General features: G+C 42.5%; 1 protein-coding gene across 2 annotated transcripts; it reads left to right on the top strand.

Annotated features, from left to right (window-relative positions):
* The first annotated feature begins 25,712 nt into the window (after positions 1 to 25,712).
* Positions 25,713 to 65,962, top strand: Il1r2 (interleukin 1 receptor type 2). 2 transcript variants are annotated; one of them, XM_045148227.1, is made up of 9 exons: positions 25,713 to 25,776; positions 43,272 to 43,399; positions 43,970 to 44,231; positions 50,350 to 50,530; positions 53,475 to 53,649; positions 57,283 to 57,345; positions 60,982 to 61,117; positions 63,728 to 63,870; positions 65,778 to 65,962. In XM_045148227.1, the coding sequence occupies exons 1-9, from the start codon at positions 25,763 to 25,765 to the stop codon at positions 65,960 to 65,962; spliced, it is 1,287 nt and encodes a 428-aa protein (XP_045004162.1). In that variant the 5' UTR covers positions 25,713 to 25,762. The 2 variants fall into 2 exon arrangements, with proteins under 2 accessions (XP_045004162.1, XP_004651745.2); XM_004651688.2 differs by lacking the exon at positions 25,713 to 25,776 and adding an exon at positions 30,602 to 30,714.
* Positions 65,963 to 72,089: the final 6,127 nt, after the last annotated feature.

Below are 72,089 nucleotides of genomic sequence, written 5' to 3'. Positions count from 1 at the left end.
GGTCAAAAGCTTATGGCTAGAAATGGTCATAAGCCCTGAGGAAAGCTACTAATTTTGTTTGCCCAAATGCATATGTTGTACATGTTAAATTGCTCCCTAAATATTTATGTTTTTGGCCATAGAATAGTTCTGCTTTCATGTTCTGTCAGAGAGGCTTCTTTCTGCAGATGGTGATGACTTCTGAGGCGACTCAAAGCTCATCAAAGTGCTGAGAAGTGACTGCTGAGTGCTAAGCACTAAATGAGATATCTGTTACACCTTCTGAGGCTCAAGGAACATTGTGTAATAGAGGGCAGAAAGAATCTAAGAGCCTGTGGATGGTGAAAGTGATTTGGAACACAAATGCAGGACATGAAGTGGCCATTGTGTCCTTGACCTCACAGTGGCTGTGATTTCCCACACAAGACCTGCACAGTACTGGGCCCTTCACCAGTATGTCATGGACGATGGAGGAGAGCAGAGACACAGACATGAAAGTAGAAGAGGAGTCAGTTGGAAAGAAGAAGGGAAAAAGGTGTTCAGTGGAAGGGGGATGGTAGGCTTGGGACAAAATAAGGTAATGGGAGGGGATTATAATCAAAATACATATATACATGTATGAAAATTATCAATAAAAAGCCTTTTTTTTGCCAGGCATGGCATACAGAAGGCTGAGGTAGGAGGATCACTTTGAGTTCAAGGCCAGCCTAAGACTACATAGTGAATTCAAGGTCATCCTGGGCTAGAGCCAGACCCTACCTCAAAAAAAAAAAAAAAAAGCCCTTTTTAAAAATAAAAGAGTCTCTATTGGGAGATAACCCCACTGGAGGTCTGTTGGAGAGGTGTAAGGTCAGAGCTGAGAAGAGCCTCAGGTTTGAGTCAAGGTACAGAAGTGAAGTGTAGGACCACGGAGGCCACAGAGGTAAAATATAGGACCAGATCCAGGTGGACAAACCATTGGACGAATGGGTGGCAGATCTAGATGGACTAATAGGAGGAAGAATACAGTTCAAGTAGGCTATGCCAACTGTGGGGACCAAGCTAAAAGTCCCCACTGGTCCCTTGATGCACAGACTGGGTAATCAGATGAAGTAGGTAGGGCTATCACCAGGCAGTTAAGTGTCTTCCTCTTTTTAGGTCCAGTTGAGTTTTACATCTTTTCCTCAGTCAGTATGTGTTTTTTCCCCATTTTTATTTTCATTTTGTTTATTTAATTTTTATTAAGTAGAAACTTTGTATAGACATATCATGAGTTAGTAGCATCATTTCCCTCTGCCTTGTCCCCATTCTGCTGGAGGCCCTACTCAGTGGATTGCTGGTATTCCCCCTGGGGTTGTGGGCTATGTGATGTGAGAGCAGCAGTCAGTCACTGTAAAGGGTGGGGGCAGTGCCTCTGGATATTCCCTTCCACTCTGTGGTTCTTATGGTCTCCCCCTTTCTAAAAAACTCCCTGAGTCATGGGGGGGGGGTGTTTTAAGTCTACTTTAGTGTTGTGCTCTCAACAGCTTCTGGACTTTTGCTTTGGTGCATTTGAGTATTCTCAGTGTATATCTCTATGGCCTTGGCAGTGGTTGACAGGCTTGCCATTGAAACAACACTCTTGCTCATCTAGCCAATTCCTCTGTGGTTTCACCTGGGCCCTGTATGAAGTATGAGGGGTGGTTTATCTCCTTGATTCTTGCTGCTTTCTGAAAAAGAAAAACAGATTCTCCAGTGGAAAATGAGGTCAGCATAGGTTCAATGGGATAAGCATTGTTAATTAAGAGAGGCTTTGATGGGTGTCGCCTTTCAGCTAAAGATTAGTGGGAGCTTCTCATTGGAGTCCATGATCTTGGTCTCCAAAGGATTCTGACTTGGTTCCCAGTTCCAGCTAGGGGTTCCTTTCCACTGAATGGATCTCTTAGTCAATGAGAGAGCCACTGGTTACCCACCTCGGCTGGGTGCTGGTTTGCCAGGTGTGTCCATCTTGTCAGGCTGGCTGCTTTCGTACAGCAGTGTCCCTGGCTAGCACCCAAGGTTGTTGGCCATTTTCTCCCAGCAGCTGATGAGGACATTCTAGCACTATGCAGGCAGGCCATCTGAGAACTGGCTTCCTTCCAGACTCCAGCCAGATCTCTCAATGATCTGTGTCCACAGCATGTGGTGTCTTCAGCAATGTGGTCTTACCTTTTACCTCAGATGTGTAATCAAATGCTTTAACAGAAGCCTGTCTTGTTTTGGGGACCTTCTAGGTCTCTGATCAACAGGTCAATGTGGGTTGTAGCCAAGTTTTGGTTTAGTCAGTATATTTGATAAGTTCTTATTTATCTGGCAAGGTTTTAATATGTCCATGAGCTTATAAATCTCCAATTTATTTTGATAAATTTATAGGGTGGCACCATTTTTACTTTTAGGAATGCCCTTGTTCATTCATTTGATCAGTCTGTGCCTGAGGGGTGATGCTGGACAGGTGCTGTTTACAGGTATATCTAGGCTCAGAGTCAGCATACTTCAGCATTTGCATTCAAAATAGAGTCAAATGTTGCTTGAGTTGGGTGTGGTGGTGCACTTTAATCCTAGCACTCAGAGAGGCAGGTGTAAGAGATCACTGTTAGTTCGAGGTCAGCCTGAGACTACATAGTGAATTTCAGTTATCCTTGGGTTAAAGCAAAACCCTATCTCAAAAAACCAAAAATAGCCACCCAGGGCAAAGCACAGCCTGAATGCTCAGTATTTCACATAATATAGAATAATTTAGAGTAGTGCACAGCCTGATATCAACCTTTTACTTTTAATTTGCTTCTGTCCCTATAATCCCTAAGCAAAATAATAATAATAATAATAATAATAATAATAATAATAATAATAAAATTAACTGGGATGCAGCAGCATGTTTTAAGGGGAGGTTCAAGATCTCCAGCTAGCTGGGTTTTTCTCTTGTGCATGAAGACAGCCTCGGCATGCAATTTAGACCCAGGTGAGGATATGTAACTAAAACAAGACAGGACTGAGCAGAGTGGGGGTGTGTGCTGTCCTTCTTTTACAGGGCTCTTTGTGTCTCAGAGAGCTGAGGCTTGAGAGACTTTGGAGTGCCAAAGCAGGTGTCTGAACACCCAGCATTCACATTCTTACAGTATTGGCTACTTTTGTGTGCCCCCTACCAACATGTGTCATGGCAGTAGCTTAAGGGAGGAAGAATTTATTTTGGCTTACATTAGGGGGTGCAGGCCAGGGTTGCTTATAGCCCCATGCACTTGGGCAAGACCCCATGGTGTGGAAGCATGTGGGAGAGGAAATTCTTCCCTTTACTCCAGACAGGAGCAGAGGAAAGAGAGATACAGAGAGGGTAGGGCAGGATATAGCTCCAAGGATACATTCCCAGAAGCCTACTTCCCCTAAGTAGACTCTACCTCTTACTCACCACCTTCCAATAGTGCCCATTGTGAATCCAGTAAGGGATTAATCCACTGATTATGTCAGAGCCCTTATGGTCTAATTGTCCCTGGAAATGCCATCACAGAAATCCCCAGAGGTGTTTATCAGTAAGCTCCTATGTGTTTCTTCGTCCCACCAAATGAGCATCATAAATCAGCTTAGACAGCAAACCTAGTGGGGCTTGAGTGACCCAGGTTTTACACATCAATCCCCATGTAAGGTCTGCAGCTCTGAGCAAGCAGGATCTCAGCAGAGCTGAAACATGGCTGGGTTGCTCAGTGACTCATCTAGGAAGACAATGGCTGCAGCTCAGGAAGCTGAACTCCTCAGCCCAGGTAGTCTACCTGTGCGCACCAGGCCAGGCTTATCTCTGCTCAGGGCTTCTACCCTCTATTCCAGCCTGCACTCTGGTTTCTTCAAGCTTTTGCAGCACTCAGTGGAGAAAAGTCACCAGGACCTGCCTGGTATGGGAGTGACAGGTAAAGGAAGGCTTCCAGTTTTTAACCCTCCCTCCCTGTACTCTCTCCTCTGCCCAGGACAGCACTCTGCTTGGCTCATAGAAGAGACACATTGTCTTTCCAACCCTGCTTTATTTGGAATGGGTTATTTCTTCCTTTTTCAGAGCCACAGGGGCAGAGGGAAAGACCCAACTAGTGTTTTTCCTTGGGATCCAGGACATAGTTGTATATTCTTCTTCACATGGGTGTCAATCTCTATAGGAGGCTTGCCTGGGCGTGTTGTTAAGATGTAGATTCTTGGCTATGTGCATTTCCACGTGGGAAGACTGGGGTGGGGTGGGGTGTGTCTAGGACTGTGTATTTCTCACATTGCTCCCTTAGGTTTTCTATAGTGGCAGGAGCTTAAGGAAGAGTCTCTTGAGAGGCTGCTTGGAAAGGGGCTCAGTCCTCTGAGTCAGTGCTATGTGAATGACTTTAAGCAAACTGCCTCAGAGAGATAACCCAACTATTTGGGAGGGTTATGGAGGGAACCTATATATAAAAGGTCTTAAAACTGTAATAGGCCTTCAGTAGATGCAGAATAGTACTCTTATTACAGAACTTGGAAAACTTCTGAGTCTACAGTCATCCTGTTACTGAGTTCTCTAAAGCATCTGTCTCATCCCACTGTCTGGGTCCACTGTTATGTCTTGCTTTTAAGATGTTCAGAGGCAATTCCAAAAGGCATGTCACTAGCAACCTGTTCTGCTCCAACAAGACCACAAGGTCATGCACATACTGTGTGCTGCCATGTGATATCAACTACAGAGCATGTAGCCTAGGAGCATGGTGGCTGCCTTGTCCAGAGGGGTGCCATTGTAGTCTCAGTGCATAGGACTTCTCTCTCCCCATGTTACTCTGAGGTTTCATTTAATGTCCAAAGGACCAATTTATACTCCAAGTAAAATACTCATTTAAATACCCATGGGTTTTGCCTCCAGAGATATGCTGTTCTTTCTGGAGGGATTCTTGATATGTGAAGCAGTAGACTAGGTTGGTTCTCTTCTTATTTCTATCTAACACTTGGTACAATACTGACACTCTCCAAGTTCTGTCTGAAAAAGATTTAGTCTGGATATCTAAGATGTGGCCCTGTGGGGATCTGATTAGATGGATTGTCAACCATTATCAGCAGCAGAAGTTGCTAATAATTTATTATATGGGACTGAGGAGATGGCTCAGCAGGTATGGATGCTTGCTTTACATGCATAAAAAGCTGAGTTTGATCCCTAATATCCATGTCAAAAGGCCAGACATGGCCACACATGCCTGTATTCCCAGAACTGAGGGAGTGATGAGATAGGAGGATCCCTGGGACTTCCAGAAAGCTCCAGGTTCAGTGAGAGACTCTGTCTCATGGAAATATGGCAGAAGACTGATAGAGGACACCAAGTATCTTCTTCTGGCCTCTGTATATATGAACATGGTGCATTTATATTTGTACTCACACATGAATATACACTGTGTACACATACCACACATATTATACACATACATACTGTTGCAGTCCGGTTCGCACTGCTGTTAGAAATCACCCAACCAAGAGCAGCTTCTGGGAAAAAGAGATTTATTTTGGCTTACAGGCTCGAGGGGATGCTCCACGATGGCAGGGGAAAACGATGGCATGAGCAGAGGGTGGACATCACCCCCTGGCCAACATAAGGTGGGACACAGCAACAGGAGAGTGTGCCCAACACTGGCATGGGGAAACTGGCTTTAATACCCATAAGCCCGCCCCCAACAATACACTCCCTCCAGGAGGCATTAATTCCCAAATATCCATCAGCTGGGGAGCTAGCATTCAGAACACCTAAGTTTATGGGGGACACCTGAATCAAACCACCACACATACTGAAGAAAAAATTTGCTATACACTTACTAGAGCTAGACACTAAAGTTACGAATTCTTTCCTGAAGTCTTTCTACCTATTTATAATGTAGGTACTATCCCTTAGAACTCTATGTGGTGGCCTGAATATGAAATGTCCCCCATAGCCTCATGTGTTTGTGAAAAAGCCTTATACTTAATCCTCAGCTGGTGGAACTTTTGGGAGATGGAGACTTGCTGGAGGAGGTGTGTCACTGGGGTCAGGCCTTGGATGTTACAGCCCAGACATATTTGCTGAGCTTAGGAAGCTAACTTTCTCTATGTCCTTCCTGCTGATGTGGAGATGTGATGTCTAGCTGTCTGCTCCTGCCATGCTTTCCCTGCCATGGTGAAGCTTCCCCATGTCTATAAGCTTGATACAAACTCTTCTTCTCTATAAAATGCTTCTGGTTGAGTGTTTTATCTGGTAATGAAAAGACAACTCCTATAGGCAGTGAGGGTGAGGGTCCATGATGAACTATAAACTGGTCATATAAGTAGGGAACAAAGAGAGCATTATTTAAGTGAGGGCCAGCAAGTAAGATAAGGTGGCCAACGAGCATATAGTTTTATATATATATAGTTAGCAATATAGGCCAAAGTCAGCAGCTAAGACAAGTCAAAACAGGGGGAAGCTTTGACATGTGACTATTCCCCTGACTGGACAGGCAACCAGTGTGAGATCATCTTCTTGTTTGGGCCTGAGGGACATGCAAAGAACATGCAGAACATACTGTTTTGGCCCATAATAAGCCCAGAAATAACCAATCTCAGTAAAATTACCTCAGTCCATATCAACCTCTCAGAAAAGGCTGTGGTGAGAACTGTAAGAACAAACTATGGGAATGAACTATGGGAATAAACTGTGGGAATATTTCTTATGGACCTTACAAATAACTTTTGTGATTCTATTGCTGTGGGATGCTAAACTCCTTACTTATAACGAGCCTTAAAGTTAATCTTACAACTATCAAGTATTTTCTGTAGAGCTGGTTTTGTCTTCAAATACTCCTTTAACCTGCTTTTGTCATGGAATGTCCTTATTTCTCCGTCTATTTGAATGGATAACTTTGCAGGATAAAGTAACCTTGGTTGACAGTTGTTATCTTTCAGAACTTGGAATATATCACTCCAAGCCCTTCTGGCTTTTAAAGTTTGTGTTGAATAATCTGCTGTAATCCTGATGGGCTTACTTTTGTAGGTAACTTGGTTTTTCTCTCTAACTGCTTTCAATATTTTTTCTTTGGTGTGTGTGTTTGGAAGTTTGATTATAATATGGTGAGGAGAGGTTTTTTCCAGGTTTTGTCTGGCTGGGGTTCTAAAGGCTTCCTGTATCTGTATTGGCACCTCTTTCCCAATTTGGGGGAAATTTTCTTCTATGATTTTGTTGAAGACACCTACTATGCCTTTTGAGTGAAATTCTTCTCCTTCTACTATGCCCTGAATTCTAATATTTGATCTTTTCATAGTGTCCCGAATATCTTGAAATTCCCACTCATACTTTTCTATAAGTTTGTCTTTCTCTTTGTTGGCCTGTATTAGATCTTCCACCTGGTCTTCTAGCTTAGATATTCTGTCCTCTCCTTCATCCATTCTACTGGTGAGATTTTCTACAGAGTTTTTTATTTCATTAACTGTGTTCTTCATTGCTAGTAATTCTGACTGGTTTTTCTTTATTGTTTCTTTTTCCTTATTTATGTCTTGTATTGCCTTATTTCATGAAATTGGTGTCCTGCATCTTCTTTCATTCCTTTGATTTCCTCTTTAAGTTCCTCTTTGACTCCTTTGATTTGTTCTCTGACTTCTTTGAACATATTTACAATCGTTCTTTTGAAATCTTTTTCAGGCATTTCCTCTAACTCGTTCTCACTAGAGGTCATTTCTGATGCATTAATATTTTTAGGTGGATTTATATCGTCTTGCTTTTTAGTGTTTCTTGTGTTATAATGTATATATTTTTGCATCTTGGATTAAGTTAATGCTTGGATTTTCTAGCTAGCTGGGTATTCTTAGCTGTATCAATTGATTTGATGTTATATATTTTCAGGGTAGGAGCTTAAGGTGTTAGATGTGGCTCTTAAGACTCTGAGAGTATCTACAAAGGTGCTCCTAGGGGTTGAGTTTCCCTGCTATGGGAGTATTCAAGTAGGCTGAGTGGAATAAAATACCAGTAGATTCTAAAAGTTAACTAAACACTGTACCCATTCAGTCAAAAACAGCCCCAAGTATGTATGCCAGAGTAGTTATTATAACAACCAGATCCTCTATCAACACAGAGGTTAAGATTTCTGGTCTGTTGAGGGATCCCAGTCAGCTTGTGACCAAGTGAGACCCTTCCCTGGTGCAAACCCAGTTACCTTGGATGAGTTTGGTCTCAGTCAAGTTGCTGCCTGGGTCGTCAGGCTGCTGTTCTGATTTCTGGAGCTGGGCACTGGCTTTTCCTGTGGGGCAAACCAAGCCTGGCAATTGTGGCCCTGCAGATCAGCACCCCCGCTGCTGGAACTGCTGCTGCTTCTGGGTCTGCTGTTGTTGCCGCTCCTGGGTTTGCCGCTGCTGACGCTCCTGGGTCTGCTGCTGCTGGGGCTGCTGGTACCGGTTCCGGAGCTGCCGATGTTGCTGCTGAACTCTGCTCCTGCTTGGGTCCCACTGTCAGCTCAAGTTGGCGTGGCCGGGTCCTGGGAAGCTGCTCTGTTCGCTGGAGCTGGGCTCAGGCGGTGGGGGAGGGGAGGGAGCCGCAGCTGCTCTGGTTCTCTCGCTGTTCCACGTGTTCTTCTACCTCGCAGTCTGCTCCTCTGCTGCTCACTGCCGCTCTCCCTTCACATTTCCTGAGTTGTGTAGAGCGCGGTGTGAGGGGAAGCGCCCGCACCTGGCTTTTCCTGTGGCTGGAGCCGAGCCTGGCGGCTTTCTGGTGCGCCCTGCTGCCGCGGCGGTTGGCGGAGCTGCCAGGGCTGCTTTTGCCGGCCTGTGCGGGCTCTGGATGCTCTGGATCTCTCCTACTTCTCCGCTACTGCTTCAGTTTCCTATACACCTCACTTTTTAGTAAAAGTGTGTATTTTGCTGAGGTTTTTTGGTCCTTTTTCCCCCCAGGCTGCTTTGGCGTGGTACCTACGCCACCATCTGAACCGGAAGTCCTAATCTTACAACTACATAATCCACCTGTTGAATGCAATGTGACTAGCTTTCCTCTTCCTTGGTGGACCTTTGGCCTGAATAGCACATATTTTGACCAATATTTATAAGCAATGTTTAGAAATGCTTTTTCAAACATTTAAATTTAGAAATTTTTTTGTTTATCCTTACTTATTGAGAGAGACAGACAAGACAGAAAGAAGGAGAGAGAGAGAATGGATGCACTGGGACTTCCATCCACAGCAAACAAATGAACTCCAGACACGTGCACACCCCCTCTGCATCTGGCTAAGGTGTGTCCTGGGAAATCAAGCCTCGAACTGGGGGTCTTAGGCTTCACAGGCAAGCACTTAGCCGCTAAGCCATCTCTCCAGTCTGTGGTTGGACTTTTGACTCAAAACATGTGTAAGAAGTGCTGATTATTGCATCGAAAACAACAACGTCAATAACTATGGGCCCACAGAACTATTGAAGGCAACAGGTAGGCTTAATGTGATTGCCCTTGTGATCAGAATGTATGTGTATTCAGGATTAGCAGAGTCCAGCAGGTCAAAATGCTAATTCCCTTCCTTTAACAAATGTTTAAGGATTATACAAAGTCTACAGTTCCTTACCCTTTGATCATAAAATATACTATTGGTCCACATAATACTGGTTTTTAGCTTTCAGTGAAAGTGCCAATGAGCATCTGTGAGCAGGGGACGCTGCAGCCACAGTAAGATCGGAGCAGCAGTGACAGCAGATGCAGCAAGTTTACTAATGGCTTAAACTAAATTTCTTTTCAGTTTCTTTTTTCCTCAGGCTGCTTCTAGAGGCGGCTAGCCCACTCCTGGGATGGGGGTACCAGGAATTAGCTCTCTCACCTCTCAGGCTTTGCTCCTAGAAGCAGTTTCTAGATAGGAAAGGTCTAGAAGTTAGTCTTCTCTAAATTCAGGATGGCGCCACCCTATAGGACAAAATGCCTCGAAACAAAACACCCAATGGTCAGAGCCCCTCCCACTATACTTGGGAGTCTTTATTTTTTTCCTTAATAAGCCTGTTTTCACTTGTTAATTCCTTTGTCTATGTTTCTTATTCTTCACCAGTGTGGGACTGGGAACTTGAGAGTCACTGTCTCAGGGAGGCTTTGGTGGCTGTTGATTTCTAGCATTCTTGGCTCCTGGGTCAAGCCCACCACAGCTGAAAAGGGCTCTGCCACTGTCAAAAGTTGACATCAGTGATTAGATTCAGGTCTCCACCTGTGGCGGGCATCACAGGGTCAAGCCATGAAGTTACTTTTTTTCATTGCTATGAGTAACTATCTGTGAAAACAACTAAAAAGGAGGAATGAGTTTATGGGCGGAGCTCATGGTTTCAGAGGCTTCAGTCCATAGTCCTTGACCCCATTGATTTTGGGCCAGTAGTAAGGTGGATTGTCCTGGTGGTGGAAGCACCAGCCAGAGCCATGAGCCTCATAGGGCACAGAAGGCTGACAGACAATAACAGGAAGGAGCCAGAGACAAGATACTCCCAAGACCTGCCCCTAGTGACCTACTTTCTCTGGCTAGGCTCCACCTTCTAAAGTTTTCAGAAACCTCACAAAATAGTACTACCTTGTTTAAGACCAAGTCCCCAGTACATGAACATTTTGGGGCACAGTATCTCAAAACTATAGCAATGACTTTTTCTTAAGATTTATTTTTATTTATTTATTTATTAGAGACAGTGAGAAGGAGAGAGAGACAGACAGAGAGAGAATGGGCACACTAGGGCCTCTAGCCACTGCAAACGAACTCCAGATGCCTGCTCTACCATGTGCACCTGGCTTATGTGGGACCTGGAGAATTGAACCTGGGTCTTTAGGCTTCACAGGCATGCGCCTTAACCCCTAAGCCATCTCTCCAGCCCTAGCAGTGACTTCTGAATCAAGTCAAAATCTATATGTGATGCTACGTGTGGTACTTACATTAAGCGGCCAGTTCCCCAGTGAAGAAAGCTCATGAAAGGGCTCAGCTGGCCTCCTAATCAGGACTACATGCCGAGAGGAAGCCTTTCTTGCCTACATCTCAATCAGCAGCCAGCCATGGGTGTAAACAGTGACCTATTGTTCATGGTTTGAGTTGGAAGTGGGTTGTCATTTCTGAGATGAGAAGGTTGAGCTAAATCATTTGAGGGAGTGCTGTCTATTCTTGCTTATAGGACATAAGGACCCTGAAGGACCCTATCCACTTAGCAGGGCTAATAAACTTTTTTAAACATAATGATAATTTGGACATAATTTCATATCCACTCTGTATCCAGCCCTGGTCACTTTTCTCATCATGGTTAGATTCTAGTTACCTAATACTGATTTTACTTTTGGTCCAAAAGAATAGTTTATGCAAGGTAATAGTTTACATGAGGGTGGAGAATTGGGTCTTTCTTGAATTAGCGGAACAGAACGTATATGAACTGTTTTTGGTTCCTGCTTGCTAACAAATAGTGTAAAAGTTCTGTTTGAGCTTGCTGTCATAGTAATGCTGTGGCAGGGAGGCCGCCTGTCCTCTCACCTTCAGTCTCCTTTCAGGGATAATCTGGGTTTGCCTCAGAGGAGAATTTTTCACTACTGTCTCTGACATTTAAGAGTAGCTGTTTCATGCCACATTATGTTAATAACAAGGGTGCATAGATTATAGTTATTCAGGCCAAGTGTCTGTTACCTAAAATGCTTGGACCAGAAGTATTTCAGATTTTGGATTTTTTCTTATTTTGGAATACACAATAGGATATCTTGGTGATGGAACCCAAGTCTAAATGTGGAATCCATTCATGTTTAATACACACTTTATAATATAGCCTGAACATAATTTCAAGTAATATTTTATAGCCAAGCGTGGTGGCACACACCTTTACTCCTAGCACTTGGGAGGCAGAGGTAGGATGATCACTGTGAGTTAGAGGTCAGCCTGAGACTACATAGTGAATTCCAGGTCAGCCTGGGCTAGAGTGAGACCCTACCTCAAAAAAGAAAGAAAAAATATCTTAAACATTTTTTGTATAAAATATAGTTTCATGGTATGGAATTTTTTATTTATGGTGTCAGGTTGGTACAGAAAAGGTTCCAGATTTTGGAGTTGTGATTTGAATATGAAATGCCATCCAGAGGCTTACATACTAGAAGCCTGGGTGGTGACTGATGGGCTTTGGAGAAGTGAATTGGATGATGAAGTCTCTGAATTCATGAGTGGATTAATAATTTGGTGAAAATACTGGGTGGTTGGACTTGTTTGGAGGAAGTAGGTCCCTGGGACTATCTTGCCTCTATTTATTTATTTATTTATTCATTTATTTTGAGGTAGGGTCTCTCTCTAGACCAGGCTGACCTAGATTCACTATGTAGTCTCAGGGTGGCCCCTCACAATGATTCTCCTACCTCTGCCTCCCGAGTGCTGGGATTAAAGGTGTACACCACTACACATGACTATCTGTGCCTTTAAAGGACATATTTTATACCCTATCTCTTCCTCTTTTTTTCTATGCTGGATTTTCAAGGTAGGGTCTTTCTCTAGTCCAGGCTGTCCTGGAATTCACTATGTAGTCTCAGGATGGCCTTGAACTCATGGCGACCCTCCGACCTCTGTCTCCTGAGAGCTGGGCTTAAAGGTGTGCGCCACCACGCCCGGCTCTTCCTCTTGATCTCTTCTGAACTCCCTGTCTGTCACAAGGCCTCTACTACTTGCTTCTCACCATTATGTTCTGCCTCACCATGGTCCAGAATCAATGGGGCCAAAGATATTGGACTGAAACTTCTGAAGCCATGAGCCAAAGCAGATCTTCCTTCTCTTAAGTTGTTTATATATCAGGGATTTAAAAAAAAATATCAGGTATTTTGTCACAATAATGAGAAAGCTAACACAGTTGTATTTCAGATTCTGGATTAAGAATGGACAATCTATACAAAACTAAGTCCTACTCAGGGTTTATAGCTATAATCCTCCACCTTAGCCAAACACTTAATTTTCTTACATATCTTTAAAATAATTGCTTCTAGTCCAGCTTCACAGCTGGGGGATTTAAAGGCTTGTGGACTCAGGCATCTACAGTTTTTAAAAATTTAATTAATTAATTTATTTGAGAGTGCAAGAGGAAGAGAGGGGGGGAGAATGGATGCCCCAGGGCCTCCAGCCACTGCAAACAAACCCCAGATACATACACCCCCTTATGCATCTGGCTTATGTGGGTCTTGGGGAATTAAACCAGAATCCTTAGGCTTTGCAGGCAAATGCCTTAACCACTAAGCCATTTTCCCAGCCCCATCTACAGTTTTTAAAGCTCTCTAGGTGATAGACAGAGGCAGCCTGGGTCAGAAGCATTGAGGACATGATACAGCTGAAAGTCACCCTCCTGCCTCCCAGAGAAAGGACTCTCAGAGGGAACGGGAAGAAACTGCAATGTCCTTGCATGGATTCCAAAGATACTAGGCAGTGGATATGTTGTGCATGACATCATACTGCTCCATCCATTGCTTTGAGGGGTGTCCTGAGAGCATATTGGAAGGGTCCTAGTGTACACTATCTGTTTTTCAAAGAAATAGGAGTATTGAAAGAAAGACTGCAGTAATAGTCATTTTCTCTCTAAAGAGGACAGCAAGCCTTGGGCTATAGCTTCCTTGCTCCAAGGTCCTTGACTTTGAGTTTCCAGGAACAAAAGCCAGTGCTTCCAGGTGGCCTGGTTGGGAGCAAGCCCACCTAGAGTGGTTCACCTTGTCCTAAGAAGCAGAAAGGGCTGCTTTGGTGGAGGAACTGACTGGGACAACTCCACATGGTGCAGGGGGTGGAAGCTGGGAACAGGGACAATGGGCACCTGGGGAAAGTAGTTTCTGTGGCCTGTGGTCAGCGTAGCCAAGGACGGCAGGCTGACTATGAGAGTGATCATCTGATTGGTAGGCCTGATTTTGACCCTTGATTTTGACTCCTGAGGATACCACCCATGGATTCTTTGCCACCCATGGATTCTTTGCTGTCAGACTGCATAAAGTTCTGGTCTGACTTGGACCATATTGCCTAGTGTGTACGTATCACATCCAGGGGCCTCTTGTGGCCACCAGCTCCACTAAGGAGATGAGAAGCATGGCCACTCAGAAGAGGTTGCTCTGAATTCCAGCCTCATATGAGACTAAGGCTCAGACCTGGTGTTGTGTGTGTGATGAATGGTGGCCCTCAGGTTCTAAGCTGCCATCTGAAGCCAGGAAGCCCATTTCTCCGATGTTTCAGCTTCACCTACTCAGCCTGGGAAGCCAGTAGTTACAAAGTTCACCACTGTGAGAACCAGGCCTGTGAGAACTGTCCAGAGCAAGGAGAGGGGTCACTCAGAGATGGACACTCATCCTTGGAAATTTGGGAGTCCTAGAGAGGGTCAAGAGGCAGACTACCTGTAGATAACAGGGAGTCAAGTAGGTTACTTTAAGGGTGGAACTGTCAGGAGTGGGGGACTAGATATGAAAGAGGGAACAGGGTTTTTGGATCATGAGGTGCTCTAGCATATTTGCCTGCTCTGTACATACCAGGCTGTGTGATGAAGCCTTGCTGACTCAGGCTTCTCACTACTTTGGCAAGATTTAGTGACTGTTGCTCACTGTCTGGAGGGCTGGGCCACTGGATGGAATGATGTGTGTTGTGTATAGAACCTGGTGCCTGGAGCATAGAGCAAATTGTGGTAAACATCAATTCCTTGTATCTCTTTCTGTGTTAGTGTGGTACATGGGGCAGGTGGCATAAGGAAGAAGTTATGGGTTTCCTTAGAACTAAACAGGCATCTATGGACATTACCTGCTTTCATAGGGCCTGGTCTTCAAGAATAATCTTGGACCCAAAATCACCCAACAGGTACCTAGGATGTTTCTGGAAGGGGGAATAGATGGACCCCAGTTCCTTATTGATTTCCCCATCACTCATCCTCCCTGGATGTCATTATCTTTTTTCCTAAACTTTTAAAATATCTTTTTTGTTTATTTTTATTTATTTGAGAGAGATAGACAGAGAGAGAGAGAGGGAGAGAGAGAGAGAATGGGTGTTCCAGGGCTTCTAGCCACTGCAAATGAACTCCAGATGCGCCCCCTTGTGCATCTGGCTAACGTGGGTCCTGGGGAGTCTAGCCTTGAACCAGGGTCCTTAGGCTTCACAGGCAAGCACTTAACCGCTAAGCCATCTCTCCAGCCCAATGGATGTCATTATCTTCTGAGCATGTGGGCTTGTTTCCTGACATCTGCCCTCACTTAGCCCAGGTGCCAGGGCCTGGATGTCTGTTCAGAGCTTGAAGAGCAGCTAGCGCAGGCCCAGGCCTGAGCTGGGAGTGGTACTGGATAGGAGCAAGGTCAGAAGCTGGTGAGGATGACATGACCCTGAGCCAGCTCTCTGGAGTTCCCCATGTACCCTCTACCTGAAATAGGTGGGTCCCAGTACCTGGGATGGTGCTGTGCTTATGGGTCAAAGCCAAGGACTTATGTACTGAGACTGGGCCTGCTTCTTTGTAGAATTCACCTGGCAGCAACACTCTGTCTCATTCCCTCTAGTCATTGCACTCACTCTAGGCTGAGCTTTGTGCCCCGTGTATTCATTGATTCATGTTTGCTTTGCTGTAGTTCCTGACATTGACTGGAATTTTCCTTTGTGCTCAGCCTTTTCAGAAGGTGGTTTAATCCTAAATCAACCCAGATAGAGACCATGATTACCTCTACTGTACAGAAGGGAACACTGAACCAGAGAGGTAAGCCAGCCATCCAGCCATTAACTAGAGGAGTCATGCTCGTCCTCTTCCACTTTGGTTCCATGAGCCAAGCTGGTGCTCGGTAAGCTAGGCTGGTCTAGTGCTATGGCTATTGGCATCCACTTGCACTCATGGTGGGGGGGGGGGAGTTTCTGTTTTTAGGGTGATAGTTTAAGATCAGCAGTCTAGTTGCTATTTCTCTGTCATGGTGGGAGCAGGGGTCTTAAATCTTAGCAACCTAAGTTTGGGCAGGGTTGTCTGATTCCCCATGCTGCTCAGGCTCAAAGAGGGGCAAGCTAAGAGGAAGCCCTCTTCAGCCTCCTAGAAAGGTAGTTTGCTCAGGCCTCATCCCACCTGGCAGGAGTAGCTGACTCTTTCACTTTCTAGTGCAACTTACTGGGAGAGAAAATTCCCTTCCTAAAGTGTAAACAAGCCAATCCCATGCCCGTGGGATACATGGCATTCTTGACTAAAGGGTTCTGTTGCTACATGCTGGGGAGCCAGCGATAGTTTCAGTCACGTTAGAGGTTTGCTATTGTGTTTTTGTCTATTTTAATCTTTTGAGAATGTTGGTGAGCAGCCAATAAAATGTATTTGTACTGTGTTCATGGAGTTATTGGCTAACCACAACTACCACCACCACCGCCACTACCACCACCCCCCCCCCCCCCTCAGCGTTCCTTATAGCCACTCTGGGCTCTAGTGTTTCCACAAGCTCCCTGTATGGAGCAGAGGACTGCACGCTGGCTATGTAGATCAGTTGAACTTACTGTAATGGTTCGGAGTTCTGAAATCTGACCAGGCTGAGTGCAGCCATGCTTCCTCTGATGGCTCCAGGGAAGTCTTCCTCACCTCTTCCGGATTCTGCTGTTGCTGATGTTTCTTGACATTCCATGGCTTGTAGATGTGTCATGCCTGTCACACAGTCATCCTCTCTCAGCATGTATGTAGGTCATCTACCGTCTGTGTGTTTCTTTCTCTCTGTTCAGCTTTCTCTTATATAAGGACATCAGTCATAGTGGATTAGAGCCCATCCTAATGATCTCATTTTAACTTGCCTATCTACAGATAATAGTTCCAAATAAGGTCACATTGGAGGTTCTTGGGGTTAGGATTTCAACATATCTGTCTTGTAAAGACTCTTGTTCAAATTACCTTTGACAAGTTATTAATGTCTCTATGGATCCATTTTTAAAAATTTTATTTATTTGCTTGTATAAATGTGTATATAAGTGTGTGTGGATGTACACACACACACACACACACACACACACACACACACGCACACACCCCACCAGGGTCATTTGCTGCTGCTGCAAACAAACGCCCAGCTTTACATAGTGAGTGACTCGAGAATTGAATCCAGGCCAGCAGGCTTTGAAAGCAAGAGCCTTTAACTGCTGAGCCCAGTTCCTCAGGCCTGAATCATTTTTTTTTTAATCTCCAAAATGGGCTGCTAAGTCACTAGAAACTTGTTTTGTGGAGTTGCTAGGATGATTAAATAAGATAATATGTGACTGAAGTATCCAGAACAGTGAGCCACTCAATCCGTTCTGTGGAATGAGAGCAGCTTTTGCCATCAGCCTCTTGTTACAGTGCTTGCCAAAGAGCTTAGAGAAGATTTGGAACCCAGGTCGGCCTTTACGCAGACACAGATCTGGGCCAGGCTTCACTGAAACCAGATCATGCCACGTGGACTAGCCCTGGAACTGAGAAATCAATGTCAGCTTCCTATTGTTTATAATCCACCCACATCAAGGCACTTTGTCCCTGCAGTCTGACATAAGACAACGCTTTATTTGATGACTGGATCTGTGTAGAATGTATATCTTTTAATGAAACATCTGTTATCTGTGAAGCACTTTCTGGAACGGGAAGCAGACCAACAACATGATCTGAATAGAGATGCCTGGAACAGGTAGTTAAGGTTTGCTATCAGTACATCATCACTATATAGCATGTGACTGGTTTCCATGAGTATGTATGGGGACACTATTATTTTGTTTACATTTTTGTTTTGCTTAGCAACAATTTCCCATACAGAAGGAAACAAAATAAATGTCACCTAGTCCTAATTAAAAACAACAACAACAACAAAAAAGCACCATTGTTGATGACCTTCCTTTGACTAGGTTAGAGTAGTGGCTGTGAGGGTAGAAACCCCACCAGACTGAGGAGAGAACAGACAATGCCACTGACCCAGGCAAAAGCCAGTGAGAGTTAGCATTTGAATGAATCTACCTTGGTGTGTCCCTGCCCTTTACTCTAAGATCAATGGAGTTCTCTCTTTCTCTGTCTCTCTCTCTCTCTCTCTTGCCAGGTTAGGGAACTGTCTTTTAGAGAAAAAGGAATTCTTGGAGCTCACTGGCTAGTTAGCCTAATGGAATTGCTGAGTTTTTCTTCTGTGGATGGTCCCTTTGTCACAGGTTGCGGACTATAGCAGCCTGTATCCAAACACATTCACACCTTGTTCACTATGGCAACAAGTGCTTTCCCACTGTGATGTTCATTTCCAAATGAATTCATTATCTTTGGAGACTCTCCCTGTGTGCCTTAGTTATCTTTTGACCTGTGCAAGGGTGATAGTGGGCCTTACATGGTAGTAGGTGGGATAGCCTGTAGCTCCAGGGCCAAAGGGAAGGCTTGGTTGAATCCACTGAAGAGCACTCAGGGTCTTGGGTACTGGACCCAGGGCTTGGGAGGGACAGTAGACATTGAAATGCGACCAGTTCTAGTTGCCCTTACAAGTAGCCCTGGAGCCGGTGGGGGTGTGGGGAGGCTGGCTGATGGGAGAGCAGCAAGGATCTGTAGGCATTAAGTCTGGTCTCCCTGGGACTCTCATCCTTTCTCTGCCTGCCTCTCAGAAACCCAAAGTGGGGAGAGGGAAAGACTGGAACAAAATAAAATTTATTAATCTCAAAAACTCTATGCATACTTTGTCTTTACTTTCTAGACAACTTTAATCTTGGATATGAAAAGATAATTGTGGCATTCCAATCAACAATTATTCAGAACTATTTTTTGTTTTGTTTTAATTTTTAAAATGTTTTTATTTATTTTTAAATTATTATCTTAAAAAATAAATTATAAACTTTACTGTATGAACCAATCATGTGCTTGTCCCATTCCCCTCATGTTATCATCCCTTATCCCACTGAAGGTCCTCCTCATTGGGGTTGCTGGTATTCACCATGGGGTTATGAATGCATCAGTTAATCTTTGTGAGGTGGGGTGGGGGGGACAATACCTCAGAATACTCCTTCACACTCACAGTTTTTCTGCCCTTTCTTCTGCAATGTTCCTTGTTCCTTGGCAGGTATGTTATAAGTCTACTTTAGTATTCAGCTCTCTGTAACCTCTGGATTTCTGTTTGATGAGTTATGAGTGTCCTCAGTGTCTATCACTGTCTCCCTGGAGCAGGTTGTCAGGATAGCAGTGAGAGCATCATTCATGTTTAAATCACCACTTCCTCTGTGATGTCTCCTAGGCCTTGGCAGATGGGCAAGAGATGGGTTATCACAGGCTAGGCAGTTGACTATCTTTCTTGACCTATTGATGGATCTTTTTTCTCTCAGGTTCTCGCTGCCATTCTACTCAGTGGTAAAGAAAAATGAAATAATGAAATTTTCAGGAAAATGAATAGACATGGAAAAAATTACAGTAAGCAAACTCACACAGGCTCTGAAAGAAAAAAAAAAAAAGCTACAAGTTTTCCCTCGTATGCAGTTCCTATCCTGGAATAGCTTAGGTCTCATGTGAGTCGCAGTAGGCATCAGGAGTGTTGACAGGGAAGTAGCATGAAGCTAGGAGGAGGTGCAAATAGGGCGGGAAGAGAGTAGGGACTACTTGACAGGCAGCTCCAGGGACAGAACACACGGATGGAAAGGTCATGGGGAGAGGGAAAAAGGAGAAAGGAGGGTGGGGGAGATTTATCTAAACTAATGACAACATGAATCAGTAACACAAATACCTTCTTCCTGAATAGCAAACTAAAAGATATAACCCATAGGAAGAGGGCAAGGCTCCAGAAAGGGTGTAGAAAGCCTAATCCTAAAACCGTGGGCTCTGGCTTGTTACTTCCAGTGCCAGAACTGGGTTACCCCCACAGTGAGATTTTGGTTGGGGAGACTTATAAGGTCCTCAAAACAATGCAGTATTGCCAAAGCACACAGAACACTGAGAGATCATTCTACTGAGTGTATCCTTTTAATCCATGCTGCTCTCACTCTTGGTTGAAAAAAACTTTTTTTAAATTTTTATTTTTAGAGGCAAAGACACACACACACACACACACACACACACACACACACACACACAGAGAGAGAGAGAGAGAGAGAGAGAGAGAGCGAGACAGGATTGGTGCACCAGGGCCTCAGCCACTGCAACTGAACTCTAGACATTTGTGCCACCTAGAGGGCATGTGAGACCTTGTGCTTGCCTCATGTGCATCTGGCTTATGTGGGATCTGGAGAATTGAATATGAGTCCTTAGGCTTCATAGGCAAGCACCTTAACTGCTAAGCCATCTCTCTAGCCATAAATAAAAAAAAAACAAACTTAATTTATTTGAGAGGGGGAGATAGAGAGGAAGAGAGAAAGAGAGAGAGAAGGAAAGAGAGAGAGACAGAGAGAGAGAGAGAGAGAGAGAGAGAGAGAGAGAGAGAGAGAGAGAGAATGGGTGTTCCAGGGCCTTTAGCCACTGTAAATGAACTCCAGATGCATGTACCACCTTGTGCATCTAGCTTACATGGATTCTGGGGAGTCGAACCTAGGTCCTTAAGATTTACAGGAAATTGCCTTAACCACTAAGCAATCTCTCCAGCCAGAGAGTTGTTTTTTTTTTTTAAAGCAGAACTTTTTTTTTTAAGAGGTGGGGGCTGCTACTATGCTATACTCAGTCTGGCCTTAAACTCCTGGCCTCAGGCAATCCTCTTGCCTTAGCCTCTAGGGTGGTTGGGGCTACAGGGGCATTCCAACACACTGGTCAGAACCACGTTTTTATTCTTTTATGTAGAATTGTAAATGCACATGATGAAAACTGGCAGGCATCTTTGAGCTTGTGGACCGCTTAATAATGGAGCTAAAAGATATTGTCTTTCTAATCCCTGGAAGCTGGGAACATACTACCTAATATGGTGATATGTGGATGTGATTAAATAAAATATTTGCAGATGAGGAGATGTTTCTGGATTGGGTCTTATGAAAGGTAGACAAGAAGACCAAAGGAGGAAGAGGCCACAGTCTCAGAGGGAAAAAGCCTACCAAGCCCAGAGATGCAGGCAGGGATATACCCTTAGAACTCCAGTAGTATATTGCCCACAGTTGATTTTAGCACACAGAGACTCATATGGGACCCCTGACATTCAGGACTATAGGATGATACAGCCACAGGAAGCTAATGCAAATCTCATTGACCTCCACCTTCACCTCTTTCCACAGGTGCTGAGTCTGAATTCCACTTGTAGTTTATGTTTTCATTTTTAGTCATTAATTGGTGAAATATTTATAGGGAAGAATAACTCTCTCATACTGCTGTGAAAGACATAGTTTCTCTGCTATTACCCACTTGACCAGAGTAGGCCGTAGAATTATACAAGGTTTTATTGTGAAATTTGCTTTAGGTAATTGGTAACCATATATTGTTCCATTATAACTATAGAATTCTGTTCTGATAAGAACAAGTGAATTTGTGAGGTTAGTATGCCAGAGTATTTAGAGCTAAGATTGTCCCCTAAAAGTGGGGGTCAAAATTATGATGGTGAGGCTGACACTTGGTGTCTTTCTTCTTATCTTCTTCCACCCTCTGTTCTACACAAGAAGGAAGAAGGGATCAGGACCTTGAGATAGAGTTTTGGGGTACCGCTGCTGACTTCAGTGCTAGAACAGACTTTAACAAGACCTCCTTGGGTCTAACACATGAGGAATCATTGCTCCAGTCTTTGCGTTCATGTCAAGCCTCAGAGGATTTTATGAAGCTTCAAAGCATTCTGTGCTTTGTCTATTTCCCATCAGAGAATGGGGAAGTTGATCTGACCATTCAATCTATTGTGGTGCAGCCACTAACGGAGGAGGGAGGGATAAAGGAAAAGCAGCCATCATCATTCCTGAAGCAGGCTGGGGACTTAGTCTTGGGTGACTATGAGGTTTCAGTTTTACTTCTTGAAAAGATTATTTAAGCAATCATTGAAACTCTGTGATCACGTTTTTCTATAGACAAACCATGAGGTTATATGCAGTTACACTTGAGCATGGCCAAAAGCAGCATGCATGATTCTGCTTCCTCTCTTGGGCTAGATTAAGCTATGGACTGCTGGTGTTAGTGAATTAACAGGGTCCCAAATAAGGCAGGTCAGCTTTCAGTGATGTGTTGGCCTAACAGAAAGAGGGTAGGGAGAAGGACTGTTTATCTGCATGTCCATTATTTTGGGATGATGTTTGCACTTAGGGAGACCTTCCTGTTGGGGTGAATTCTTATCCTTGAAACTTATTTTGCTTTCAAATTTATAGCTCACTCTTCAATCTTACCTTGTCAAAGTTATGAACAAAACCAATTATTTTCCCCTCATAAAACCTTAGATAAAGAATAAACATGGATACCATGTAACCTTTACCATTTGTTCAACAAACCCCATTTTGGGATCATTTACAGGTTCCATAGCAACATCACCCACTATTAACATATATGCACCATAAATTAGTACAGCCAAGTCATCTGTGGACCTCTTAACTGTTGGATCTCAGTTTGCTCCTTTTAAATTGGAGGATGAATTTGACTACCTTAGCATTTCCATCTAGTCCTAACATTATATTTTTCTCATGCATTATTAATAATAGTAATAATAATTTACTCAATCTGAGTTTTGAATATTCCTTGCTACTGAGAGGATAAAACTAGCACTGACATCCTTTAGACTTGGGGAATTTTGCTCATTTCTGGATATAAAATTCTCAAATTTTCTCTTTAAAATATTCTGTGGTCTACCTTTTCATCTGTAAGAATAGGAAGATCTGAATAAACCAAGTAGAAAATGTCATCAAGTTTAATAATATGGGTTTTTTGTTATCATTCTTTAGGATAGCATAGTATTAATACTATCATTATTTATGATTACTATTTGCATTGCTGGATTTTAAAGTACATGTTGCAAAATGTTCTTTTCCATCCAACAACAAGAGGAATCTAAATTATTCCTTGGTCTAAATAATGTGATACCACCTAGCACCTAGTCAGCAGTATTGGGAGGAGGGAGACTGTGGGGTCTGTGCAGGGCTGGGATACTGGCAGGTCTCCAGCTCTGGCAGCTGTTTTATGGGGGAGGCTATGGCCAAGACCTTACACTCTCTGCTTTGGCTTCCTGATCCCAGCATAGAATGCTTTAATACACAAGGTCTCTGAAGTCCTGGCTGGGGTGGCCAATATGAATTTGAGTGGGTGATGTGGGATACTGAGAGATAGGAGTGAAGTTGACCCTGTGTGTTGGGTGACCTGCAGAGTATCTGGGTCACTTTGAGCATACTCCTGTGGCAGCTGAAAGCCAGACACCCTGATGGGCTATCTTCCCTCTCACTGTAGGGAGGTGGTCTGTGTAGGAGAGAGGAGCAAGCAAAAGCACCTTTGGGCCTGTTTGGGGGCTAAATAGACATTCCTATGAGAACAGAAACTACTCAAATTCCACGGACTGGAGGAAAGAATTAGAAAATCAACCACTTCAATCATGTGTCAATAAAAAAAAAAAAAACAAGTAAAATTAAAACAAACATCACTTGTGGTGATTTGGTTCAGGTGTCCCTCACAAACTTATGTGTTTCGAATGCTAGGTTCCTAGCTGGTAGGAATTTGGGAACTGGAGCCTTCTGAAGGCAGTGTATTGTTGGAGACCCACTTATGAGTGTTATAGCCAGCGTCCCCTTGCCAATGTTTGGCACATTCTCCTGCTGCTGTTATCCACCTGATGTTGGCCAGGAGGTGATGTTCACCCTCTGCTCATGCCATCATTTCCTCCTGGCATTATGGAGCTTCCCCTTGATTGTATAAGCCAAAATTAACCCTATTCTCCCACAAGCTGCTCTTGGTCGGGAGTTTTCTGCCAGCAATGTGAAACTGACTGCAAATAAAATTGGTACCAAGGGTGGGGGCCAGAAACCTGACTGTGTTGCTTTTGGTCAACTGGAACTGATTTGAGGGAGGAATGTGGAAGGATTTGAAACTTTGGCCTAAGAGATATCTTTCATGCTGTAAGTACAGCTTTATGGACCATTCTGGTCAGACTTAAAAGACCTGAATGCAATAAGAACTATGGACTGTAAAGTTTGGCTTATGAGGGGGGAAAAAAAAAACTTTGTTAGGACTGGTCTAGAAGCAGTTTGTGTGAGAGGCTTGCTGTGTTCTGCCTGCCTGTGTCCTGGAAACTTGTGCAGGGTTGCACTGCGTGGAAATGGACTAGTGTGAGCAGGTTATGGCACATAAAGAAATTAAATCTTTGGGCCAAACCTACTGGCTATTCAGCTGCAAACGTTTGACAGATTACAACCATTGAGACTGGGCCAGCTATTCTGCATTGGGACAGCAGGAAGAAGCAGACTCTCTTGAAGTAAGGGGACTGAATGCTGAAGGAGTGTCCTGTTCTTCAAAGTCACATTTATTCCCCCATTGATTAACAATTTGGCAGCCCACCTGGTACTATGAAGTATAACAATTGCAGGAAAGAGAGGGTCAGTGAGTTTGCAACATGGTTTTGTTTTTTGGAAATGGCCATGGGCAGTGTGAAGCAGGCTTATTGGATTTCCTGTGTGCAGGCCCATTGGAGCCATGTGGATGAACTATGGGTTGAAGTGGAGACTCAGTGGAGATGCCATGAATACTGGGGTAGCTGCCAAAGAGACTGCTGGCACTGGATGAAGTTTTCTGGGACTTTGAGTAGCCTAGCTGGAGGGGTGGAATTGGGACTCCAGAGACTTATCACTGGTTAGAATGATTGGACTTGGAGACTTGTCACTAGTTAGAATGATTGAACTTGGAGCTACAGAGTTTAATGTTTGCCCTGTTTGTTTTAATTCTTGTATTTATTCCATTTTCCTTGTTATGACCAATACCATATTTTGCAGTGTAAATGTTTAGCCTGTGCCCCCCCCCTCTTTTTTTGCTATTATGGCTAAGTTAAAAGACCTTGAACTATTGGGATGTTTGAACATCATTTGGATTGATAAAAACTATGAGGGCTTTTAATTTTGGATTCAATGCATTGCATTTTACCTCATGTATGATTAACATTTTATGGGGTTCATGGACAGAATGTGGTGATTTGATTCAGGTATACCCTATAAACTTATGTGTTTTGAATGCTAGGTCCCTAGATGGTGTTATTTGGGAATTAGAGTCTACTAGAGGAAGTGTATTGTTGGGGGCGAGCTTATGAGTGTTACAGCCAGGGAACCTTGCCAGCGTTTGGCACACTCTCCTGATGCTGTCCTCTACCTGATGTTGGCCAGGAGCTGATGTCCAGCCTCTGTTCATGCCATGTTTTCTCCTGCCATCATGGAGCATCCCCTCGAGTCTGTAAGCCAAAATAAACCCTTTCCTCCCACAAGCTGCTCTTGGTCGGGTGTTTTCTGCCAGCAATGTGAAGACAAACCCATAAACTTAATTTTCTGTAGGTCCCAAAAGAATTCCCTAGGGATGGGAGTGGAGACCTAACCTCCCATTGGTTCAAAACACCCTTTCTCTTTTATGGGACCATGCTTGCCTTATAAGCCAACATCCAACTAAAACATTCTGCCCTCTAAACTGACTTCACCCCAAATCTATAACGTTCTCTGCATCATAAAACCCTCATTGATTTAAAACCATTTCTCAGAAGGAAGTACGTCATTTTTAGCAAGTTACCAAAAAAAAAAAAAAAAAAGGGAAACTCAGTTTCCTTGGCCACTTCCCTATCTGGTAAGCATGTATGTACACAGCACCATGGGCAGGGTGCTCCCCTGTGAGAAGGAAAAAGGTGTGTCCACTGCCACCCAATTGGAGGGGGTGACACAGCCCAGTTAGGAAATCCCAGCAGGCAGGAGACTATAAATCTGTGCTGAGACCTCTGAGCCTCCACTAAAGGTGAAAGTCTGACCTGGAGCCTTCCTCGGGCAAGAAGCATTAGAGCGCAAGAATGGAGAGCTGCAGGTAAGCGGCTTTGAGAGAGGAAGGAGAGATGCCGGAGTCAGAACAACAGGGGACTTCAGGCTCGTTTCTTCTGACCTCAGTGGTCTCATCTGGGTGGCCTTCTTATTAGTGACCTTGTTTTCCTGTGTGAAGGTGACCTTTAGCACTCCTTGACCTTGCTGGGCTTCACTTTCTCTGTTCAAAGGGGCTGGGTCAGTGGGCATCTAATGTGGGATCTACATGGAGGAAATGGATTTCCACCTCAGGAGAGGATGAGCTCATGTGACAGTGTGGACCATTTCTTCCTTGGAAGGCTCATGGCACTTTCCTAGAATGTTTCTTTTTAAAATTTTTTTGCTTATTTTTATTTATTTATTTGAGAGTGACAGACAGAGAGAGAAAGGGAGAGGGAGGAAGGGAAAAAGGGAGGGAGGGAGGGGGAGAGAGAGAGAGAAAGAGAGGGAGAGAGAAAGAGAGAGAGAGAGGGAGAGAGAGAGTGGGTGTGCCAGGGCCTCCAGTCACTTCAAACAAACTCCAGATGTGTGCACCCCCTTGTGCATCTGGCTAATGTGGGTCCTGGGGAATCGAGCCTCGAACCGGGGTCCTTAAGCTTCATAGGCATGCACTTAACCACTAAGCTATCTTTTCATCCCTCCTAGAATGTTTCTGGAACAGTAAATGGAACACCCAGCTGGTCCAGCAGGGCTCAGGTTTGCAGTAGTCTGTGAATTTAACAGAGTGTACTAACTTGATACTATGTGTGCCCACAGGCCAAGTGACCCAAGTTCAGCTTTGTCTGCCTGGTTGGGTGATGCACAATTTACCCTCTTACCTTACCCCTTTAGTGCCTGTGTTTCCTCATCTGAAAGTAGTGATCATCATAGTCAATGCACATGAATCATGTGAAGCACTTAGGGCACTGCCTGACACAGAGAGATGCTATGTGAATGTTGGTTCTTGCAACTTGAAGTCTTCTCCCCAGAGCTCCCCATTCCTTGGAAGCTTTTCTTTCTCTTCAAGCCCCTGCCTTCAGCCTTCTTACACAGTGTGTTCTTGGTTAAGTCTTTGAGTTTACTTTTGAGTAAACTGAGGCAGTGGGGCAACCTTCCCTTCTTGTCAGCCCAGGTGCTCTGTGTCTGCACAGGGGTGACACTGACCGCCCTCTCTGCACTCCATCTCACCTTCCACCAAACACTCTTCCAGGGCCGCCTTTCCAGGAGGCCTGTGGGCTTGCTCTCTCTGGTCAGTGTGGAGTGCCCACAGATGTGAACACCAGAGAGTGCCTTTCCTCCCGCTGCCCCTAAAACCTTGTCCTTCCCCTTGTGTTCTTTCCCATTTCTTACGCTTCTTTGGTTATCCTAAGAGCTTAAGGATGGGGGGAACTGTGAGGACACTCGGCTCTGTGTGTTATTAGTTGGCCTAGAAGCCACCTCCCCAGTCCTGGCCCAGGGCTACATCTCCACTCTCAGCTCACCTCTTGACAACTGCAGCCAAACAATCCAACACACCCAAGGTGACCAAACCCTCCTCCTCTCACACCCCAGCAGAGCTGAGTCAGCCTGTGGAGGCAATACAGCTGAGGTATTGCAAAGGGTGCTGATTCAAGGTGCCTTTGTGTGGGTTGTCACCTGCTCTCCATGTGGGCACACTTCATCATGGCAGTGTCTAGGCTCACAGATGCTCAAACTTAAACCTGCTTCAGAATCCCCTGGAGGCTTCATTGAAACACAGATTGATGGCCCCACCCAGAGTTCTGGATTTAATAGTGGGAGTTGAAGGCCTGAGGACTTGTATCTGAGGCTGAAATTGCTTCCCTGGAAACCACATTTTATAAACTATTCTTTCAGGACATAAAAGGAATTTCATGTCTGCTGGCAAGCCTGTGGTAGAGTTTGGGGCCAAGGATCTTCTGAGATGAAGACTTATTGAATCAACTGGGAGTCTTGTAAACATGCAGATGGTTTTTCTTCCTTAGGGCTGCCTGGGAGTCTGCGTTTCAGCAACCAAGCTTTGACTGATTGGGAAGAAATCTTATCTGTGAGCAAAGAAGCAGCTCATGTAAAGCACTAGGTGGATTTTCTAGAGGGAGAAGTCATCAGGATATTTATGTGTGTAGTAGGCAGAATTCTAGGAGGAACCCTGCTGCTTCATGCCCTTTTTTAATCCCTTCCTATTGAGTGCGGCTAGAATATGTGAATAGATGGATGATCTATTCATCTGATGATGGATTGCATGGTTTTATTTGGGAAGGGTGAAGGCATTTTGTGGGATAATTTAGGTTCTCGGCTGGTTGACCTGAAGTTAATCAATGGGAAGAGCCACTGGATGCTCCTGATGCACAACTTTGGCTCTTTGTAAGAGGTCTCATAAGGCCATGGTCAAGATTAGAGACACTCTGTTGGCTGGCTGGTACAAGAAACTGGGTGATCTTTGGAGCCCCTAATGGATAGAAAGTGGAGACTTCAGTTCTGCAATTACAACCATTATGTAAGCTTGGAAGAGGACCCCAAGTTCAAAGAAGAACCTAGTATAACTGAGCCCTTGACTTTGTAATCATGTAAAACTCTGAGGTGAGCCCAGACATCTGACCTATAGAAGTTGTGGTTAAGTTGCTGAGTGTGTGGCCATTGGTTGCACAGCAATGGAAAACAAATACAATGTCCTAGTTTTTCTGTTTAATTGTTGTATATACCAACCCACGATGCAATGCAGTGGGAAACTAAAACATCTCAGTAGCTTAGTACAATACCAATTCATTTCTTGTTCATGCTCTGTCATTATCTTTGATCCACTGTGCCAGACCTTGGTTGGTCAACATGTCCACTCAAGGACCCAGACCATTTTACAAACAGAATTTACAGATACTATCTGCTAGACTTACATTGTCTTGACATTCTAGGAGAGGGTGTGTACTGGTTATTCTTCACAGGCTTACTACTGGCCATGAAACTTCCTCTTACATCCTGAGGAAGTGGTTCTCAAAGTGTGGTTCCTGGACCAGCAGTTCCAGCGTCACCTGGGAATTCATTAGAAATTCAAGTTCATGGTTCCTCACTCACATCTAGTTAACCAGACAAAGTAGGAACAAGTGAGACAATCAGCGTATGGATGTAGATCTCAGCCTGCCAGGATGGCAAGCTCTGCTATCTTGATGGTACTAGTGTATAGGAACTCAGTGGTCATCATGGCCAGAGGATAGAGGGCTGGAGTGGAGAACCAGCAACAGAGTAGATAGACCTGGAAATCACTGTGCTGATACCAGTGACATTCCAAGGATGCAGAGGGAACAAACTCTTTGAGATTCTCAAAGCAAGAGAGCACCAGATACTGGTGAGCATGAGTACGCTATAGCTACTGCAACGCTGCTCAGTTAGGTTGGCTGGAGTGGCAGGGAAGGACACAGAATTTAAAATTGCAAGATCCTGTTCTGACCACGGGGGACATGCTGGTAGGGTTGTCTGCTAGCTAAGAGAAGCCCAAAGCGTTGAGTATGAGAAGGGCACACTTATGCATAGCCCCAGGGGTAGAGCCAAGAGTTTTCTGAGTGGGGACTTTTGGGGCCTGTGGAAAACCCAATTAGTCTGGGCTTATTTTAGGTCAAAAGTTTATGTTTTCTGGGGAAATGGTTAAGCTGTGAAAGGCTTTTGCTTGCAAAGCCTGAGGACCCAAGCATTCATGTAAAGCCATATGCACAATATGATGCATGCATATAGTGTTAGTTTGCACAGGGCAAGAGGTACTGGGGTGCCCATTCTCTCTCCCTCCTTCCCTCTCTCTCATTGCAAATAAAAAATTTAAAAAGAATTAGGTTTCCTTGTAGCAAGGGATTTTTTCCACATAGTATAGATAAAAAGGTTCTGGGTTCCTTATTTATTTATTCTGCAGGGAGTAAGTCATTGAGTTTTATTTCCTTTTCTTGTGTACTGTGCATGCAGAGTTCTGCATAGCTGTTGACACCAGTGACTCTCAGAGTATAAGCCACTCTAGGTGGACACGTGTTCTAGAGAATGGGAGATAATCTTTCAAAGTATAGAATGAAAATATTGTCTATTCTGACATCTAAACAATTTTGGGAGGAAATGTTTCTCAATAGGATGTAGCATGGTGAAACTTTATGCTCACCATAAATAATTTATGGCTCAAGTGCACCTTGATTTGCTTTTCTATGAAGAATCTCATTTAACTCTGAGTATCTTTTCCACGAGGGAATGTGTTGTGTGAATTTTTCTCTGGGGAGGTAAAAGCCTCACCAGGAGGGTACCAACAACAGATCAAAGTATGATTACACTGAAATCCAGCTTGGCGAACCAATGAGTTGATTGGGTTTGTTTAGAGGAACACACGCAAGGGGTTACTTACAGGAGCATAAGTGACTCCAAAGCAGCCCCACTATGAGAAAGTCTCACTTCAGCATGGGAGATGACTTCCCTATAGCTTCACAGACAGAGCCCCTCCCCTGCCTTAAATTAATGTTACCACACTATGCACTCTTGTACCTCTGGAAATCACAAGAGTGAGGAAATGGCTGAGATACCAGGTAAGGGTCTGATGACTGCCCTCTTATTCTGTGAGGAAATGCCAATAGGTACAATATTGAGGGTCTCTTTCTCATAGCCATAGCTGCTTCAGATGAAGATTGCAGGGGCTGTTATGCTCAGAGCACAGTGCTCTACAACAGAGGAATCAAAACTGCTATTTTGTGTTATCTTTATCTCAGCTGGTTCACATTTGCCTCTTGGGTTCATCAATTTCCTGTGGGTCGATGCTTAGCTATAATTTCTCACCTGGCTCCTTTCTCTGTCTTTCTTCTAGGGTACATTTCCAGAGAATGGTGGGGAGTGTGGCTGATGTACGCCTGCTCACCTGGGGTCTTCATTGGCTTCCACAGAGGGCACCACTGCTGAGGTCCATGCTTTGGACAACTCATGGTCTTGTGCCTGCGGTGTGTGAGAGCCAAAGGTCCGTCCAACCTGTCCTCTGTGCCCATGGGCCCCACAGGTCCTCTACAGTTGGCCGTGATCTGATTGCTTTCCTAGTTCAGACTGCCCAGGAGATACTCAAAAAATTTAGTAAACAATGGACACCAGGACCCACCAGTTATAACAGATGCTACAGCATCTGGTGCTGAACCATGAGGATGACCAGGAAAGTGAGGGCAGTAGAGGGCTTAGGACCTTGGTGAAGTGGATACTTGTAGTAGAAAGTGACCTGCTTCCTCATCTGGCTATCCTTTTTCCTGACTGACCCCTCATCTCTAGATCAAACTGCCTTTGTTTGTGGCAACCCCTAGCCAGCCTAGACCTTACCTCTCATTCTTCCCCCCAAACACAGGGGAAGGCCTGGATATCTCATCATTGACCTAGGGCCAAGGCTCGGAGAAAACAAACCTTAGCAGCAGTCTCTCTGCTGACACATCCCTTCATCATTTCCTTTCTTTCCTAACCTTACCAAGGTGGAATTTCCAGAGACCCCACTGGAGACATGGCAAGTATTCCTCTGTTGTCAGCTTCCTTTTCTACCCTAGAGCGTGTTAAGCATGTGCCCCAGCCACAGTTACATGTACCCATCCTCAAATTTACTTTTGATTTGAGCATTCTGTCCACTTGTTGCTGTGTCAAACTACTCCAAAATATAAAGTAGCTTGAAACACATAACCAGTTTATCATAATTTACACATTATACATAATTTTCATGTAGGCCATGTATTTGAAGAGAACTGGGCACATCTTTTGTGCTTGTAGTTCACCTGAGTTCAAGCAGCAGTTCTCAGCTGGTGAATGGACTTGTTAGAGTCTGAGACAGCTTCACTCAAATGTGTGGTGTCACTGAGGGGAGCTGGGGTATTGTATAAGATAACAGACCCCATTAGATCCCATGTACATGGACTCTCTGCAAGCTGGTCTAGGAAAAACAGATGGCTTCCATGGTGGCTGCCTTTCCACTGAGCAAATGTCCCAAGGAACTGGGTGGAAGCTGCATAGATTTTTTTTTGACCCAGCTTCAAGAATTCACACTGAATCACTTCTGCCGCATTCTTTTAGTCACATGTGTGTTACAGGCCAGCCCACATTCAAGGGTGGTGAGCTGGGCTGCAACTCTTGATGGCATACTGGAATAGTAGAAGTCCATGAGGTATTGAAGATGTGATTGTGGCCATCTAGAAAATACAATCTACTACTCTGCAAAGCAGCCACTCTCATGCAAATACAGAGAACGGGCACAGAAGGAAGCTTCCAAGAGGTTTTTGTGAGTAAAAACATGTCCTGGTGTTGTGAGCCTAGTGATATCTTTCCACTGTTAGGATATCTCTGTCCTTGCTTTGTCTGTGTTATATTTTAGATGGACAAGTTTTCAGGTGATTGGTTATCTAAATATTTGAGTTCTTTCCTACACTCAGATCACAAGAGGTGGAAAGCCACGCTTGGTTTGAAAGGTATTATATATGTTAGCAGCTGGCCTCCCACTGCCACCCATCTGAAGGCCAGGAGAACACCAAGTTACTAGTTAACATCACCAGGAGCTAGTCTGTCAGAGATGGAACTCAATACCCAGGAGCATGCCCACATCCTGAGTGTTGGCTCTGTCCTTTGCTGGCTACAGGACCTTCTGCAAGCAAGTTGACTTGGCTCAATGTTTGTCCAATAAATCCCCACTGACTTGATGCTTTAGAGGGTGAAACTGTAGGCATGCCCCAGGTCTGTTCCCCAATCCAGATTGATGTTGAGTGCTAGGGTTTTACATGTACTAGAGAGTTCTCACCAGCCCAACCTTTGTATTTGAGATATGAAGACACCGTGACCCAAATTGTGTAAGTAGCTATGGTTGCTTAAGATCACATAGCTAGTAAATGGCCTGGTGAAGATGGAAACCAAATTCCCACCTCCAGCCCCATGTGCTTAAAGGTTCCATTACTGTAGTGTCAATCTGAATGATGGCATCAGAATTCTCAGGGTTCCTGACAAACTTCACAAATCTGTGTGCCTTTCTCTGTGTGTACTTAACATTGTATTTTTGTGTTAAACATGTTTCTATAATTTGAATTTTTGCACGTGGACTTAGTGATTCCAGTAGGCAACTTTGAACACATTTCTATTGTGGTAGTGTAATAACTGGTATTAGCTAAATTATAAGCTGTGATGCCAAGAATGCCCTCAGGCTGAGAGATGGACCCAAAACCTTTGACTTCTCATTTAGGTCTGCCAACAATGTGTCCTTGGCATGCTATTTACACCCCCAGTTCCCTGGGTCTACTTCTGTAAAATACTGGTGACAGAAGCTCTGCACTGAGTCCTTCAGTAGCCATGTTGTATGTCCTCCTGAAGTGCCCGCCGCAGACTCCACAGGGAGGTGGGGAGAGGTTGAAGCCTGCAGCTTTGGCCTGGGGACCCAGGGTCTGGTGAACCCAGCTTCCCCATCTGTCATATTGATAGAGAGAACAACCCTTCTGAACTAAATAGAGATGGGAATGCCTGAGACAGGAGGATGTTAAGGGAAGCTTGGGCTGAAGGTCCTGTCTGCTGGGAACACTGAATAACCCAGGTTCTTCTTGTGGTGGAACATGTGAATGAGGGACTTGAAGAATAGCTCTATGAGTTGTTTTACTGAGGTGTCTCCTTGTCAGGGGTATTTGGGATAAAGGTTGGTCAAGTTCAGGTTTGAGAAGGTGTTCTTAGTGAGACATAGAGTGTGAACCCTAGGTAGAGTATGTCTTAGTGTCTCCAGATCTATCCTTCTGAGATGCAGCCTCATGTGGCCCAGAACTCAGCTGTGGCAGAGGGATCTACAGCTAGGCTACAGCTTCGAGGAAGCCACACTCATCTTCCCAGGCCTCAGTGAGGAGTGTAGAACCTTAGCTAAGGAGTTGACAGCTGTCATTCAGACATGGCTTTATGACAAAACAAGCAAACAAAAACAATAAACCAACTGTGCGGTTTGGATATCCTTAATTGTGGGTATAAAAATTAGCTGTTCTCTTTTCTTTTATCTTTTTCAATTGAAACATGTGACTTTAAATTTTTTATTTTTCTTAAATTTAATTTTTGGTAATTTTATACATGTGTTAAAAAGACTTTTTTTTTTCCAGGTAGGGTCTCTCTTTAGCCTAGGTTGGCCCAGAGTTCACTATGTAGTCATAGGCTGTCCTCAAACTCATAGTAATCCTCCTACCTCTGCCTGCCAAGTGCTGGGATTAAAGGCATGCACCACCATGCCCAGATGTTCTTTTTTTTTAATAGAACAAAAATAGTTTGTGTACAGCCTATCAAGGGCTCTGCTTTGAACCAGTACATTTTCAACAAAAGCTGCTGCAAGCCTTATATACATTTCTCTGTATCCAGACGTAGAGGATCTTCCCTATCCTCCATCCTCTTAAAACCCTGTGACTTCCTGAGACTTTGTTAATTTTGATGTTCTTATTTTTTTCCTATGATGTGCATGAAACATGTGTGGGTTTTTAGGAATTTGTTTTCCACACTGGATATGATTAAGTGGTAGGCGTATGTTCTAATAGCTAATTAACTTTATTAATATTCAGTACCACCAATTACTTTGTTCTCTGATGACTGTTCTGTCTGACTCAGAGGTGGGACAGTTGCCCAAAACTTTCTGGCAACAAAATAAAGACAGTAATGAAGAAAAACTTAATTTCTTGGATGAATTCAGTACTGATATATTTACATACACATAGAATAATTTTTGTTTATTTATTTTAAAGAGTTCATGATTCAGTTTTGGAGCTCTCAGATACTTACTGTTCTCAATATGTCAAAAATATATTCCTACATGGATTTAGGAGTTTGATGATGATCTCTATGATGTTGCAGTGTTTAGGGAAAATATGTATAGAGTATTCGTGTGTGTATATGTGTGTGTGTGTGTGTGTGTATCCATATATATATATATATATATATATATATATATATATATATAGAGAGAGAGAGAGAGAGAGAGAGAGAGAGAGAGAGAGAGTGTTTGTTCTATTTATTTACTTATTTCTAGGGTTTTTTTCGAGTTAAGTTCTCATGCTAGCCCAGGTTGACCTGGAATTCACTATGTAGTCTCAGACTGGCCTCGGGGCTCATAGCAATCCTCCAATGTCTGCCTCCTGAGTGCTGGGATTAAAGGTGTGTGCCGGCTTGTTTATACCATTTAAAGGTTAAATTGAAAGGTAGAGTAAACACCTACATAGTCTTTAGGCTATATGTATTGACTATGCACACATGCCTAGGGCCAGAACAAAGCCTAACAGGAAACAAAGGCATGTGACCAGTCCTCTGGGCCTCAGTACATACTGTGGGAAGATGCTGCATGAGCATTGTGCTCTCTGTCTGCTCACTGCTCGGTCATCCCTACTTTCTGCCTTACTGCATTCTTTCCCTTCCATCTACCCTTCACACTGTTCATCACTGTCTTATCCCCTGCCCACTTTTCATCCCACCACTATGTTTTCTTATATTGAGAGGATGTGAAACATGGTTATTTGACCAGAAACAAAAGTAGGGATAAAATTTTAACTCATATACTCAAAATGAGCTTCCCTTGAAATTTCCTCTGGTAAGATACTTAACTCAGATTTTAGGAGAAAAGTCAGGTTGTCTGTGATTTGAAGATGCATTTGATGAATGTAGGGCAGGAGCCATCGTTTGTCTGTAAGCCTCTGCAAACTAATTTTCCCCACATGACTCTGCCAAGGACTTATTGGTTTCCACGCTACAACAATTTTGGTTCCAGCCTTTTTCTGAGGTTTGGAATATTGAAAACTGTTGCTACTTGTGCCTTTGGTTTGCTTGTCTGAAGCCCCTTCCTGGAGAAGTCACAGCATAGCAGCTGTTTTACTGATATCCAGAGTGAGAAGCCCAGACCCTTCCCCCAGCTGTGGTGTGTGGAGGTGGACTTGAGGGTGATTGTACTTTAGGACCTCATTTCTGTGGGGCAGGGTCCTTGTTGAAACATTTTTTTCCTTATTACTTGAGTAGCTATACAGTTTGGAGAAGAGAGTTAACTTCAAGCTCACTTTCATTGCCGGACCAAGGAGGACATTACCAGAGTTGTCCCTGGCAGAACTAACAAGCCTGGCCACCCACCCTCAATAGCCAATTAAACAGACAAGTAATAGTGAAAAGCAGAGAATGATGTATCCAATTTGGTCATACTGGAAAGAGGAGCAAATAAAGAGGTCCAGAACCATGTTAAGCTTCTGGATGCTGACAGGAGTTTCAGGTTGAAATAAGGACAAGAATGGCATGTGCTCCTGAACAGTCCTGGTTGAGGTCCAGTTTATCACTGACCCACCATTTCTCAGCTCCAGGCTCTCCTGCAAGGTGGTCTGACAAGTAGTGATGACTTTGTGAAATCTCTTTCCAGGAGACAAGCTTCTTCTCTAGCTGACAGTAGGGCCCCAACCTTTTTCTTCTTCTACCATGAAACTTCTGGGGATATCCTAGTTTCTTGGGGTCCCATTGTCTGAAGTCTGATAGCTGAGAGTAGGGGCATGAATATCTCTTTAGAATATCTTCATTCCTGCCAGGATGGTTACGCAGAGATTAGAATAGATGTCTTTAAGCTTCTTCAGTTCCATTGCTTTGTAAGGCTTCAGCTAGGATGGATATAGCTTGGCTTCTGTGGGCAGAGCAATTTTAAACATGGTTATAGATTTCTACCTAAACCCAAAGGCAAGTCTGATGCAGAGACTGGGTGAACCTCAGAGTGCTGACTGCTTTCACCTGAGGACAGGCTGTATGTAAAGCAACTCCTAAGTCAAAGTGACTTTTCAGAATCAACCCACAGAAGCTATTTCTTTGGAATAAACTGAGAGTCAAAAGGAGGCCTATGGGAGTACCACTGCTGAGAACTTCGTATAGCCTTCAGACAGGCCACATAAGATTGAACATATAAAGGAAGCTAGTCTAAGGTGGTGAGTGGCTTCCCAAAGCCAGCAAGGTTCTGAGCCAACGGAAGAATGAGTAGTAGAGAGTGTTATTATTTTTTCTAAATGACACATAATAATGGTACCTATTTATGGGGTACATTGTGATACATGTCAGTGCTATATAATTAACAAATAAAAGCAATTAGCATGCCCACCATTTCTTGCAGTGGTAGCATTTAAACATCTATGTAAAATATAAACACACACACACACACACACACACACACACACACACATGTTTAAAAATGGAGAAGAAGGGATTCAGTGGTGAGAGGATTTGGGAGGAGGAAAGGGCAGGGCAGTGATATACTGTTCATATGGTTTACTGTTAATATTGATGGAAGTTGCCAATAAAAGTCAACAAAAAATTCTCTCTTAACTACTTTGGAGTATATATAATACATTATTGCTGACTGCAGTCATCCTATGTGCAGCTAGAAGAGTAAGGTGCAGTTCTTTCTCCCTGCTGGTGGCTTCATACCTGTTGACCAGCTAGTTCAGTCTTTCCTGCCCATGCTCCCAATGCCACCCTCAGTTCTTGCAGACTACTATTTTACTTTCCAGTTCTGTGTGATCAACAGTCATAGTTCACAGATGTGTGACATCACCCAGTAGTTATCTATGTCTGCTTTATTTTGTTTATTGTAATATCCTCTAATTCCACTCAATGTTGTTGTAAATGACAAGATTTCACCCATTTCTTAAATGGCTGAACATGCATATGCCACATATTCTTTATCTCTTCACCACTTTTAGATATGTAGGTTGACTTGGCTATTGTGAAGGCTGGGGAAGTGGCTTATTAGTTAAAGCATTTGCTGTATACCTGAGTTCAAATCCCAATATAAAACATATAAATGAACATAAAAAAGCAGGAGTGCAGGGGCATCTTTGGCTGTATAGTGAGCTTGATGGCAGACTGAGTGCATGTGACCAACAAAATCAAATCTTAGCTATTGTAATACTGCTGAAATATGCATGAAAGGATGCATACATATACCTTTGAAATCCCAATTTAATTTCCTTTGATAAATGACAAACAGTGGTTTTGTGGGACTTATAAATATCACTTTAAGGAAGTTTCTTGGAAGAGCACACGTTTCTACTTACATTTTATTGGCCAAAATTTTGTCATGTGGCTAGTCCTAGTTGCAGAACAGGGTGGGACATGTGAGTCCATGTGGTTTGGTTATGGACCCAGCTGAGAGTCAGAGGGTATATTATTAGGGAAGCAGGCAAGCACCACAGAAAGTATAGCTTCAAAGGTCTGAGCAAACATTTTAACATCTTTGATATTTTCTAATTTATATATCTATAAATCTGGCATAACATTTACCTCCTTGAGATAAAATGGAGGGGTGAATGCTCATCATTTATCATAGTCACTATGGCTATTACACTAGTCCACACATTTGTATCTTTGACTTCATTTTTATATTCAGAGACCTTAGTTGAACATAGTGTATTCAATTCTTCTTTCACATCCTTATTAAGTCAGCAAGTCAGCTAAGGTTATTTGAGTTGGAGACATGATATACAGATGCATGTCTAAGTGTACAAAGCAACTTGGCTGATGTTTATGTGAATTTCCTGCTACCAAACCTAAGGATGGTGTTAGAGGCAGAGTCGCAGGGAGAAGTTAGGCTTCAGAACACATAAGGAGAGAATGCAGAAGCAAGAAGACCTTTGGGGAGATAGGTCAGGTCAAATAAAATGCTGAGGAGGAAATCTCAGGGACTGGTTCGTGTCAATAGAAGGAAGATCTGAGGCATCAGATCTGAGGTTTGAATTTTTACAGTTTCTTACTAATAAGGGAGAGTTTCCAGAATATTCTCTGTGATGTTTTCTGCATATCAATGAGGAACTATCTGGTATATTGTGAGTCATTCACATGGAAAGGGAAGAGTGGTGGTTTAGACTATATCTCTGGTAAACTTTTGGAAAGAAATATTCCCTGGTATGTTTCAGCATTAGACACTACATGGCCAAGAGGGCTGTGCACAAGACCCAGCCTTGCCATGAAGGTTGTTACACCTGTGGTAGTTTGAATTTATGCCTCTCACTAGGCTTGGGAGTTTTGTAAGCTTGTCTCCAGCTTCCTGGCTGGAGGAGGTATCACTAGAGGCAGATCCTGAAGTCTAGCTCTAAGGTGTCACTGGGGGTGAATCTGATTTCTAGCCAAAAGTTGCAGAGGTTCTGAGCTCTGCCTGGGTCCCTGCTGCTTGCTGTCAGTTCTGTGCTTGTTGTGGTGCCGGCTATTTGACTGTGTCTCTTTGCTTGGATTTGTGAAAGGAGGCCAGCTTCTTTCGCCATCCTAGATCTTCCTTGGACCTGTGTGCTTCAAATAATCCCTTCCTCCCATAAAGTGTGTTTGATTTGAAAGTTCATCCCAGTAATATGGAGCTTACTACACCACCACCCATGGAGAGCCAGACAAGGAGCAGGCATAGTAAGTACTAAGAACACAGTTTTCCCTATTGCTTTACAGAGATATTTTCCCCACCCCACTGATGGCAGATTTGACCACCATATTTTCTTTCTTCCTCTTTCCTCCTTCCTTCCCTCCCTCCCTCCCTCCCTCCCTTCCTTCCTTCCTCTCTCTCTCTCTTTCTTTCCTTAAAATATTTTAGAGAGAGCAAGAGGAAGAGAGAGAGAGAGAGAGAGAGAGAGAGAGAGAGAGAGGGAGAGAGAATTGGTCCACCAGGACATCAGCCACTGTAACAGAACTCCGTAGGCTTGTGCCACCTAGTGGGCATGTGCGACCTTATGCTTGCCTCACCTTTGTGCATCTGGTTTACATGAGATCTGGAGAGTTGAACCTGGGTCCTTAGGCTTCACAGGCAAGCACCTTAACCACTAAGCAATCTCTCCAGCCCTGACCATGGGATTTTCTGAAGTCATTGGGATGTGGACAAATAAGAAAGAGCTGAAGGCCGGGCGTGGTGGCGCACGCCTTTAATCCCAGCACTCGGGAGGCAGAGGTAGGAGGATTGCCCTGAGTTCAAGGCCACCCTGAGATGACAGAGTTAATCCCAGGTCAGCCTGGACCAGGATGACACCTTACCTCGAAAAACAAAAAAAAAAAAAAAAAAAGAAAAAAAAAAAGAAAAAAGAAAAAAAAAAGAAAGAGCTGAAGGCCGGGCGTGGTGGCGCACACCTTTAATCCCAGCACTCGGGAGGCAGAGGTTGGAGGATTGCCCTGAGTTCAAGGCCACCCTGAGATGACAGAGTTAATCCCAGGTCAGCCTGGACCAGGATGACACCTTACTTCGAAAAACAAAAAAAAACAACAAAAAAAAAAAAAAAAAAAAAGAAAGAGCTGAGCCCAAGCATAGCTTGTGTTGTCTTGGCACTTCCTGAGTAAGGTAATCTCCAAGACTTTAGTGGTCAAGAATGATGAAAGATGTATGGACGTGGACTCCACTTATATCTTGAAGCCAAGCTTAACCTAGCCTGGTTTGGGTTAGCCAATTTCTATCTGACTCACAGACTTGTGAACAAGACTAAATGATCATTTTAGGCCATCAGGTTTAGAGGGTAGATGATTTGTTAAAGTGCCTTGCTGTTGCAATGGTTAGTTGATGTAACCAATGGTTGTTGATATAGTCTGACAAGGGCATATAGGGATGTTCAGAGAAGCAACTCATTCAGAAAACCATCCAAAAGGGAGAAATTTTTCATGACCTTGTATATGATATTCACCTTTTTGGTCATTTATTCTTTCAAGACAATCATGCTCTCCCCTTCTCCAAAAATGCTTTGGAGCAGAGAATTATCAGGATGGAGAACTCTAAGTATATTCCAGAATTACACATAAAAATAAGAGTTAATTTGCATGGAGGCTGGAGAAATGGCTCAGCACTTAAGGAGCTTGCCTGCAAAACCTAACAACTGGGTTCAATTCCCAAGTAAGCTCTAGGGCTTGGAGACCATATCTACACGGACCTGAAAGGAGTTTTTTACTACTAGATCCTTGTATGTATATATGTTAGTCTCACTTTTGGTTAGAGAAGCTTCTATTTTCAGATGACAGTGACCACTGGGGAGACACAAAATTTACCAAAGCACTGAGAAGTGACAGTGGAGTGTTCAGCACTGTGACATCTCTATCACACCTTCCAAGGCTCAGGGACCACTGTGGAAGAGGTGATGGGAGCATGTAGGAGCCAAAGGAAGGGAAAGAGTGTTTTGCAACAATATATCCTAGACGCAAACTTGCCATGGCATTCACAACATCACAGTAGCTGGCACTACCTATACAACACCTGCATAATAGGAGGGTGGAAATTGATGGCATCAAAATAGACCAAGAGGTAGTTGTAAGGAGGAAGGGATTCAGTGGAGGGGAAATAGCAAAGGGGGAACAAAGAAGGGTGATGGGAGATTATGATTAGGGTATGTTGTATATCTGTATGGAGGTTGTCAATTAAAAGTTTAAAAAAGGATGTGTATATATATATATATATATACATATGTATGTATATACATATACATACACACATATTTATGTTTAGGGATATATATATATGTATATATATGTGTGTGTGTATATGTATATATATATGTGTGTGTGTGTATGGAGATATATATATATATATATATATATATATATATCCCAAATTCTTAAGAAGGCTGTTGAGGTAGATGATGGCTTGGTTATCCACCAACCACACCTGGGAACATAATGCTTAGTGTACTGGAGGAGATATAGTTTTGTTATGTATCCTACCTGGGACCTGAGAACTCTCCTGTTGACCCCCTTTCCAGTGCCAGCCGCATGTTGAAGATAAGTATAAATGGGCAGCCCGAAGTAAGTTTTCCTTTTCCCTCCAGTTGAGAACCTTTCCACATGTTTATATTTTCCTTCAGAGAGACAGATACAGGTTTCTGCAGAAGCATAGCCAGGGATTCACCATCAGCTAACACTCAAGTTCTCCTTGATAGTATCAGTTCTCACTCCATCACATTCCTGATGGACACTTCCTGAAAACACAGCTCAAGTCTGGAATCAAGTACTACACAGATTTCTTGGGCATGGGCTCATTAGGCTCTGCCAGTCCTCTAAGTATTAAGGAACCTACAAGGGAGTACCAGTGAGAGTCCTGGGGCCCAGTAGTTATCTAAAAGGTACCTTCTTCTGCATCCTTTTCCATCAGAGTCATAATACTTATTTGCCTTCTAATTGTGTGACCAGACATAGGAAGCTACTGTGCCTCATCTGTTTGACAATGGGATTCATTTGCAAACTTAAGATGAATTAGTGATGGCTAACACCATTTATCAAGATTCAGGGAAGTGCCTTAACCACTAACCATCTCTTCAGCTCAGGATTCTCTGTGGCCTCTAGCCATGGTCATACAAGGTTTTTGGCCTATATTCCCAGGAGAGAAATAAAAATTAAACATATTGCTGGAATAGCTAGGAAGAGATTTTTATACCATCAAAGTTTAACCAGCCAGAAATAGCTATGAAGATAGAGAATTTTCCTCATGAGCTCTTAAAATAGGAAGATAGAAGCCTCTTAGTGGGTTGGGGGCTGATAGATTAAGAAATGTCTGATTCCTAACCCATGTTTTCCATCTTTAGTTATAAACAGATTTTGTAGGATCAACCTACTTAAGTCTCATGCTTCCTTGGAAGCTGACAAAGGGACTTTCCTTCAGCCTTTGCCACAGAATGCCTAGTTCTGACCATCCTGGCATGTCCATAGGGCATGCCTCAGACTACACAGACTTTCTCCTCCTCACTTCCTCAGAGTGGCCCAGTATAAACCTCAATAAAGCCTGCTCCTGATGGAATTGCTTGCTTCTTCATGACTTCCACCTTGACATGAGCAAAAGAATCCAAAGCAAAGGAAGTGCACTAGTTTTCTGTGGGTTAGTATCACACCTGCAGAAGGTAAACAGGTAACATTAAGTGGTGGGTTGATGGGTAATAACGAACAAACTTTAATGTTTTCCATCTGTGGCTGATTGATCTACAGATGTGGTACTAGTGGATGCAGAGGGCCAGATGTATGGGAAAAGCTGTCTGGCAAGTGAAATCTGAAGAATTTGTGGTTTTAATGATTCATTCACTTAGCCATTCAGCAAACATGAATTTGGGATTGAACTGTGCATAAGAGTGAGTCCTCACCACATGGAGCTCATTATGTGTATTTAGTAATAAAGAACAATAGAGCCAGAGAGGGAAATATGGGGTGCTGGGTAGGAAAGACCTCACAAGAGAGTAATGTGTGAGTACAGGCATGGAAGAGGAAAGACGGTGAGCAATGGCTGCAGGCAGTGGGCAGGGGCTGCTGAGGCACTTGTCTGGAGATACAGAAACTTCGACTCTGAAACTCCCATTCCAAGCACATCAGTAGAAGGCACTCCAGGGGTTTTACATTAATAGCCATGTTCAGCAAATACAGCTATAAGTAAGTAGATACAAAATGTTTTTGAATGTTTATTTTTAAAAATCTAGGCAAAAATATCAGTATTATCAGTTGCATCTTCAAGATCCTACCTCTGTGTCCATCCTGAAGACATGTCTCCTGTGTCGGGTAGGGGTTCATGGCACCTAGTGAGCCCACTGTTTTCTCCTCTAGGCTAAAGGGGACTGAATCTCAGATTGCCACTTCCTGTGCCCTCTGGAACTTGTCAGAAATAATGTTCATCTTGTGTGTGTTGATAACGGGGGCTTTTGCCTTCACCACTCAGACAGAGGACCACACAGGTAAGAAGCAGACCCTTTAGCTGAGAAAGGGATGACCGCAGCTTCTCTTGGGAAGATGGCTGTATAGTGGGTTTTGTTATAAAAAACAACTATGAATATTTACACCTTGGCAAGTGGTAAAAGATGTTCCCTGCCCATTTTCTTTGCTTGGATGTGGGTTATCTTGCCAAGGAGAAAACCAAAGGTGTGTTGAGTTTGCTCTTATCTAATCTAAAGGTAACTTTGAATTAGACAATGTCATAACCAACCTTTTTGCCTGAATTCAGTGGAGTTCTACTTTTAATATCGACAAATGAAAAATATGGTCACATTTTAAATGTTTTCTTAAAATCACAGAATTGAAAATGAAATTGATGGTGGCCCTGGTTTGTCATTTGGGAAGTTTGAAGTCATAATAGTAGAGGATGTTCATGGGACCCTGGGTTCAGATCACTTTACTCGGACATGAGGCATCTCATTCAATTGTGTCATTTTGTGGTCTTCTGTCAGAACTAGTTTTGGCCTGGGGATGTGGGAGGTTCTATTATCTGGACAGTTTGGGACTTAAAGCCTTTGATTTCTGTCTTTCAGTGACTGTAGATAACTGCCAATTTCGTGGCAAGGATTACAAATCAGAATACAGGCTGGAAGGAGAGCCTGTGGTTCTGAGGTGTCCTTTGGCATGGCCTTACTTGAAGGCATCAGACAGCTCCCAAACCCTCCTGACCTGGCGCAAAAACAACTCTGATCAGCTGATTCCAGGAGATGAACCAAGGATGTGGGTCAAGAATGATACGCTCTGGATTCTGCCAGCTTTGCGTCAGGACTCTGGTACCTACATCTGCACCCTTAGGTAAGCCCCTCTGAGATAGGGCTGGGGAGGCTTGACTGCAGGAAGACTCTGGTAAGGTTTTTCAGTGACAAAATTCAGTGCACAGGTGACCATGCACACCATGCTTTCCTTGCTGCTCCTAATGTACCTGGACATTTTTATGGCTCTCTTCTTCCCATCATGCATATTGTCTTTGCTAAAGTGTCACCTCTTTGGAGAGATCTTCCCCAGTCCTGTTGGCTGACACAGCAGTCTTCCCTCTCCTTACCCTGCTGTTATGTTTCTTCACAACGTGTTTCCTGTCTGACAGAGCCATTCCTGAACAAGTATTAACACTCGTCTACCTCATCAGACTGTGAGCCCCAGAAGGGCAGAGACTTGGTCTGTTGTCTTCACAGACAGGTCTACACAGGGAGGAAGCAAGAGATAGATATAGAGCCCTGAGTAGAATTTTAGTGTGGGGTGGGCTCTTAGGAATAAATTTTCCAAAAGTATATTGCACAGATGAGGGAAGCAAACTTGTGTAAAATGTTTCTGGGGACAGGATATGGGGGGGGGTGCTCTGTGGTAGAGCTGATACTGAAAACCTTGATGCATGACTAGTTTTCCTTACTTTTCCCCCCCCTCACTTGTTCTTTTTTTCTTTTTCCCTGAGATAGTGTACCACTTTAGCCCTGACTGACCTGGAATTCACTATGCAGTCTCTCAGGCTGGCCTCAAACTCAAAGCAATACTCCTGAGTTCTGGGATTAAAGACATATTCCGCCATTCCCAGCTCCGGTTGTCTTTTCTTTTTTAAAGTATGTGTAACAATAAATTTACCATCTTAACCTTTTTAAGGGTACCACATTCAAATGCATTCTCATTACTCTGCAACCATCACCACTACCCACTCCAGAACATTTTCATTTTCCCAAGTTAGACCTCTTTCCTTAACACTCTCAGCTCCCGACAACCACTATTCTACTTTCTGCTTCTATGAATCTGACTACTCTAGATATGTTTGTAAATGAAACTATATAGTATTTGTCTTTCTATGACTGGTTTACTTATCGTATAGTACTTTTGAGGATCATCCATATTATAGCATGTGTCAGAATTTCCTTCCTGTTCAAGGCTGAGTGTTGTTATTTCATGGTACATGTACCCATACCATACTCTGTCTAGTTAATGCATGCATGGACACAGGTTGGTTTTGCCTTTTGTCTATTGAGAATAATGCCAATATGACTATGAGTATGCAAATATATGTTCAAGTCACTATATTCAAAATTTGGGGTATATATTCAAAAGAGAAATTGCTGGATCATATAGCAATTTATGATTTTTTTTTTAAGGAATTGCTAAACTTTTCTGCAGTGGGTGCATGATCTTACATTCCCTCAACAGATGTATTTCTATACTATGTGCCAATGCTTGTTATTTAAAAATTTTTTTGGTTTATTTTTATTTATTTATTTGGGAGCGACAGACAGAGAAAGAGGCAGAGAGAGAGAGAGAATGGGCGCGCCAGGGCTTCCAGCCACTGCAGACGAATTCCAGATGCATGTTCCCCCTTGTGCATCTGGCTAACATGGGTCCTGGGGAATCGAGCCTTGAACCCGGGTCCTTAGGCTTCTCAGGCAAGTGCTTAATCACTAAGCCATCTCTCTAGCCCCAATGCTTGTTATTTTATTTCCTTTTTTAAAATAATAGCTATCCTAGTGGGTATGGGATAGTATCTCATTATAGTTTTTTGCTGTGAGTTCGAGGCCAACTTGGGGCTATAGAATGAGTTATAGGTTAGCCTAGAAGTGAAGGCCTGGAGTGAGGTCCTGCCTCAAAAAAGTCATTGTGGCTTTGATTTGTCATTCCTTAGTGGTCAGTGTTGTTGAAAATTTTTTGATGTTCTTCATGCCATTTGTGTATCTTGTCTAAAGTCAAGTCCTTTGCTGTTTTTATTTTTTTTAGCTTTTTATTTACAGTTTCTGTATATATAGACAATATACCATGATAATAACCCCTACCCACCACCCTCCTTTTTCTTTGTCCTGAATCTCCCTTCTACTGACTCCCTTCTTTCTGGCTAGTGTATCTTCTATTTTGATGGCATCAATTTTCCCCCTGTTATTCAGGTCTTGTATAGGTAGCATCCCTTACTATGAAGTCATGAATCCAACACCTACTTTGCATCTGGAAGACAGTGTTGCAAAGGACTCCTCTTCTGGCTCCTACATTCTTTCTGCTACCTCTTCCACAATGGTCTCTGAACCTTGATGGGTATGACACAGATGTCTCTTTTAATGCTGAACACTCCAGTCATTTCTTTTTGACAATTTGATGAATTTTGAGTCACCCCAGTGGCCACTACCATTTGAAGAGTGAAGCTTCTCTAATAAAAAGTGAGAGTAGCATTAACATATGGATATAAGCATAAATATTTAGAAAGCAGTTTTATGGGCATCATATATTCATTTGGCCAATGGTAATAGTTTCCTCTCTAGTGGGACTTATGACCTCCACAGTCACAGACTTTTGGTTACATTTTCAGCACCAGGTGGGAATTCCCTCCTATGGAGTAGGCCTCAAATCCAAGCAGAGAGCAGTTGGTTTCACCTATAACAAACATACCACCATTGCACCAGTTGATATGTCTGGCCTTGCTGGCCAGCTGTGTTGCTTGTAGGGTCCACTGCTCTTTAAGACCACTGATGGATTTTCTCCTCCAATAGGCTGTATTTGTAGCATTATAACTGGCCAACAGGGAGGAGACTTTGTCAGCTTCTAGAATCACATTGTTCATTTGTTGTTTTTATTGAGCTCTGGGAGTTTTGAATATTAAGTCTTTATCAGGCATATTACTTCATCAGGTCTATAGTCTCTCAATCTGTGAATTGCTTATTCAGTCTTATGAGAGTGTCCTTTGCATAAAAGGTGTAATTTTGATTCCTTCCAAATTATTTCTTTTATTGTCTATGCTTTGGGGTCAGGAAATCACTGCTAAATCCAATGGCATGAAAGTTTCTTTCTTGGAGTTTTATAGTTTTAGCTCTTTTTTTCAGGACTTTGACATTTTTGAATTAATATTTACATGTAGCATGAGGCAAAGTTCTAGCTTAATTTTTTTGCATTGGCTCTCCCATTTTCTTAGTAATATTTTTTGAAAAAATTCTGCCCTTTCTGCATTGACTAGTATTGACTTATCCTGTTGGTTCTTGATGTAAAGCTGTAGGCCATATGTTCATGATATTCACAGTTTCCTGGCTAGGTTCTTCCGAAAAGGTTTGGACATGACTTTGGCATCACTGGGAAATAGCCTTGTTTCTCCAGATGGATGTCTCTGCCCTAAAACCTCTGCTTGCTCTATCCACTAGCTAGCCTTAGAGTCCTTCTACACTACACAAATTCGTTAAAGGAGAAAGGTACCTAGGAATATTTATACATATAAAGAGAACTAGAGATAGTGACCTTCTGTAGCAGATGGCTTTAGGTTTGCTGAGATGAACTTCCAGACCAGGCACAGTTATGGAGGAAGGGATATTTATAGAAGTTTACAGATCCAGGGGAAGTTCCGTAATGGCAGAAGAAGCAGGCCTGTTTTCACAGGTCCAAGCAGAGAGAAAGAAAACACAAGCCAAGCCAAATCCACCCAGCACACTTCAGGGACTCCAACTAGGCACTTTGCATATCTTTTGATTGAAATCTCAAATCTACCACAACCGCCTTAGGGCTGGACCCTAAGATCCACCTCCTCCAACCAGTTGGCTGCAGATCTAAATTACAAACTATAATAAAACTGAATACATTGGGCCATCTATTTAAACTACCATACCTCCTTAGCACAAAGTAATTATTGGTGACAAGACTTTTAGCCCTTTTAGGTTTTGTGTTGAGATTTAGAGCGCTGAGAGAGGGAATGGTGAAGTGATTTATACACATACTTGTGTTGTGAATCTTTCCAAATAAAATCCAGCTTAGCACTGCCATCTATATGTCTCACTCCCTCTCTAAAAATTTAGGGACAAGTTTGAACCTGTTAGTGAATTTTGCTTAGGAAGCAGGCAAGAGAAATCTGGATATCTTATTTTGCAGCTGCAATAAATGCTGCTTTCTCCCTATGTTTTCTTCCTTATTTAGAGTAAGACAAATTATATCTTTCTTTAAGGGATTCTACTAAGAAAACCTAATGGTATCGCAGGGAAAATGGAATTTGGAATCAGAAAGATGTAGATGGGAATCTTAGCCCTCCACTTTCTATGTTGATATTCAGGACTTACTTTTCTTCCTTGGAAAGGAGGTTTTTTGGGGGGAGTGTTGTGTGAGATCACAGTGCTGGGAGGATCTTAAACTGAGAATGTCCTGGTAGCTGGTCAAGGATATGGAAATGCTTTCTTCCTGAGGTCTCCCATAGGGCTATTGAGGTGATATGTGCTAGCATCTGGGAGAAGTGAGCTTAGTCATGTGTGTCTTAAAGTTAGTTAGTATATCAGAATTAAAATTATAACAAATGCTTATATTTCTGTAGGAAAAGGAAGGAGCTCTGAGACTGATGGGGCAGTGGGAACCCCAGCATGTCAGGCATCCAGGAAGGTTTACTTGGTTTCCCTTTGAGCCTGTCTTTATTTTAAAATTTATTTAATTTATTTGAGAGAGAGAGAGAGAGAAGAAGAAGAGAAGAAGAAGAAGAAGAAGAAGAAGAAGAAGAAGAAGAAGAAGAAGAAGAAGAAGAAGAAAGAGAGAGAGAGAGAGAGAGAGAGAGAGAGAGAGAGAGAGAGAGAGAGAGAGAGGGAGAATGGGATGGGCGTCACTGAAAATGGACTCCAGATGCATGTACTACCTTGTGTATCTGGCTTATGTGGGTCCTGGGGAATCAAACCTGGGACCTTTGACCCTGTAGGCAAATGCCTTAGTCACTAAGCCATTTCTCCAGCCCTGACCTTGTCTTTTGATTGAGCTTCAACTAGAGGGAGAAACCAGCAGCTGTCTACACATTTTGACATTTGTAGACACGGACATGAGATGGCATGAGAACAAATTCCCCGACATCCCAAGTCTCAGTATCTTGTCCCATGGGAATTTCCAGATCAATAATGTGCACAGACTTGTAACTCTTAATATGTTCAGTAAACTTTGCTTTCAGAGAATTACTCTATCTTATAGTTTTTCTCAGAGTCCTTTAGTTGATGTTGTAGTACTTATACAGCCTTAGGAAACTGCTTAAATTTTATTCTTAATTTCCTTAATTTAAAAATGACATGGTAATAATTTCTACTTTATAAGGTTGGAGAATAAATGAAATAATATATGTAAAACATTCAGCTCAGAGTCACCTTTTTATGACATACATGATGGCCATTCTCCATGTGCACACTCTTCTTTAGACTTCTCATTTGCTTTCCTTCAGCTTATAGTGAGATTATGCATTTCAAGGTGAGAGTTAATTTTCTGCATTTCTTTGTGCATAAATTGTTTGCTCATTTCCTTTCTATTGGTCTGATATTTTATTTTCATCTTTATTGAATTACTATATTCTAGCCTTCTATCCATTTCTTCCATATTTTCAGCAAGAGCTTGCCTTTCTTTTTCTTTTTCTCAATTTTAGGGTTTTGGTAGAATTGGCCAATAACAAAAAAGTTAGAAATAATACTAAGTTAATTCCCACATGCAGTATTTCCATTTTTTATAGTCTTAACATTAAGTTTGTTATCTGAAACTGGAATCCAGTTGGTAAATTCCTAAGGGAAGTGTAGGGAATTTTATTTTTTTATGGAGATAGTATGTCTTGGGGAATAATCTGTCTTGTTCCTTGGACCATGAAGTCATTATATATTGAAGCTGGGTTCATGCATTGAGGAATTTGAATGTTTTAAGAACCTGTGAAAACGACTTGGAGCTAGCTGTTAGCACTGGAATCCATCTTGTGAAGGATCCTTCATGAAAAGCACAGGATACAGCATGGCTTCTACACAATTGTGATATGATGTTTTGTTGTCTCTAAAGAATTTAAGATAAATCAGGTAAAATCCTAATAAAAAAAATTGCAGACACAGAATTTAATGGAGTTGGAGAAATCATTGTCTTACCATTTATTGCTTCCTTATTTTTCTTTCTCGTTCTTTCTTTCTTTCTTTAATTATTTCTTTCTTCTTTCTTCAACCAGAAATGCTTCTTACTGTGAAGAAATGTCCATTGAACTTGGGACATTTGAGGATACAGAAGCTTCCCTGCCACTCATCTCATACCTGCAAATTGTAACCATACCTGTCTCTGGGTCATTAGTATGCCCTGATCTGAAAGATTTCTTCCCCAACAAAATTGATGCAAAGATTCAGTGGTATAAGGTACATTTGAAAGCAAACAATTTAACTGTCATTTAAACATGTCTTAGCAGCCATAAAAAGTTACATAATCCAATTTCAAGTACAATACATTCACTTTATTTATATGTATAATTAATATGTTTATTTGTCTAAATGTAAATTAGATTATATATATACATATATATATATGTATATATATATATATATATATATATATATAGTAAAGAAGTTTCTGTTAAAGCACATAATCTTTGTGGTTAAAGAAGTAACTTAGATAAAATTTCCCTTTTGTGTGGTTGAATAAATGCCAAGTGTTTTAATGGCTCTTAGTGAGGTAATCAGGCATCCTTATGTAGAACACCTGTTGGCAAATGATAGCCTAGAGCCATAGAGAGCTGCCACCTGCCTTTGTGTAAGTCATAAGCCAGGGATAATTTTTACTTTTTTTTTTTAAAAATATTTTTTATTTATTTATTTGAGAGCGACAGACACAGAGAGAAAGACAGATAGAGGGAGAGAGAGAATGGGCGCGCCAGGGCTTCCAGCCTCTGCAAATGAACTCCAGACGCGTGCGCCCCCTTGTGCATCTGGCTAACATGGAACCTGGGGAACTGAGCCTCGAACCGGGGTCCTTAGGCTTCACAGGCAAGCGCTTAACCGCTAAGCCATCTCTCCAGCCCAATTTTCACTTTTTAAATGTTTGAAAAAATTGGAAGAATTCTTTGGTAGTGACCATTAAGTTCAAACTCCAGTGTCCATAAATAAGATTTTATTAGAACACAGCCTGCTCATTAATTTATGGATTGTCTGTGTCTGTTTTACACTGAGTTGTGACAGAGACCATGCAGACTGTGACTGTGCTTAAATATTTCCTATCTGGCTTTTTCCTGAAAGAACTTGCTAACTTCTACTCTAGATAATAGATTGATACTTAAAAGTACAGTATTTGTTTAGTCACTGGTAAGACTAACTCCTTTAATCAATGATAAGTTAACCAGTTGAGTGGTATAAGATCCATACATGTACATATATGTACCACATCATTTTAATATTGGAAACTTTTTAAAAAAATATTTTATTTATTTATTTGAGGGAGAGAGACTGGAAAAAAAGACGCAGATGAGGGGGTGAGAGACAGAGAGATAATGGGAGCACCAAGACCTCCTGCCACTGTAAACAAACTCCGGATGCATGCACCACCTTGTGCATCTGGCTTTATGTGGGTACTGGGGAATTCAACTCTGGCCCTTAGGCTTTGCAGGCAAGTACCTTAACTGATAAGCCATCTCTTCAGCCCAATATTGGAAACTTTTAAAATGATTTTCTGAAAGTAGGACAAATAGCTGGCCTTATAAAAATGCTAGGTGAGTTGTAGAAGGCCTGCTCTTTTAGTTTGGAAAGTGCAGGGAGAGGACAAATGGGAGGTTTTGCCTGCAGGGGCTAGAACAGTGATCCAAGTTTGAAACTTTGTTCCTTCTTTAAGCCATGGCTAAGTTACTTCCCCACTTGAATCTGTCTGCTTGTAAGAAGGCAATTAGTAAATCCTACAGCCTGGGATTGTTTTGCAGATGAAAGGGAGTAAAGTGTATGAGTAGAGTGCTTCACATATAAATGGTGCTTAATAAATGGGGGTGAACAAGGATATCATGATGGTACTTAACAGTATTGGGTCCCTCCATAATCATGCATTACTAAGCATGTACTGTACCAAGCCTGTTTTAAATGACCCAACAAGCAATTTAATAAAGTAGGGACTATTGCTTTCTCCTTTTTATAATTGGCAGAAAACAGTAGGAACCTATTGAAGGTTATAAAGTTGGCAGCTAGAGAAGCCAAAACCCTAACCCCTTGCTCCACACTGAGATAACTGTGGTGCTGGGCCCTACTTACTTATTTGACTACTCAAGCTAGGGGCCTTGGAATCTCTCCTTTCAATTACACAATGCTCCATGAACCATGTGACTGACACCCAGAGCAAGGTTAAGAAGTGACTCAATATTTGATTAATGCATATTCTCAAACTTTGATCATGTTTTCTTTTCTTTTCCAGTTTGTGTGTGTGTGTGTGTGTGTGTGTGTGTGTGTGTGCATGTATGTATGTATGTGTGTGTGCCAATGCTTCAAACTCACCATCTTCCTACCTCAGCTTCCCAAATGCTGAGATTTATAGGCATGTGCCACCATGGTTTAAATGGAACGTTCCTGAGGATGTGGTGTGCTCTTTAGGCTTCTTTTAAGTCTCATTCCACTTTTTTATACTGGAGACGTGGATCTTGAGTCTTCTGTTTTAATTGGAACTTCATGTCCATATAAGAACTGCAGACTCATTTATCCCACATAGTTTTTCTCACATGTTTTTCTATTGTTATAACTCCTAAAATTGAAATGATTGTCAAAGAAATTTCTATAATATCTCTGCCAAATATTGTCTTTTAAGTCACTATGACTGTTCAATAGTGGTCTTTCTGGATATTTCTCATAGCCAGTAGGAGGCAGTTAGGCCATAATAAATATGTTCATATTTTAGATGGTCTATTCTTTCAAGGACAAATAAATCATATGCTTATATGTGCATGCATGTATATGCATCTATCTATCTATCTATCTATCTATCTATCTACTCTATCTAATCTATCCATCTATCATCACCTATCTACTAACAGATTCCTTTTTCTAAGTGGGGCATGGGGTCACAGACCTGTAATTCCAACACTCAGGAGGCTGAAGCAGGAGGATCATGAACATGAGGTCAGAGTGGGCTACATAGTGAGATGCTGTCTCAAAAAAATCATTTTCTTAAAAGGCACAAATAAAAGCATGCCCAAGTGACAAAATTGTTAAAGTCAATAAATATAAGGGGACTTCTTGGGCTGCAAATTCAACCTGCTTGCTAATGATGATGTGATTCATAGTAGTTGAGATCTGTATTAGTCCATGATGTAATTAGAGCATGTTTTCCCTTAAGGGCTCTGACCTTCTGGATAAAGACAATGAGAAATTTCTGAGTGTGGGGGACCCCACTCGCTTATTCATATCCAGTGCATCCGCTGAGGACACAGGCTATTACAGATGTGTTGCAGCATTTTCCCATGAAGGCAGGGACTACAACATCACGAGAACTATTAAACTCCGTGTCAAAAGTAAGTACTTACTGTTGAGGCATCTGTCTTGCCTGGCTCAGTATGAAGCATCAGAAGAATAAAGGCAGGTTCACTTATGTGGTGTGAAACATTTTTCCTGCAGAGTACGCATGTCTGCTCAGCCCAGACAGGACACAGACAAGGGACCGAAGCACAATTGCACCAATACCAGTCTTGGTGAACCAATGTTTTTCTGGTGGGAGGGGTTACTTATAGGATAAGGTGAGGAGTTACTTACATAACATGGTGACTCAAAGGCCATGGCATCATAGAGAAGCCCACCTCTGCATAGCTGCTGACTTAGGGAGCCTGCATCTCTGGAGCCCCTGCAGTCTTGCTGGCAGCTCTGCCGGGTAGGTCAGAAAGCCTCCTTGCCAAGCAGTTGTTTGACCTTAGGGAAAGACCTTTTAAGTTTTACATCTCCCAGATTTAACCTTTGAAGCCCCTGAGCTCAGGAGAGAATGTTTCAGTTCAGAGAAAATTGCTGCACAACATTGGTTAGTTTCTGTCCCTCAACAGTTGTTTACAAATCCTGTAACTTTGGGGAGTGGTCATGTGACTTTTTATGGTTCAGGTCTCCTAGACTTGTTATTTCTTGACAACCTCCTTCCTTTGGGAGGGAATATTTCAATTCAGAGGAATTTGCTGTACAATAACTTTGAAGCCCTTGAATGTCTCTTGTATGAAGGGAAAGGAAAGTGGATATGCCAGTTATTTTAAAGACTATGTAAGACATGTGTATGACCCTTTGAAAGGTGTTACAAAGAAAAGTGAATGAACAGTTAAGAAATTAAACCAGCCTTTTGAAAAGAGTGAGGTTAAAACCCACCACAAGAGGGGGCCAAACAGAGGTTTTCTTGGATAGTCCCTTTGAAAAATCCACACATGGATGGTTTACACCTTCTGGAATGGTGGCCAGAACACAGTTACCATACTTCTATGTATAATTGTAGGATACTGAGTTTTTGGATTTTTACCTGTAGGGTTATTAATCAATTGACATATCCACTGGAATTTTTTTTCTCCCTAAAATATCTCTAGTTGCTCTTGATACAGGTTGAATAGTACTTATTTGGAAGCTTGAAACTAGAAATCTTTAAGATTTTAGATTATTTTTAAATTTTGGATATTTTGTATGCATAATCTTGGGGATGTACCAAGGACTAAATATGAAATTAATTTATGTTTCATACATATCTTACACATATGACCTGAAGTTAGTTTGATGCAATGTTTTCTTTTTCATTTCTTTTTTCTTCTGAGACATGGTTGTGGGCAGTATACAGGCTGTATCAGAATGGCTGTGTGGTCCATGGTCTATAGTCTGACTTCTAACTTAAGATCCTCTGGACTTATCCTTTGATTGCTGAGACTATAGGATGGCTATACAGTATTTTAAATAACTATGTATATAAAACAAAGTTTAATGGTGTGAAGTTTTTCACTTGTGGAATCATATCAATGTGCAAAACATTTCAGATTTTAGAGTACCTGAATCAACTGGGCTTGAAAATAGTGTTGTGGACAGGATTGGGTAGCACTTAACATCTTTAAAAAGTGCTGTGTGTCCTGGACTCCACCCTGGAGAATATGCTATTTCTCCCATGTACTAAGCAGCTAACACAATTGGAGTCTTTTAAGGGGACTTCAGAGAATTTTGGAAACTTTAAATAATTGGTCTATGAGGGAAAATACTTCTTTTTACATGATTGAAGGATTCTTTGGTATTATAAGGAGCATGATATTTCCTATGAATTAAGCCTCCTGATTATACTTCTTTTCCTGTCCTGTGAGAATTCATCCATATTAACTCCTTGTTCCTCTCGTACTAGTGTGTGAAACCCCCATTATTTCAAGCGGTCATCAATCCTGGTTGTGCGATACTGCAGAGGAACACCAGGGGGCGGCCAACCTACACATTCTATTGTGTTTGAAGTTAAACTGTGTCTCCGTGGTTCTCAAAGGGTGCTCCCTAACCAGCAGCTGTGGCACCACCTGAGAACTAATTACACATGCACAATGTGTGGTCCTGTGCAGATCTACTAAACTGAAAACGGGTTTGAGATGCTGAAATCGCAAGTCCTCCCTTCCCCCTCAGATAATGCTGGTTTACACTCTACTTTGAGAACCACTGAGATGTCTGATCCCAAAGGCCTGTTTCACCCCCTTGATTATCCCAAGCTCTCTGGTAACAATGCAATTTTGAGAGGCCACATTGAAGAAGCCATATGCTTATAAAGCTATGCTGTTGATTTGTATGAGGATTTTTCACACATTTTAGAGGAAGAAATGCTGGTAAGGCCAGTTTTGGGATAGCCTGCACTATCCACTTAGTCTTCACCTATGATTTTGGAACCACTTTAATGCCCAGTTTCTTAGTTTATAAAATTTAAAAATATTTTTGTTTATTTATGTATTTATTTATTTTTGAAGCAAGAGATGGGGGGAGAGGTGAGTGAACCAAGGTGTCTTGCTGCTGCAGACTTCAGATGTATCTGTTCCTTTGTGCATCTAACTTTTGTGGGAGCTGGGGAATCGAACCCTGGGCCATTAGGCTTTGCAAGCAAGTATCTTTAACCACTGATCCATCTCCCCAGCCTTAGGAACCCAGTTTTTTATATATTTTATTTATTTGAGAGAAAGAGGGAGAGAGATATAGAGAGATAGAGAGAGAGGGAGAGAGAATGGCCACACCAGGGCCACCAGCCACTGCAAGTGAACTGCAGATGCATGCGCCTCCTCGGGCATTTGGCTTATGTGGGTTCTGGAGAGTCGAACCAGGATCCTTTGACTTTGCAGGCAAAAGCCTTAATCACGCTACCTCTCCAGCCCAGGAACCCAGTTTTTTAAGTTGGTTCTAATCCTTTGGAGATCCACTTCAGCCTCCCCAAAGAGTTTGTGTTCTTTAGTTAAGAAGGCATTAGGGAGCAAAACTGGGCTGCTGTGTATATTACTCAGTGTGGGATTAGCTTTACAAACACATTACTATATAAATTATCATTTTATAAAATATTTATTTTTATTTATGAGAGGGGGGTAATGGGAGCACCAGGACCTCCAGCTGTTGCAAACGAACTCCAGACACATGTGCCACTTTGTGCATATGTCTTATGTTGGTCCTGGGGAATTGAACATGTGTCCTTAGGCTTAGCAGGAAAACTCCTTACCTGCTAAGCCATCTCTCCAGCCCACAAACATGTTACTTTTTAGCTCCTTTCCTTCTCTTGAATAAGTACATCTTCAGTGTTTTGTGGTGGGCATTTTGGAGGAGTGGGAGCACATTTTTAATATTTACTCTATACTTAGCAATACCTAGCCTGTGGATATCATCAGTGTGTGTGCATTCAGGAAGTTGGGGAGAGCACTAGCTAATTGTTTATCGTAGAGCAAATAACAAAGACCATCTGTCAGAGGAATGTGTAACTGTGGCCTCTTCCAGTAATGTCTTTGTTGGGAAAATCACTGGCCAAAGAGGATCAATTTTGTAGAGAGCTTGTTTTCTTTGCCAGACAAAGGCTGATTCTTACAATAGGCAACATGGTAAAGGATCACTTTGTCAAATAATGGAATCTGAATCTCAGCTTGAAATGAAGACGTTTCTAATGTAATTTCTTTTCTTTACAACTTTCTTAGAAACAACCATGGAAACCACTCCTGTGATTATTTCTCCCTTAGAGACCATACCAGCATCTCTGGGTAAGAGCTGCAAGGATTGTGCAACCTACATGTCCTGAAATCTCAGCACTAGGGACTTGGGACTTGATTCTGGTGACCACATCACCCTTTGGGGACCTGAGTGGAAAACTTAAAACACCAGTGTGTGGGGCTGAGATGGCCAATACAAGAGAATATTTTTGTTTGCCAAATATTAATGAGAATGGCATTATTTGAAAACAAGAATACTTTTGTTCATGGAAGTTCCACCTACAAAAATAAAAATGTAAAAAGGTGAATATTTTGGCAACAGTTGTTAACTATAAAAAAGGACTAACAGCAGAAACCTCTCAAACAGCTAGCATCTTTATTGGCTTTGACATAAGTCATACTACTAAAATTTGGCTGATGCTTAGAAGCACTCTAAGACTCCATTTGAAGTCACATAAAACCAGCTGTGACCACAGATAGTTTCTTGTTTATTGAAATAGCTGAGCAAATCATTGCATGGTATAATTAAAAAGGGCTACCAGCAAGGTGTGGTGGCACATGTCTTTAATCCCAGCCCTTTGAAGGCATAGGTAGGAGGATTGCCATGGGTTGGAGGCAAGCCTGGGACTACAGAGTGCGTTCCAAGTCAACCTGGGCTAGAGTGAGACCCTACCTTGAGTAAACCAAAAGAAAGGGGGCTCTGCTTTTTACCTCATGTTGGTGCAAGTTGTCTTGAGCAGTACACTTGTTGGATGCTCCATCATAGGGGTCAGTGGTGGCCCATTGTTGGGCCATACTAACTGCTTTCTGAGGCTCATAGTGAGGTGAGATTGCCAGCTATTGAACTTCTACTGGGAATTCATGAAACTCAACACTAAGTCTGTAGGTCATTTCTCCCATTTCCATTAGGAAAAGCCATCCAAGGGAGCCTAGTGACACCATGAAGTTCAAAAAGCCACCCACAGGGTCAGATTGGGCTGCAGACTCAGGTCTGCATGCCAGGGAAGCCCATATACACCCTTTTCTGTGCTTGTTTCTGTGTAATGCTTCTGCAGCTCTGATGTGCATTTCTCAAGGCCTGGTTTAAATACACACACGCACACACATATGGAGAGAAAGCAAGAGAGAGGTTATATTCTTTTATCCTTTTGCCCTGCTCCCATTTCCCTGGTGGCCCTCCTCGGTGGGGTTTTGGTCTTCACTGTGGGGTCATGAAGGCCTCAGTCAGTCCCTGTGGGGTGAGGGTGGGGGGACTGTGCCTCAGGGTATTCCTACTCTGTAGCTCTTACAATCTTTCCACCACCTTTTCCCTGATATTCACTAAGCCATGACAGGCCTGTGTTGAGTTTAGAGTGCCTTTTAAAGGAAGATTTTTAATAGTTTAAACACTTTTCTCTGGTGTTAGGTCTGGATTTCAAAATGTAATTGTAGGCCATAGAGGAAGAGGGTTTGGTGTAGATGCTGGGACTGCTCATTGAAGCCACTTGACCACCTCGGCTCTATCACCAGCTGTTTGAAAGTCAGGACACTGGAGCAGTTGCTGGTACTGCCTGGACCCCAGAGCCCAAGCTCCTAGGAACTGAGTGGAGCCCAGTTCTCCATGGGTTGCTCTGAATGCACTGAAGTGCATGGTGGAGTCACATGACCCTCTACCCCCTTCCCCAGAGCTGAGGCTTTGCACATGCTAGACACAACCCAGGTACAATGTATGTGTGCAGCTCTGGCTGGGACAAGTGTTTGTTGCAGTCAGGTTTGCATTGCTGGCAGAAGTCACCCAACCAAGAGCAGCTTGTAGAAAAAAAGGATTTATTTTGACTTTCAGACTCTAGGAGAAGCTCCATGATGGCAGGGAAAAATGATGACATGAGCAGAGGGTGGATATTACCCCCTGGCCAGCATGAGGTGGAGTGCATCAAACACTGGCAAGGTGAAACTGGCTATAATACCCATAAACCTGACCCCAACAATACACCACTTCCAGGAGACTTTAATTTCCAATTGCCATCAACTGGGGAGACTAGCATTCAGAATACCTAAGTTTATGGGGGACACCTGAATCAAACCACCACAGTGTTTAAGGTCATAAGCATGACAAAGGGCAGGGAAAAGCTGACATTCTGAGCGTGGAGTAGGGACAGGTTCATTAAAGGCAAACTACAGAAGGTATACTCCCAGGAGGAAGAAAAGAGTACATAGTATTTATCTTTTCTCTCTCCTCCTCTTTGTTGAATTAGAAAGAAAAATATCTGACTAGGCAGAAAATATCTCATGCAATCATACTGTATAGCTGTAGAGGATGCTACATAGTTGGTTTTAACTCTAGCCCAGGCTTAACTGGAATTTATTATGTAGTCTCAGGGTGGCCTTGAACCCATGGTGATCCTTCTACCCCTGCCTCCCAAGTGCTGGGATTAAAAGTGTGTGCCACCACACACAGCTTGGTTTTTAATTTTCATTTATTGATTTTAAATATTTTATATTTATGTATTTGAGAGAGAGAGAGAGAGAGAGAGAGAGAGAGAGAGAGAGAGAGGGAGAGAGAAAGAAAGAATGGGCATGCCAGGGCCTTCAGCCACTGCAAAAAAACTCCAGCTGCATGTGCCACCTTGTGCATAGGGCTTATGTTGGTCCTGGGAAATTGAACCTGGGTTCTCTGGCTAAGCCAGAAAATGCCTTAACAACTAAGTCATCTCTCCAGCTCTGTAGTTGGTTTTCAAAGGATTAATTCTAATTGAGCACCCTCTTGGAATGGAGAGTTCTAAGGAGAAAATGTGAGCGCTGAGACCAGCAAAGGGCAAAAAGAAAGAAAAAGAAATGATCTGTATATTTTGAAGTAGTTAGAATCAACTTTGGAAGAAGGCAGCCTTTGAATTTAGTATGCTCTGCAGATGCTATATGGCTTGGTGAAGCTTCTCAAGTTCATGTGCTTTTGCTTTTGAGTTTTTTTTTTATTTTTTTTTAATATTATTTATTTATTTATTTATTTGAGAGAGACAGACACAGAGAGAAAGACAGATAGAGGGAGAGAGAGAGAATGGGCGCGCCAGGGCTTCCAGCCTCTGCAAACGAACTCCAGATGCGTGCGCCCCCTTGTGCATCTGGCTAACGTGGGACCTGGGGAACCGAGCCTCGAACCGGGGTCCTTAGGCTTCTCAGGCAAGCGCTTAACCGCTAAGCCATCTCTCCAGCCCGCTTTTGAGTTTTTAACCTGCTGAAAAGTTATGCTGAAGGTGCTACAGATATAACTGTTAAAACTGTACTTAAGGAGCTGGACAGATGGCTCAGCAGTTAAGGTGCATGCCTGCAAAACCTAAGGACCTAGGTTCCACTCTCCAGTTCCCACGTAAGCCAGATGCACATGGTGGCACATGCATCTGGAATTCGTTTACAGTGGCTAGAAGCCCTGGTACACCCAATCTCTCTCTATTTCTATCTCCCCCTCCCCCACCTGTGTCTCTAATAAATAAATAAATCTTAAAAAAAAAAACCCTGTACTTAAACAGAATCATTTGAAGAAATGACCTCTTCTTGTAAGAAAAGGATTGGATGAGCTGAAGAGATGGCTCAGCAGTTAAAGGCACTTGCTTGTAAAGCCTGATGGGGGAGGCATGTGAGGAAGGGCTAAGATTTCTCTCAGCATGGGTGCTGGGTTCTTATAACTTTTGTGTTGTTTCTTGCTATCCACAGGATCAAGACTGATAGTCCCATGCAAGGTGTTTCTGGGAGCAGGCACACCCTCCAACACCATTGTATGGTGGATGGCTAATGACAGTTTTATCTCACTTGCCTACCCAGGAGGGCGTGTGACTGAGGGGCTGCTCAGGTAAGTAGGAGAGGGTCATCTGTTGTGATAGCTCTTAGGCTTCACTTTATTATGAAGACAATGTCACATTTAACGTGCCATTATGACACAAACTGCAGTAAAAGTATCTTTTCTTCTATCCCAAACTGTTGGAATTTTAGAAGTTTAATGTTTGAATGTTGCTAAAGCTTATTTTGAGAGGCTAGAGAGATGGCTAAATGGTTAAGACTCACCTGTAATGCCTAAAGACCTGGATTCTATTCCCATTTCCCTCCCTTCTTTCTCCTTGCAAATAAATAAAATATTAAAAATATCTTGAGAATCATACATTCTCTAGACATACCTAAGTTGAACTGCAGTTGACTAGTTGGCTCTACATATTTATTTCTCTGGAGAGATGGCTCAGTGGTTAAAGGTACTTACTTACAAAGCCTGACCAGCCAGGTTTGATTCCCCAGTACCCACATAAAGCCAGGTACACAATGTAGCACATGTATCTGGAGTTTATTTGCAGTGGCAAAAGGCCCTGGCCTGTGCTGAGACACTTTGTTTTCTTTCTTTTAAAAAATATTTTAATATATTTATTTGTAAGCTAGGAGGTGGGTTGAGGGGGGGAGAGGATGAGCATGGGCATGCCAGGCCTCTAGCTACTGTAAACAAACTACTCCAGACACAGGCACCCTTGTGCATCCAGCTTTGTAGCTGGGCACCTCAACCACTGAGCCATCTCTCCATCTCTCCAGTCTTTCTGATTTTCTTTCTTCCTTCCTTCCTTCCTTCCTTCCTTCCTTCCTTCCTTCCTTCCTTCCTTTCTTTCTTTCTTTCTTTCTTTCTTTCTTTCTTTCTTTCTCTCTCTCTTTCTTTCTTCTTTCTCTCTTTCTCTTTTATTCTTTCTCTCTCGCTCTCTGTTTGCAAATAAATCAGTTAAAATATTTTAAAAAGATTTATTTCTTCATTTTTGCTGGTTAAAAATATTTTAGAGTTAGTACATTTCCATTCCCACTCTGTCTCATCACTCTTTTTTTCTTTATTAGTTATAAACATACTCAGTGTGTAAACAGCCATGTTGGTGATATCGTTAGCCTCCTCCCTGTCCTCCCCCCTCCGAAGGGACCTCTTAAACATTTTCATGAAGAGTCTGAAACCTGAACACAGTGTCTGTATTGGTGTGCTTATTCTATTTGTCCAAAAGCTGTGGCTTCCATGGTCTCTGAAGATGAGAAGGAAAGAGGCAATAGTTTAGTTTTTGTAAATATCCATCTCTCAAAAATGTTTTCATAGTGGGAAACTAGATCAGACCTTGTCATTTGATTATGAGGGAGGCCAAAGTTAGTTCCCAATTCTAAAGTATTTTTAAATTTGTAGTTTTGAAACTTGGAATAAGCCTAAACTCTTGCTTGCCAGGTTTTTTTTTTTTATTGTTTCTGGAAATATTAACAAAAACATTATTTTTAGGGGTTGGAGAGGTTGCTCATCAGTTAAAGTCACTTACTTATAAAGCCTACTGGCCTGAGTTTAGTATCCCATTACACGCATAAAGTCAGATGCATAAAGTGGCTCATCATCTGGAGTTTGTTTACAGCAACAAGAGGTCCTACGGCAACCATGCTTACTCTCTCTCTGTCTCAAATATCTAAATAAAAATATAAAAAGTTCTTGTTTAAAACAAAAAAAGTTCTTGGGCTGGAGAGATTTCTCAGTGGTTAGGGCACTTACTTGCAATGCCTGACGACCTGAGTTCAATTCCTTAGTACCCATGTAAAGCCATATGCACAAAGTGTCGCATGCATCTGGAGTTTTGTTTGCAGTGGCTGGAGGCCCTGTGCATCCATTCTCTTTCTCTCTCTCTCTTCTCTATCTCTCTCTTCTTGCGAAAAATGAGTATTTTTTTAAAAAGTTCTTTATGGATGCAACTTAATGGATAAAAATGATGTGTTAGAATAATCATTTGCTTGCAAGTCCTTAGTGAAAAACCTTGGTCGCAACTAACTGCTCAATATCAATTTACTCATACTATTAATTTACTTAAAGGAAAAAAAAATCCTCTCCAGGAAAACCAAAAATGGTCCTAATGAATCCACTTCAGATGCTTTTATTCCTGTGAATAGATGTCCTCAGCTTGTGCGAAGGTTTCAAATAGCAGCTTCCCCAACTAGAACACTTCCTCTAGCCTGGACTTGAGTTTCTACAGTGATGGCTAGCAACGGAAATGAAGGGTAGATGCCACTGAGGGCTGGAAGTCCTGGAAAATTCCTATGCTTCAAAATGTGAATCATTTATTGATGAGAAAGTCAAATTTCTCCAAAAGTGGAGTTTTATGTCCCCACTTGAGTAGTGCAGGTATTTTTGTTCAAGGATGTTTGAAACATGGAGGTTTCAGTCTAAACTGAAGGGAGAGTATCTGCTGTCATTTTAGCGCATGTCCTATGACAGTGAACAGTTCAATCACATATGGAGTTTCAGGAGCAGGCTTATAAATTCTCCCAAATAAACATCAACTATGATTGCAAATTCTAACTGTATGAAACTTGATATCAGTTTAAAACAACAGGTGATCCTAATTTGTGAATCTTTGATGAAGCAAGTTTGCATCTGATGTGTCATGTTTGAAGTGAATGTTTTCTCACTCAGCCAATATTCAGAAAATGACGAGAACTATGTCGAAGTGTCACTGATTTTTGATCCAGTCACAAGGGAGGATTTGAGCACAGATTTTAAATGTGTTGCCCATAATCCACGGAGCTTTCATTCACTACACACTACTGTTAAAGAAGGTATGCTTGTGGGAGACACTAAAGGGAATAATAACTTGTTGAATGTTCTGCGGATGCAGACACAATTCTGTGTTGCTCAAATGATTCCTTGGTGGGTGCTGAAAGAAAATATTTTTTTTTTCCATACCATGGAAGCTGGACATTAGGAAATAATGTTCAGATTGAAAAATTGAGATGCAAACTAATTTTTGGGAAACATAAAGTGACTCTGTGATGGACTTCCAAATATCCGTAGTCCTCACAAGGCTCTGCTGACCTCACATGGTCTCTAGATGGGGATGTGTCATTCCTTATCTCCGTGCTGAAAAGCGCCATCCTGCAAGAGATACTGCCAAGGTTCAGGGTCGCTTTAAGGTCAAAGCCACTAGGCAACAGGAAATAAATGCAAAGCCAAATCTGCCTAATGTTTATGTAAGAACAGTTAAAAAAGAAAGACAAAATCCCAATTTCTGACCCAAACTGATTTAGTCTTTATGTTTGAAAGAGTAATGCAGTTAATGTAGTGTCTCTTTATAGCCCCAAGACAAAGGCCTACAAGCCAAAGTGATCCTGAGCAGGAACCTAATTGGCACTCCTGGCAAGCTTGGGGTAGTCAGGAAGGCGCCAGTAGCTCCACGCCTCATGATTTTCTGGGAGGCAGCTCTGGACAAGAAGAAAACTAATGACTTGGTGAAGCCTCAGAATAGGAAGAGATACCCAGCACAGCTCCAGCTGGGCTCTGAACCTCACAGGCGCTCATCTACCCAAGAGTTTTATCACACATCCCTGACCTAGCCCCTGGCACCTCCACACAGACTCTCCCGGGCAGCCAAAGGCTACAATTTACCTGCTCTTTTCAGATTGAAGTTTGAGAACTAGAACTTGTGTGCACAGGGTGGTGTCCCAGATCACTTCCTTGCCAGGAGGGTGATGAGGTAGTAGGTCATAGATTTGGAAGACAGGGTCCCACAGAGAGCAGCTTCTCCATTCTGGGAATCAGATTAGTGAAGGAACCTAGGCTCTGCCAGGTCCTCATGCTGTAAATTTAAATTTTCTATTACCTGAGCTTGACTTAGTAGTGTGTCTGTCTCTGGGCAAGCTATGATAGCCCCCCAGTACAGCCGAGCCTTCCATTGACATTGAGAGGAACATGTACCCAGTCTTTGAAATTATAGCTTCATGTATTTCAATCCATGTGAACTGTGAGGGATGACAATCCCCTAAAGAATCAGGTTAAGATCGTGTTGGTTCCTGAATGACAGGGCATACTGTGGCAAATAATAGCTTAAAAATATGGCCTCCTATAAACCTGTAAACCAACCCTGAGACTCCAAGGCCCCGAGGCAAGAGATCAAGAGTTTGAGGCAAGCATGGGCTAATATAGCAGACCCTATAAAAAAGGAGAATTCTGGTCTCACCCCTAAAATGTCTGTTCTCTTACTACCTTTAAATTTTTTATTCACGGTCTTGTCCTATATTTCCATAACAAAAATGCCTAGAAATAGAATATAAAATAATTGGACCCAAGCAATCACCTTGGCATTCAAGGGTTTTCTTTCAAAGTTTGTGTTTTTCTCCTTTGCTTCTATATGTACAATCCAAGCCCCTCCCCTCATGTGCAGAGGGCACTCTGCTCCCTGGTCTGTCATGCGTGCCTAAGTGAGATGTACGCAGACACATCTGAAGTGCGCGGTCCAATGCCGGACCACAGACCCTTGGCTCCTGTCCCCACTTGGCAACATTCTGGCAATCGGATTTTGTCTGCCTTCATTCTTAAATAGCTTTCACTTGGGTGTGAGGAATAAGCTTTCTGGAAATTAATGCATATTTACTAGGAAAACCTGTTTTTTCTCTGTAAACCTGTTCTGCCCTGTCATGTTCTGCAATAATACACTGATCTATGTGATGTTCCTTTCTTCTACCCACAGTCACCTCCACATTCTCCTGGGGTATTGCAATGGCTCCCCTTTCGCTGGTCTTCCTGGTTTTGGGGGGAATATGGATACATAAAAGGTGCAAACACAGAGCTGGAAAAGCATATGGCCTGACCAAGCTAAAGACTGCCCACCAAGATGTTTCATCCTACCCCAGTCAAATAAAGGAAGTAAAATAATGTCAATTCAATCTGTGTCCTTTCTTAAGGTAATGGTTGTGACTTGATTTTTTTGCATACTTCTGTGTGTAAAGTCTGTATGTATGTATGTATGATATGCACATATGTGTGAAGATGAACATGCCCCACGTGTGTGCATGCACAAGCCAGAGGAGAATGCTGGGTAGCCTTCTCTTATTGTTCATCCATGTATTTCCTTGAGATGGGGGTCTGTGCTTCTATCTTAGAGCTGCTGTCTATCAATGAACCCCAGATATTGTCTAGTCTCTGCCCCAACTGACTGGGGGTTCAGATGTGTTTGGCTGCACCAGCTTCTTTTAAACTTTTTAAAAAACCCACTTTTATTATTTATTTATTTATTATTTGAAAGAGAGGGACAAAGAAAGAAGCAGACAGAATGGCTGCACCAGGGCCTCCAGCTGCTGCAAATGAACTCCAGATGCATGCACCATTTTGTACATCTGCCTTTGCTGCATGCCATGGTGTGTGCACGTACACACACACACACACACACACACCTTAGAAAGAAATGCAGAAGCAAAGTGTCCTTAGACTTGAATCAAAGTTAAAAATCATCCACAGTTCTTCTGAAATGTATCCATTCCTACAATAACAGTGTGCTGTTGCTAGGCTTCATGAGAGATGAGTAAGATACAGTTTGTCTTCAGGAAGAGAGGATTTCATTCAGATTCTGGAAACGATGATTTAGAGATGCTAAAGCAGAAGAATCTATAGAATTTGACAATTCTTTGGGATGGTAATCTAAAAAATAGCAGTTAAAGTTGAATTAGGACCATCAGAAAAATGTGCACACTGGGAATATCTTAGGGAACAGAAAAATAGACTAATATATTCTATTCAGCACTTCTGAATATGAAGAGAAAGGAAGAGCTCTGAGATTACTGTGTTACATGAATTGGAAAAAAAGTAATCAGAACCTCTTTTATATCATACATATATTAATCAGAACCTCTTTTTATATTTTATTTTATTTATATTTGAGTATGGAGGGAGAATGGGAGCAACAGGGCCTTCAGCTGCTGCAAATGAACTCCAGAAGCATGTGCCACCTTGTGCATCTGGCTTGTATAGGTCCTGGGAAGTCAAACCTGGGTCCTTAGGCTTTGCATGCTAGTGCTTTAACTGCTAAGCCATCCCTCCAGCCTAGAACCTCTTTTTATATTTTATTATTTATTTATTTGACAGAGAGAGAGAGAGAAACAGGCACACCAGGGCCTCTAGCCACTGCAAATGCATTCCAGATGTGTGCGTCTCCTTGTGCATCCTGATACATGAGTCCTGTGGAATTGAACCTGGGTCCTTTGGCTTTGCAGGCAAACGCCTTAACAGCTAAGCCATCCCTCCAGCCCCAAGTCATCTTTTATATCATACACAAATATATAACACCATCGATAGTGTATGACACATGATGTTGACTATAATATTCTCCTATGTCTAGCTGAACATTCTTTTCACAAAGTCAAATCACACAGGATATATTGAGCTTATGTTATAGAAAACCCTTGATTCACATATTAGGTGAAGGGAATTATGCAGCCACATTCCATGTTAAAGAAGCACAAAAGGTACATGATTAAAGTATCTCTGTAAACAAAACAAGAACAGCAAAAATTCTAGAAGGCTAAGTGGGGTTAAGTAAAACAACATCAAATAATGAGAAAATGAGTGTGGTGGTTTGGTTCAGGTGTCACCCATAAACTTAGGTGTTCTGGATGCTATATTCCTGGGTGATCGTAATTTGGGAATTAAAGCCTCCTGGAGGCAGTGTATTGTTTGAGGTAGGCTTAGGGGTGCTATAGTCAGCTTCCTTTTGCCAGTGTTTGGCACACTTTCCTGTTGCTATTGTCCACCTGATGTTGGCCAGGAGGTGATGTCTACTGTCTGCTTATGCCATCATTTCCACCTGTCACCATGGAGCTTACCCTAGAGTCTGTAAGCCAAAATAAACCTACTTTTTTCTACAAACTGTTCTTGGTTGAATGTTTTCTTCCAGCAATGTGAATCTGACTGCAACAGTAAAGTTGGTACAAAGAATGGGGTCATTGTTGCTAGAAACTCGACTGCATGGCCCTTGGCCTTTTGGAACTGATTTTTGAGAGGAGTGTGAAAGGATTTGAAACCTTGGCATAAGAGATGCCTTGAAGTGCTCTAAGTACAACTTGATGGACCATTATGGTCAGAGTTTAAAGACCTGAATGCAGTAAGAACTAAGGACTGTGATGTTTGGCTTATAAGGATGAGAAAGAACTTTGCCTGGGCTGGGCTAGAAGTGGTTTGTGTAAGAGCCTTGCTGTTATGCCCCTGTCCTGAGAACTTGTGCAGGGTTGCATGGTATAAAAATGGACTAGTGTGAGCAGAGGCGTATGGCACAGGAAAAATGACATCTCTGGGTGGAACTGCTGCAAGTTCAGTTGCAATTGTATGAGAGATTACAACGATTGAGATTTGGGCCAGCTGACTTGCACTGGGACAACAAAAAGAATGCAGAGTCTTTCTAAGGGACCTGAATGCTGAAAGAATGTCCTATTCTTCAAAGTTTGCTTTGTTCTTCCTGTAGTAGTAGACAGCTCTAGCTACACTGAGATGAACTTCCAGGCCAAGCACAGTTATGGAAGGAAGGGATTTATTGAAGCTTATAGAATCAGGGGAAGTTCCAAAATGGCAGAAGAAGCTGGCCTGCTTTCACAAGTCCAAAAAGAGAGAGGAAGCCATACAGCACACTTCAGGAACTCCAGCTAGGAACACTTTGCATATCTTTGGATTGGAATTTTAAGCTCACTACCACACCTTAAGATCTACCCAGTGACACCTCCTCCAGCCAGGTGGCTGTGGATCCAAACTACAAACCAATAAAACACTGAATATATTGGAGTCCATCTGTTCAAGCTACCACATTCCCCCTGGATTAACAAATTGGCAGCCCACCTGTTATTATGGAGTATAAGAAATGCAGGAAAGAGAGGGTCATTGAATTTGCCACACGGGCTTGTGTTTTAGAAATTGCAATGGGCAGTGTGAAGCAGGCTTGTTGGATGTCTGCATGGAGACCTAATTGAACCATGAGGATGAACCGTGGGTTGCAGTGCAGAGCCAGTGGAGATGCCAGGACTATAGGATGGCTGTTAGCACTAGATGAAGTTTCCCAAGACTGTGAGTAGCCTAGCTGGAGGAGTGGAATTGGAACTTCAGAGATTTGTTGCTGGTTAGAATTATCGGACCTGGAGACTTATCACTGGTTAGAGTTGTTGGACTTGAAGCTACAGAGTTTGATATTTGCCCAGTTTAAATCTTGTATTGGTTGAATATTTCTTTGATATGTCCAATGCCATCTTTTATATCTGTGCCATTATGTTTTTTTAAATATTATGGCTCAGTGAAAAGATCTTGGATTATGGGGATATTTGAACATCCTTAGGATTGATAAAACTATGGGGACTTTTAAAGTTGGACTGAATACATTGCATTTTACATCATAGATTGTTATCAGTTTATGGGAGCCAGAGGCGGAATGTGATGGCTTGATTCAGATGACCCCCATAAACTTAGTTGTTCTAAATGCTAGATTCCTAGCTGATGGCAATTTGGGAATTAAAGCTCTCTGGAGGAAATATATATTGTTGGGGATGGGCTTATGGGTGTTATAGCCAGCTTTCTCTTGCCAGTGTTTGGCATACTCTCCTGTTGCTATTGTCCACCCAATATTGGCCAGGAGGTGATATCCACCCTCTGCTCATGCTATCATTTTCCCCTGCCACTGTGGAGTTTCTTCTCAAGTCTTTAGGCCAAAACAAACCTTTGTTTCCCCCACAAGCTGCTCTTGGTCAGGTGTTTTCTGCCAGCAATGCAAACATGACTGCAACAATGAGCATCACTCACTTCTATTTAGGTACCTGTTCAAATGTAGCCTTCTCTGCTTAGTACCATCACAGTGCATACCATCACCAGATCTTCCATTATAGATTTTAATCCTTCCCTTTTTATCTGTGTTCCAGCTGGAGGAGAAGATCTGAGGGTAGAGATGTCCTTTTTGATCACAACCATACATCATTGTTCCTTTGAAATGAGCATTTAATGAGTATTTGTAGAATCAATAAGTATAGAATGGACTCTCTCATGTTAACTACCAATAAGTAAAGTTTGATTATGTTAGATGTTCTATACAATAAAATGGTAGAAGTGCAGTTTAAAAGGAGTTGCATCAAAAAGATTCAAGGAATTGATGACTAACATGTAGAGTGATTTGAACTTCAACTTTAATGTTACTTAAGTTGCAGACACTAATTCACTTAGTTTGTTGGGCTGTTGTAACAAAATACCATAGATTGGGGAAGGGGGCTATAAACAATGGAAATTCATTTCTCACAGCTCCAGAGGCTGTGAAGTCCAGCTACCAATGTCTAGTACAGGCTGCTTCCTGTTCATAGATAGCTACCCTCATGACATGATGATCTTTCATGGGTCCTACCTCTTTTTTTCTTTAATTAGTTATGTATACAATGTGTATACAGCCATGTTGGTACCATTGTTAGCCTCCTCCCTGTCCTTGCCCCTACAAAGGGACCCTCCTCATTGGGGAATGTGGGTCATGCATTGTGGGCTTAGGTATCAGTTATGGTGGGGAGGCAGTATCTCTGCATAAAATCCAACATGTGGTTCTAACTATCTTTCTGCCCTTCTTCTTCAAATTTCCCTGAGCCATGTTGGATTCATTTTAAGTTTACTTAAGTGATGAGGTCTTGGGAGCCTCTGTGTCTCTGGATATCTGGTTTGGCAGGAGTTGAGTGTTCACTGTATCTCTCTCCATCACCCTTGTGCTGGTACCAGGTTCACCAAGAATGCAGAACTCTTGCTCATTTCCCCAATTACTCTATGGTTTCAGCTATGACCCTGGTGAGGCGCCATGGGGCTGATTCTCTCATCGTGTCTGTGTCCATTTGAAAAAGAGAAGCAAACTTGCCAATGGAGAGTAAAGTTAGCACCAGATGAATGGGATAACCATTGTTTTTATTTTTTTTTAATTTTTATTTTTTAGAGAGAATTTAATAGGTGTAGGCCCTCTTTTAACCCAAGATTGGTGGGAGCTTGATAATGGAGAGTGGGCTCCTTTTTGGATATGGTTCTGACTTGTTTCCCAGATCCAGCTCTAGTCTACTGAGTGGATCCATTGGCCAAATCAAGAACAGTTTGTTACCCACCATGGCTGTGTGCCACTATTGCACTTGTGTGAGCATCATGTCAGGTTGTTGGCTGCTGAGTAGCTTAGACCATGAGTTGCTTGGACAGATGTTAGTCGTTTTCCCCCCGTTGCTCATGTAGTACCTTCTGGCAACAGATGAGCTATTTGGGGACTGACTCTCTTCCAGATTTTAGCCAGGTCGCTCTGTGTTCCATGCCAACAGCATATGGTGTCTTTGGCAGTAGGTTCTTACCATTAACCTTTGGTGGGTCATCAAGTACTCTGACAGAAATCTGTCTTCTTTTGGGAAAACTTGTAGGTCTATCTGATCAACAGCTCATTGTGGTTATTAGCTGCATGATGGTACTGGGATTTATAGATCAGTGCCAAGGGCAAAGAAGGAGGAAAAATATAGGTAATATACAAGAGAAGGAGAGAAGAGGGCGGGAAGGAGGGAAGGAGGGAGGGAGAGAGAGAGAGAAACAGGAGAAGATTAAGGTTAGTCTTCATCATACCGTCTCCAGGGTCCTGTGATGCAGGTGTTCCCTCTAAGGACCTGATGAAGGTTTAACCATTTAGTCTGTCTTTTAGGACATAGAATTTTATGATCCCAGTGGTTGAGTGATTGTTTAAGTTCCTGAGCTCCTGAGGTTTTGTTCAGGAAGTCTTTTCCCATTCTTATATCATGAAAAGTTCCTCCTATTTTTTTTTTCTTCCAGTAGTAGCAGAGTTTCTGTTCTTACATTAAAGTCTTTGATCCATTTGAACTTGAATTTGTGCATGGCAAGATATGTGGATCAAATTTCATGTTCTTCCATATGGTTTTCCAGTTTGTCTAGCACCATTTGTTGAAGATGCTGTCTTTTTTCCAGCCTACTTTGTTAGGGCCTTTGTCAAATGTTAAGCAGCTGTAGTTACTTGATCCAAAGT

The sequence above is a fragment of the Jaculus jaculus genome, chromosome 4 (assembly GCF_020740685.1).
Source record: "Jaculus jaculus isolate mJacJac1 chromosome 4, mJacJac1.mat.Y.cur, whole genome shotgun sequence".
Taxonomy (NCBI): domain Eukaryota; kingdom Metazoa; phylum Chordata; class Mammalia; order Rodentia; family Dipodidae; genus Jaculus; species Jaculus jaculus.
Note: the sequence above shows the minus strand (reverse complement) of the source record. Positions and strands in the feature narration are given on the sequence as shown.

Bases quoted from the DNA above. Each gene is read 5' to 3' on its own strand.
- Il1r2 (XM_004651688.2), top strand. From the start codon at position 30,665: ATGCTTTGGACAACTCATGGTCTTGTGCCTGCGGTGTGTGAGAGCCAA. The intron at 53,650-57,282 runs GTAAGTACTTAC...CAACTTTCTTAG, and splicing joins TATTAAACTCCGTGTCAAAA to AAACAACCATGGAAACCACT. The intron at 61,118-63,727 runs GTAAGTAGGAGA...TTTCTCACTCAG, and splicing joins GTGACTGAGGGGCTGCTCAG to CCAATATTCAGAAAATGACG.